General features: G+C 35.9%; 1 pseudogene; it reads left to right on the top strand.

Annotated features, from left to right (window-relative positions):
- The first annotated feature begins 59340 nt into the window (after window positions 1–59340).
- Window positions 59341–60785, top strand: LOC101274577 (6-phosphogluconate dehydrogenase, decarboxylating-like; annotated as a pseudogene).
- Window positions 60786–72089: the final 11304 nt, after the last annotated feature.

Below are 72089 nucleotides of genomic sequence, written 5' to 3'. Positions count from 1 at the left end.
AAAGAAAGCTGGAGTAGCAATTCTCATATCAGAGAAAATAGACTTTCAAATAAAGACTATTATAAGAGACAAAGAAGGACACTATATAATGATCAAGGGATCAATCCAAGAAGAAGAAATGTAAATATTTATGCACCCAACATAGGAGCACCACAATACATGAGGCAAATGCTAACAGCCTTAAAAGGGGAAATCAACAGTAACACAAACACAGTAGGGAACTTTAGCACCTGACTTTCACCAATGGATAGATCATCCAAATAAAAATAAGAAAAGGAAACATAAGCTTTAAATGACACATTAAACAGATGGACTTAATTGATATTTATAGGACATTCCCTCCAAAAACAACAGAATACACTTTCTTCTCAAGTGCTCATGGAACACTCACCAGGATATATCATATGTTGGGTCACAAATCAAGCCTTGGTAAATTCAAGAAAATTGAAATTGTATCAAGCAGTTATCTTTTCTGACCACAACCCTATGAAACTAGATATCAATTACAGGAAAAAAAATTACAAACACATAGATGCTAAACAATACATTACATAATAACCAAGACATTACTGAAGAAATCAAAGAGGAAATAAAAAAATACCTAGAAACAAATAACAATGAAAACATGATGACCCAAAACCTATGGGATGCAGCAAAAGCAGTTCTAAGAGGGAAGCTTATATCAATATAATCCTACCTCAAGAAACAGGAAAAATATCAAAAAAATAACCTAACCTTTTACCTAAAGCAATTAGAGAAAAAAATAATAAATCCCCAATGTTAGCAGAAGGAAAGAAATTATAAAAATCAGACCAGAAATAAATGAAAAAGAAATGAAGCAAATGATAGCAAAGATCAATGAAACTAAAAGCTGGTTCTTTGAGAAGATAAACAAAATTGATAAACCATTAGCCAGACTCATCACAAAAAGAAAGGGAAAAGACTTAAATCAATAAATTAGAAATGAAAAAGGAGAAGTAACAACTGACACTGCAGAAATACAAAGGATCATGAGAGATTACTACAAGCAACTATATACTAATAAAATGGACAATCTGGAAGAAATGGAGAAATTCTTAGAAAAGAATAACCTTCCAAGACTGAACCAGGAAAAAATAGAAAACAAAAACAGACCAATCACAAGCACTGAAATTGAATCTGTGATTAAGAATTTTCCAACAAACAAAAGCCCAGGACCAGAGGGCTTCACAGGCGAATTCTATCTAACATTTAGAAAGAGCCACCACCTATCCTTCTCAAACTCTTCCAAAATATAGCAGAGGGAGAAACACTCCCAAACTCATTCTACGAGGCCACCATCACCCTGATACCAAAACCAGACAAAGATGTCACACACACACAAAAGAAGACTACAGGCCAATATCACTGATGAACATAGATGCAGAAATCCTCAACAAAATACTAGCAAACAAAATTCAACAGCACATTAAAAGGATCATACATCATGATCGAGTGGGGTTTGTCCCAGGAATGCAAGAATTCTTCAATATATACAAATCAATCAATGTGATAAATGATATTAACAAATTGAAGGAGAAAAAACATATGATCATTTCAATAGATGCAGAAAAAGCTTTCAACAAAATTCAACACCCATTTATGATTAAAATTCTGTAGAAAGTAGGCATAGAGGGAACTTACCTCAACATAATAAAGGCCATATATGACAAACCCACAGCCAACACCATTCTCAAAGGTGAAACATGAAACTATTTCCTCTAAGACCAGGAACAAGACAAGGGTGTCCACTCTCACCAGTTATTCAACATAGCTTTGGAAGTTTTAGCCACAGCAATCAGAGAAGAAAAAGAAATAAAAGGAATCCAAATTGGAAAAGAAGTAAAGCTGTCCTTGTTTGTAGATGACATGATACTATACATAGAGAATCCTAAGGATGCTACCAGAAAACTACTAGAGCTAATCAATGAATTTGGTAAAGTAGCAGGATACAAAATTAATGCACAGAAATCTCTTGCATTACTATTCACTAATGATGAATAATCTGAAAGAGAAATTAAGGAAACATTCCCATTTACCATTGCAACAAAAAGAATAAAATACCTAGGAATAAACCTACCTAAGGTGACAAAAGACCTGTATGCAGAAATCTATAAGACACTGATGAAAGAAATTAAAGACGATACAAACAGATGGAGAGATATACCATGTTGTTGAATTGGAAGAATCAATATTGTGAAAATGACTATACCACCCAAAGCAATCTACAGATTCAATGCAATCCCTATCAAACTACCAACGGCATTTTTCACAGAACTAGAACAAAAAAATTCACAATTCATATGGAAACACAAAAGACCCTGAAGAGCCAAAGCAATCTTCAGAAAGAAAAATGGAGCAGGAGGAATCAGGCTTCCTGACTTCAGACTAGACTTCAAAGCTACAGCAATCCAGACAGCATGGTACTGGCACAAAAACAGAAATATAGATCAATGGAACAGGATAGAAAGCCCAGAGATAAACCCATGTACGTATAGTCACCTTATCTTTGATAAAGGAAGCAAGAATATACAATGGAGAAAAGACAGCTTGTTTGATAAGTGGTGCTGTGAAAACTGGACAGCTACATGTAAAGGAATGAAATTAGATCACTCCCTAACACCATACACAAAAATAAACTCAAAATGGATTAAAGACCTAGATGTAAGGCCAGACACTATAAAACGCTTAGATGAAAATGTAGGCAGAACACTCTATGACATCAATCACAGCCAGATCCTTCATGACCCACCTCCTAGAGAAATGAAATAAAAACAAAAATAAACAAATGAGACCTAATGAAACTTCAAAGCTTTTGCCCAGCAAAGGAATCCATAAACAAGATGAAAAGACAACCTTCAGAATGGGAGAAAACATTTGCAAATGAAGCAACTGACAAAGGATTAGTCTCCAAATTTAAAAGCAGCTCATGCAACTCAATATCAAAAAAACAAACAACCCAATCCACAAATGGGCAGAAGACCTAAATAGAAATTTCTCCAGAGAAGATATACAGATTGCCAACAAACACATGAAAGGTTGCTCAACATTACAAATCATTAGAGCAATGCAAATAAAAACCACAATGAGGTATTACCTCACACTGGTCAGAATGGCCGTCATCAAAAATCTAGAAACAATAAATGCTGGAGAGGGTGTGGAGAAAAGTGCAACCTCTTGCACTGTTGGTGGGAATGTAAATTGATACAGCCACTGTGGAGAACAGTATAGAGGTTCCTTAAAAAGCTAAAAATAGAACTACCATACCACCCAGCAAGCCCACTACTGGGCACATACCCTGAGAAAATCATAATTCAAAAAGAGTCGTGTACCACAATGTTCATTCCAGCACTATTTACAATAGCAAGGACATGGAAGCAACCTAAGTGTTCATTGAGAGATGAATGTATAAAGAAGATTTGTCACATATATACAATGGAATATTACTCAGCCATTAAAAAGAAACTAAATTGAGTTATTTGTAATGAGGTGGATGGAACTACAGTCTGTCATACAGAGTGAAGTAAGTCAGAAAGATAAAAACAAATACTATATGCTAAGCCTTTTATATGGAATCCAAAAAAAAATGTTTCTGAAGAACCTCGGGACAGGACAGAAATAAAGATGCAGATATAGAGAATGGACTTGAGCACATGGGGAGAGGCAAGGGTAAGATGGGACATAGTGAGAGAGTGGCATGGACATGTATACACTACCAAATGTAAAACAGATAGCTAGTGGGAAGCAGCTGCATAGCACAGGGAGATCAGCTTGGTGCTTTGTGACCACTTACAGGGGTGGGATAGGGAGGGTGGGAGGGAGGCGCAAGAGGCAGGTGATATGCGTATATATGTATCCATATAGCTGGTTCACTTTGTTATACAGCAGAAGCTAACACACCATTGTAAAGCAATTATACCCCAATAAAGATATACATAATAAAGATTAAATAAAGATTAAAATAATGAAAAGTCATTTTGGTGCAATAATATTGTGAGGTAGGCAAGACTCAGATTTTCTGTTTTTAGGCCTTTCAATGATTTGATCTTGCCAGAAATCCATAGGAAATTATTGAATACTTTAAGCAGAAGTCTGGTGTTCTGTGTTTTAAAGCCTGGTGTTTTATGTTTAGGTTCATGTTTTAAAAAGGATACTCTACTGGGTAGAGATGAATCTGTGAGAAAGCAAGAATGGGTGTGGGAAGCCCAGTTAGGAGACAAAAAGTAAAGATGCACAATGGCTCCTTCTATTTTTTTCATATTCTTTGATTTTATCCGGTTTGGGTTTTGTCATTGAACTCAGATCAATATACATTTGCTTAAAGAACAAGAAAAGATTTATGAATGAATAAGTCCAGTTCTGTTTGGCAAAGGAGAAAAACTCAAACCAGCCATGCTGTGTCTTCAGTGCCTGTACTGTTTGTCACTGATGCCCATACTACATTTAAAAAGCTCAAAAGTTTTATAGCATCATGAAAATACAGAGAGCAAACATATACTAAATATAAGAAATCACTCACTGGTGCATTAGGGGAAGAATTTGGAGAAGTTCTAGGGATAAAGGGCAGACATCACGTATCTTGATCCTTGTGGACAAGAAAGTGATTAAGCAAAGTTAAAGGTCTTTTTTTTTTTAAGACTGCAAAGGACATAGAGATTCCTGAGGTTCTTGGTAATTATGCAACAGAAATTTAATCCAAATTGGCAGGGAATTAGTCTTTGAAGGATAAAAAGATGATAACTAGGTCCATTGACAATATGGTGTGAATATTTTGTCTGAGTTTAAGAAGAGGTCATTCTATCAGTTTCATTAAGACTTAAATATTCTATTAAAATGAAGATATTCTAAACATGTCAGACTTTAGGAAAAGAAATCCAGGAAGTACAAAGAGATATTCTAAATTGCAAGTGCTTGATAACCATCCAGGGATTGAATTAATAGCTGCAAAAATACAAAGTAAATATTTCTGTTGAAAATTCTCTCAAATTTATCCTAAAAGTATATAAAATGTTCAAAGTTAAAATAAAGTTGAGGCTTTGAAGTTTTGGAAATATCCTCAGTTGGCTTTGTGAGTGGGGCTAAGTGAGGGCTGGGTGCCTCAGCCTAAGGTCCTGGTGGTGTGTTCTCAGTTTTGTCCGTGGGGACCTGCTTTGATTTGCTTCTCCATGGAGGACTAGTGTCCCCTACCCCTTGTTTTTATTTTCAGAGATAATATCCAGAGACTGAATATTTTACTTACCTGGAGAAATGAATTCTAAGTTCTAGAAAAAGGATTGAAAAGCACAGTCTTAAGGGAAAGGGTAACCTGATGACACATGACACAGACTCTCATCAATCAAAGAACCACTTTGCCTCAGACTCATCACAGATTCTGTGAATCACAGCAGAATTCTTCTAACCTTATTGAGAAAGGAGAGAGCCTGGCATGTAACACCCAGTATATTATTTCTGGGATCCAGTCAACCTGAGGATAATTATTCATCTTACTAAAACCCTTTTGTTGGCACAACATTGTAATGTAGTAGACAATACTTTGGAGTCCTACACACGGGTCAGATACCGGCTTTATCAATGATTAGCCTTGAGACTTTGGTTACGGTATAGAACTTATCTAAGCCTCATTTTGTCATCTCTAGAATGGGGATAATGATGCTTTTTACTTTATACTATTATTAGGAGGATGAAATGATTTCATCAATATAAAGAACTTAGCACAGTGAGTGGCACATAATAAACTAATTGCACATAATAAACTAATAAACTCCTATTAGGAGGTCTTTCAGATTAAGTATGATCTTCAGTTCCCATCACAGATGGAAATAAAAGAGTGAAAAATTTCTGTAGAGTATTATACAAATATAATGAATATCCTATGAAACTAACATCGATTCCTAGAAATAGACAATTTTAGAAGAAAACATTATTTTGAAATTCACCACTAAAACACTGTCATAAACGTCAATAAAAAATTGTGTCTGCCTTATTAAAACATTTACAGTGTTTTCCTCAGAGCCATGGATGGAGAAGTGTTAATGGCATATTGTGTGAGTTTTTCTTATATTCAGATACAGTTTATTCTTGGGAAAATATTAACTGTTTAAGTAAATTCTGCAAAAGTTAGTGACCTGAATAAAACTAATGCATACATTGAATAGAATATCCTAGTGTTTTCTTGATTTATTTAAATGGGATAAATCATGTGGTTTTTTTGAAAAATGCAATTTATATGAAAATGTAATTTCTAGATATTTAGCAGCACATTCACAGGGTAAAAAACTGTTGTCTTAAATCCAAAAAAAAGGCAATCTTACACTCTTGTGACTATTTATCAAAATGAAAGATTTTTCTGCAGGTATGATAGACAACTTGTTATTACACCCTTGGGGTTTTTCAAGATTCATATTTTGTTTCAGAAACAGGTTATTATTTCTGATTGACTGCTTTGGATTTTAAAACTAATATTGTCATTAACAAAGAAGTATAGTGAGTTATATAACCATAAACAAAATCCGGCTATACTTAAACAGCACCTCAGAGGAAGTTTCTTAAGAAATCATTTAGGTAACTTGAAATGTATTTTTTTCTCTGATGTTCTGATATGCTACATATAGATATGATTTTAATTGCCCTTGGGTGATCATTTTTAAGGGGATCACGCAACTAAATCTTAATCCCTTAATTTCTTAGGACCTCACAATGTTTCCCTTGTGGTTATCTGGTTTACCTCTTCTTTGCTAATGAACCCTAGAGAAATTCTTCTAAGAATTCCTACCTCCTCCATATGCAAGTATCTGCTGTTGGTGGTATTTTGGAAGAATCGTTTGGAGAATCTGCCTCACCCAGAACCTTTTCCTTGAGAAATGTTTATCTATGTGCTTGAACCCTGACAGCCATTTTTATATCAGATGATCACCAATCTCTAACAAAACCTCAGCAGAGGAGATCCTCTTTTCTGTTGCAGAAGTTCCTGAGCCCATGTCAGCTGTGTCTTCATTGGCTGAGTTTCTCATTTGGGGGAGATACTGATCCATAATCTTCTCAGAGAGAGGGAAGCCTAGTTTTCAGGGAGAGAAAAAGAATAGACAAATTATGTTCAGAGAAGCAAACTCAAGTCCATGAAGTCCCCACAACTCAGAGTACTTTTGTTTCCTGACACATTTCAGTTGCTGATGCCAGAACCTTGAGATACTCAGCTGTTTATGAGTTCCATAAACTATTCCTACAGCCTTATAACACTTTTTCCTTTGTTTAAGTAGCTTTTGTGAGTTTCTGCTATTTGCAACTGAAGAACTTCTACTAAGAAGGAAATTCAAGTCTATGGCCTTGTGTAGGAAAAAAATGCGGTGGTCATGGTAGCAGAATTTTCCCCTATGATATTGTACAAGTCTGAATTCATACACGTCTTTAAAACATCTGAAATATTTAGGGACAAAAGGTATGAAAATCATGTGTGAGTAATTTTAAACTATTTTTTAAATTGAAGTATAGCTAATTTACAATGTTGTGTAAGTTTCAGGTGTACAGCAAAATAATTCAGTTACATCTATCCATCTCTATTCTTTGTCAGATTCTTTTGCATTACAGATTATTACAAAATATTGAATATAGTTCCCTGTGCTATGCACTAGAACCTTGTTTTTTATCCATTTTATATATATTAGTGTGTATGTGTTAATCCCAAACTCCTAATTTATCTCTCTCTGTCTCCCCCCTTCCCCCACTATCCCCTTTGGTAGCCATGTTTGTCTTCTATGTCTTTGAGTTTATTTCTGTTTTGTAAATAAGTTCACTTGTATCATTTTTTTTAGATTCCACATATAAGTGATATCATATGATATTTGTCTTTCTCTCTTTGGCTTACTTCACTCAGTATGACTATCTCTAGGTCCATCCATGTTTCTGCAAATGGCATTATTTCATTCTTTCTTATGGCTGAGTAATATTCCATTGTACATATACACCACATCTTCTTTATCCATTCATCTGCCAATGGACATTTAGATTGTTTCCATGTGTTGGCTATTGTAAATAGTGCTGCTATGAATATAGGGTTGCATGTATCTTTTTGAATTAGAATTTTTTTCTGGATATATGCCCAGAAGTGGGATTGCAGGATCATGGTAACTCTTTTAAGGTTTTTAGTTTAGTTTTTTAAGGAACCTCCATACTTCTCTCCCTAGTGACTGCACCAATTTACATTATTTACAAAATCAACTCAAAATGGATTAAAGACCTAAATGTAAGACTGGATACTATAAAACTCCTAGAGGAAAGCATAGGCAGAACACTCTTTGATAGAAATCACAGCAATATTTTTTTGGATCCATCTTCTACAGTAATAGAAATAAAAACAAAAAATGAGACTTAATTAAACTTAAAAGCATTTGCCAGCAAAGGAAACCATAAACAAAATGAAAAGACAACCTATGGACTGGGAGAAAATATTTACAAATGATGCCACCAAGAAGGAATCAATTTCCAAAATATACAAATAGCTCATACAGCTTAACATATATTGGGCTGGCCAAAAAGTTCGTTCGGGGCTTTCTATAAGATGTTACGAAAAACCCAAACGAAATTTTTGGCCAACTCAATACATAAAAAAAGAAAATTAAAAAATGAGCAGAAGACCTAAATAGACATTTCTCCAAAGAAGATATACAGATGGCCAACAGGCGCATGTAAAGATGCTCAACATCACTAATTATTAGAGAACTGCAAATCAAAACTACAATGAAATATTACTTCACACCAGTCAGAATGGCTGTCATCAAAATGTCTACAAATAATAAATGTTGGAGAGGGTGTGGAGAAAAAGGAATGCTCCTACACTGTTGGTGGGAATGTAAACATGTGTGCATAATTTTAGGAATTCCTGATCATTGACAAAAAGTGAAGCATGATATTTCATAGACCAGGAAAGATTTGTCAACTTCCTTGTAAAAATTTATGGAAAGAGTTTATAAAGAACAAAAGAGAAAACTACACAGGAATATCCGAGAGTAATTTACATATTTTTCTTCTGAGTTTATAATCTTATTTTTTCATGTAGGGTGTGACTCCACTGCACATATTATCAGAGAGAATTTAAGTAATTTTCTTAAAGTCACAGTAGCTGTGTGTCAGAACTCACATCAATTCCAACATACATGTCTTCAGCTACTTTGCTATTCTACCTTGGAAGGTGATCCTAAAATTTGAAGGGTTGCCATGCAGGTTAATTCCTGGAAGCACATTTTTCAATTAGGGATATATACAAAGGAAAGATATGAATAAAGAAAGCTTCAGATGTTCCTTATCCACATCCCTTGCTCCTTTTAGATATTCATCCTCTACCCCACTCCGCCTTTTCCTAATCTCAGGCCTACTAGAGAGTAAATTACTTGGATGTTACCTTTATTTAGTAGCATGTAACTACCAGCCAGCCATCTTTACTGCACCTGCCTGGATTTTTCTTGTGATTCTGTAGGACTAGGAGTTATATTTGAGTTATCAAAAAGCAGGGTAGTGGCACTAAAAATCCTCCAAAGAAAAGAGGTTTCTACTGTAAGGTATTTCTTTCTTTATATATGGTATGAGCTAATGGCTTTAAATATTGCTGTGGATGAATGACCACATTTGTCAGCTCCCACAATTCAAAATTGGGCCCTACAGAGCCAATAGTTCTTATTACTTTGAATAAAGCTGATAGCATGTGGCAATTCCAGTATAATTTTATTTTAAATGTGTTTAGGAGGCTATCTATAGTTGACAGTGACAAATGAGCACAGTTTAAGGCTATTTTCATAGGCATTGATCCATGCTAGAAAGACCAACGTAGTTCTTATTGCAATATGTTGTGAGTCTGGGAAACAATGGACAGATTTATGATGAGTCAGTTACCTGACTCCTGCAAAATACAGCATTAGCCCTTTTGAGAATGAATCTAAGAATAAACACTATAGCTACTATAATGACTAAAAACATCTCTGGTAGAATCACCACAGTTTTCTTCACTTAGAGAAATTCCATGCCACGCAATTTGGGGGTCACACTGTGGTGCCAGAGATTGGTTTAGAGGGAGAGATAACAAGCAAGTTGCTTCCCTTAGTCTAGCAGAAAAAAGGAACAACTTTAGGAATAATTGATAGTGAAGGGATGAGGGAGATAAAAAGAGATGGACTGGGAAGAATTTAATGACTCTTTGTAGCTTTACATCTGTCACAGTTTTTGTGCTACATTAAAGTTTCATTATTTTCACATTTCGTGTTTTCATATTTTTCCATCCCCTTCTTTCTGCTAAATTTACCAAGTAACACAATGGAGATAATGGAGAGCTATTTCTGCAAATGTCATCGAATGTTACTGGAAATGAATAAAGTGTTTCACTGATGCATTTCCCTCAAAATACATTTTCAATTAGCAGCAGAGGATTTGTGTACAAAACATGCTCTTTAAAAAATTACAGAAAAAATAGACCATGTTATGAAAAAATGGAAGCCTAAAACCATGAATATTTGTATCTTTGTTAAATTTCAATGGGTCAAATGGTTGTGTCAACCTACTTTTACAAAACTTCTTTCCTTGTAATATTTAGTGTTTATCTAGAAATACACTCCACCCCTTATCTCCTTGAACTTTCACTTGTCACAGGCTACATTTTCATAAGTTCTGTTAATTTCACCAATAAGTTAAAGGTATTTTATGTGTGAATACCTGAGGGCATTGATTAACTTATTTTTTCAATCCTGTATTATAATAATTACTATTTTTGAGTAATGCTTCATTCAGAGTAAAGAATCCATGATTCTATTGGGTTGGCCAAAAAGTTCGTTCAGGTTTTTCCGTGAGATGTTACAGAAAAACCCAAGCAAACTTTTTGGCCAACCCAATATTTTTGTCTCGATGACTGAATTGTTATGCAGCCTCTTTTGATACTTTAGTAGACTACAGTGGAAGAGAAAAGATTCCAATAGTTTGCCCTAAGCCTGTTGCATTCCATGATGTGTAGGGGAGGGCTGGACCTTGAGACACAACTCCTTCAACCAAAACTGAACTGCTGGTCAGTGCTGCAGATGGACACAGTGAGGGCAGAAATTCACATCTTCATTTGCCATATAATTCTCTCACTGCCTCTACTGCAATGTCCCCCCACACTCAAGAGTTCCAAGTCAGGAGGACTGAGCATCTTCAGGTGGATAGAGTCTATATTATGCATCTTTTCTCTCTCCTCCTGTCTGGTGTAGGAAATATGCCCATTCAATGTTACATGTGTTAATGAATACCATGTTTTAAATTCAACTCTGTTTGCTTGTCCTCATGCAAAAAATATCTAAAATAGCACCAACCACATAGTGTGCATGTCTTTGCTAGTAATGTGTAAGAAGTCCTGATTCCACTACCATTTGTGAAACTGGACTCCTGCTCAGATGGGTCATGAACCCAGCCAAAACTCAGATTGGGACTTGAATCAGGACCCCTAACTTAGGAGGGGACTTGAACCCACTGTCTTTTAATTGAAACCATTCACCTGGGGTCAGGACTTACTGAAGCTCAGGTTCTTTTTTCTCAACACAGAAAGAATTCAGCATGAGGCAAAGTAGCAGGCAAATAGTTTATTAGCATAGGACTCTTGTGAGAGATACAAGTGGGCAGGTAAGGGGGTGCACTCCCAGGAAAAAAGAGGGCTACATTTTTAAAATCAAAGGAAAAGGGGAGAGGGGAGAAGACCACTTTCTTCCTTATTTTTGGGTAGATGTCAAGGGCTTACATCATTACTTCCTCTTCTGACCCTATATGGTCTTACTGGGTCTAACTGCCATGGCACTATTTAAATCATATGTATATTAGCAGAAGGGTGGTAACATATACTAAAGTATGTTAATTCATCTCAGGTTTCAGTATAATGTCCCTTTTCCCCAGTTTCTTTCCCCTTTCACCTATGTCCCTGTCTTGGCTACATGCAGAAATGTTACTCTTCAAGGACTGTTAACTCCCTGACATCATATAACAAGATTCAGACCCCATATCAATTGTCTGTGTTTTAACTATCAGGGTTTGTGGCTTGAGTGTGCCTGGAGTTTGAATGTACCTGGTCTTCCTTCAAGGTAGGGTATATTGTTGCTAAGTTACTGGATTCTCTTCTTCAGTGGTCATTACCTTACAATAGTCTCCCAAACTCCCTTAAAATTCCCACTCTGTCTTTAATCCCCTGGTGGGATTTTTAAACTATTTAATTATCCTACTCTCTCCCTATCATTTGCATTACTGAACTACATTCATGTGTCTTCCTTACTTATCCATGTGTTTTGCAGTGAGAGATGGACATTCAGTCTCATGGAGCTAAATACTGGAAAAAGCCATGATATTCTGACTGGGAATTGAACTTATCCCCCTCACGAAATATGGTTGAATTAATGTCATTTCTGTTTAGTATATTAGCTCATTCTCTCATTTTTTGCACTGCAGTGATGTTTTGTAATAAGCAATATTAAATTTTAACACCCAGTCTGCCCCCCTTGGGAAAAACTAAGTTGTACGTGCTGCATTTATGATTATAGGTGAGCAAATCAAAGAACAACTAAGCTGAGAATGCCTTCACTGACTTTTATTTTATGTTTCATGTTACATGATGTGAGGAGTGTTATGTAATATCAACAGTTTACTGTATTCACATACTGTCACTCATTCAGTAAACATTTATTATAACATTTCTTTTTGCCACTTAAGTTCTGTGCTAGATGATAAAACCACTGCTAGAGCTGCTAAGTTTGCAGTGCACCTGTGGCTATCACCTGCATGTATAATGGTCACAATCGTGTGTTTCTATACTTGAACTTTCTAGGAAGCTCTTGTAAAAGAGAAAAACATGGGTTGGTGCTAGAAAACCTGGGTTCAAATCCAACCTCTGACTCTTTGTAGCTTTATGGTTTTGATTAAATCCTTTTTCTTCTTGAGCCTCAATTTCCTCTTGTGTCAAAAACAAACATGCTTGTCCTAGGGTTGTGTGAGATAATGCACAAAAAGCATCTGTAAACTTTAGAGAGGTTCCCAGATTTAAAATATTGGAATTATTATAAAATGTGTAGGCAGTTACAATTAAGGAGCAAATGAAAAGCATTTTCCATGAGAACATCCTGCCTAGCAGCAGAGACCTTGCCAGGATGTCTCACCCAGGGCTCCTTTGGAAGTACACTCTGATCCATGATTGGCAGTAGCATGCTTGGAGCCCTCCATGGCCCTGCTTCAGTGCTGTGTTCCACACAGCTTGCTCTTTGTTAATTAAACTGAGCCAAGAGTGTCAGCATTTATTAGATCGGACTCTGGGACAAGCATGGAACTGTGAAAGCAAAAAAGAATTTCACATTTGTGCAAGGTTATTGAAAATACATAGGCTTTGAAGTTTACATATCTTGCCTTCTTGTACATTACAATTTAAAATAGGCATCCTACTCAAACAAGGAATATGCAAAAGAAATGTCCAGCTTTGCTAATGCTAACCGGCATGTGGGTCTTTCAGTGCCATTGGAGCATTTAGATTTTTATCCCCAAGAGGCCTGCATTCTGCACTCAGCTGAAACCAGTGGAAAAGGATCTCAGAGATAACAATATCATAGCCCAAATGTCTAGAGTCATTTTCATCTGGATGATGCATTTTACTTTCTGTACTTTTTAAATGGAAAGGAATAAAAGAGCCTTGTTTCTCTCCCACCCCCCAATTGAGTAGCACAGCCTACATCTTGAAAAGCTATCAACAGACTCCCATTTCTTTGATATATTTAACCAGAAGGGGCTCGTGATGATGAGTGATCATATACAGACACTTTTAAATGTGGGAGTTAATGGAAGTGAGAATAAAAGGAGAAATTATTCTTACTCTTTACTGTGCCTCCCAGTGAAAAGATTTTTGGTCTTTTCTGGAGGAAACCTGCCTGATTCACCTGCCTGGTGATTACTGATGAAGCCTGACTTACATCTTTATACACCAGCATTAAAGGGTCCTGGTTTTTCTTTATCTTTGAGAATACTTCCTTCCTTGAGTCATTAGAATCAGCTCTAAGACAGCTTTCTCCCACTCGACTTCAAATGCGAGAACAGTCAATTTTAAGGAGCGTGTGTAGAAATAAATTGTACTTTGGTGCTTCTCTAATAATCAAAGAAAAATACGGGCTATTTCCTTGGAATTAGAGACAGACATGCTCACATTTACCAAATATTTATATGGAACCAAATGTTTCTTAAACAGATTAAGACTAGTTAGTGACATACCAGCCTAGCCCAGTGTGTCTGAAGTTATGGCTGGGGACTCCTGTGTTGTCACCAGGTGAAGGCATTGCCACCAGCTACACGTTTGCTGTCAACAGCTCCAATTTGTACACATTTCCATGCTTATTCTTCAAAATTTTTGTTGAGTATATAAAGTTTATTTTTAAGAATAGTAAACAGATTGCAGTTTACTCCCATTTCTTTGATTAACTAAACCAGAAGGGGCTCATGATGATGAGTGATCATTTACAGACAGTTTTAAATGAGGGAGTTAATGGAAGTGAGAATAAAAGGAGAAATTATTCTTACTCTTTACTGTGCTTTAAAGTTAAAAGATTTTTGGCCTTGTCTGAAGGAAACCTGCTTCATTCACCTGCCTGGGGATTATCAACGAAGCCTGACTTACATCTTTACTTACAGTCAAAAATTATAATGCGGGCTTCCCTGGTGGCACAGTGGTTGAGAGTCCACCTGCTGATGCAGGGGACAGGGGTTCGTGCCCCGGTCCGGGAAGATCCCACATGCCACGGAGCGGCTGCGCCCGTGAGTCATGGCCGCTGAGCCTGTGTGTCCGGAGCCCGTGCTCCGCAACGGGAGAGGCCACAACAGTGAGAGGCCTGCGTACCGCAAAAACAAAAACAAAAAACTATAATGAATGATTGGATACGCACTGAAAGACATTAAAAAAGAAAAAACACTTTCAAACCATAGATATACACACTACATAATTATTACAATTTTTGCTTAATTTTATCATAAATTAATTTCAGACAATTCTCGTACATATAGTTTCCTGCCTTACATAGGTCAGACATAAGATCGGTGCTTTTCAATGTTTCTAATTTTCAAAGTGGTTAAAATTTTATGTTTCATTGTAACAATTTTTAACTATTCAGCCTATTTATAACAACCGAGGAGAGAAACAGAATGGATCTTATGAAAAGACACTCATTAATGGGCAAGTATACGGGGATTAGAAAAGTCTGTCTGAATCAGAAGGCAGGGATGACATTTAGTACCCAAGTCTGCTTCCAGACAAAATTAGCTAAGGCTGCAGTGAGGTTAAAGCCTGCTGGTTGCAAAATTGGAAATTGGTTTCCTGGGGCTCTCTGTAAACTCTTCATTACTTTACTCAATCATGGTTCATTAGCAAGTTAACAGACAGAAGACCAGTGTAGGTTGGGATGTATGTGGAGCCAATCCTTCCATCTCCTTGAGCATCACTTAAAACTTGAATGTCACAGCAGATTAGACATTACATTGAGCTGTATTTTCATACAATGCTGTACACGGTCATCCCACAAATCACATCCACTCAACCTCTAAATATTGTTAAGTGTTTTTGTTTTATCATGCATTTCACAGGTCAGAATAGGTTTTAATTACAAGAGACTCTGATGGAACAAATAAGAAATCTCAAAAGTCAGCTAAAAAAGAAAACTTGGAAAAACTCAGTTAAGAGGTCTGACGAAAGTAGATTTAATTGTTCCCATTAACTTGAATCTAGTTCACTGGAGGGGAAAAAATCCATAGAGACATTAGAGCATTTAAATGTGCTTCTGAAAATGTTTGGACAAACTGTAGCCTTGGCTCATGAAACAGTTTTGCTCAACCTAAGCAAATGTTTTTGACTCTCAGACCAAAAAATTCATTTTATGCAGTTCATATTGCAAGAAGGTATTTTAGTAGTCTTGTGACTCATGAAAAACACACTGTCTAGGGAATGTTACATAATTCCCTAGGACCCACTACCAGTTAAGTTGTATTTCTGTTTTGGCCTGGTAGGCATTATATTACTCAGAGGGTCTGTTATTAGTTGCTGTCTAAAGTATCCATTACTCATATATTATGTGTATTTCATACTATAGAGTGTTTCATATTCAGGGAGTAAGCCTGACTGTTAGTTGAAATAAAGTGGGATGGATGTTCAGTTTAAGGAGGATTGGGTTTACCAGACAAGGATGCCCACTCTCATCACTTTTATTCAACATAGTACTGGAAGTCCTAGCCAGAGCAATTAGGCAATACAAATAAATAAAAGGCATCCAAATTGTAAAGGAAGGAGTAAAACTGTCTTTATTCACAGATGGCACAATATTACATATAGAAAACCCTAGGCTCTACAAAAAATGTTAGAAGTAGTAAATGAATTCAGTAAAGTTGAAGGATACAAAATTAATATACTAAAATCACTTGTGTTTCTAGACACTAATACCAAACTATAGTACAGAAATTAAGAAACCGATCCTATTTATAACTGCATCAAAAAAAAATAGAATAAATAGGAACAAAAAACTAAGGAGATGAAAGATCTGTACACTGAAAACTATAAGACATTGATGAAAGAAATTGAGAAAGACAAAAATAAGTGGAAAGATATTTTGTGTTCATGTACTGGAAGAATGAATATTGTTAAAATGTCCATACTCCCCAAAGCAATCTACAGGTTCAGTGTAATCACTTTCAAAATTCCAATAGCATTTTTCACAGAACTAGAACAAACAATCCTAAAATTTGTACACAGCAACAAAAGACCCTGAATAGCCAAAGAAACTTTGAGAAAAAACAATAAAGTAGAAGCATTATGCTTCCTCATTTCAAATTATATTATAAAGCTATAGTATTCAAAACTGGCCCCAAAACAGACACATAGATAAAGGGAACAGAATAAAGTGGGCAGAAATAAACCTAAGCATATATAGTCAATTTATGACAAAATAGCCAAGACTATACAATGGGGAAAAGATAGAGTCTTCAATAAAGGATGTTGGGAAAACTGGGTAACCACATGCAAAAGAATGAACCTGGACCCCTATCTTACATCACACAAAAATTAGCTCCAATGGATTAAAGACTTGAATATAAGACTTGAAACCATAAAACTCCTAGAAGAAAACACAAGCTCCTTGACATCAGTCTTGGAGGTGATCCTTTGGACATGATACCAAAACCAAAAGCAACAAAAGCAAAAATTGACAAGTGGGGCTACATCAAACTAAAAAACTAGTGCATGGCAAGGGAATCCATCAACAAAATGAAAAGGCAACTTACTGACTGGGAGAAATATTTTCAAATCATATATTTAATAAGGGGTTAATATCCAAAATGTATAAATAACTCATATAAGTCAATAGCAAAAAAAAAAGAAAAGAAAAGAAAAGAAAAAGGAAAAAAAAAAAGAAAAGAAAGAAAAAAACCCCAAACCACACAAAAACCACAAAAAAAACCCCAACAAAAAAACAAGCAATCTGATTGAAACATGGGCAGAGGATCTGAATAGACATTTTCCAAGGAAGTTGTACTGATGGCCAACAGGTACATGAAAAGGTATGTAACATTACTGATCATCAGGTATATTGAAATCAAAACCACAATGAGATATCGCCTCACACCTGTCAGAATGACTATTATCAAAAAGACAAGAGATAACACGTGTTGACGAATATGTAGAGAAAAGGGAGTCCTTGTGCACTGTTGGTGAGAATGTAAATTGGTGCATCCATTATGGGAAACACTATGCCTCAGAAAATTAAAAATAGAGCTACCATATTACCTAGCAGTCCTACTTCTGGGTATATGTCTAAAGGAAATGAAAACAGGTTATCAAAGAAATTCTGTACATGTTCATTGCAGCATTATTCACAATAGCTAAAATATGGAAATAAGTGTCTATCAGTGGATGGATGAATAAAGAAGATGTGGTATACATATATGATGGAATATTATTAAACCATGAGAAAGAAGGAATTCCTGCCATTAGTGAAAAATAGATGGACCTTGAGGCCATGATGCTAAGTGAAATAAGTCAGAAAGAGAAAGACAAATACTACATGGTGTTAATTATGTGTGGACTCTTAAAAAAATTCAAACTTGTAGAAACAGTAGAAGAGTGGTTTCCAGGGGCTGGTGGGTGGGGGAAATATGGACAGGTTGGTAAAAGGATAAAAATTTTCAGCTATAAGATGAATAAGGGCTGAGGATTTAATGTAAAATATGGTGACTGTAGTTGATAATACTGTATTATATGATTGAAATTTGCTAGGAGAGAGCTTAAATGCTTTCACCAAAAAAACCCAAAATATAAATATGTGACATCATGGACGTGGTAATTTACTAGATGTGGGAATTCTTTCATAATGTATGTGTGTATCAGATCACCACAATGTACATTTTAAATATTTTACAACTTTATTCATTAAAAACAAAAAAGAATTGTGTTTGCTAGAAAGAGAAAAAACAAAACCTACGGGTGGCTTGAATATTTTTTTTTAAAGGTCAGTCTGCAATAGTAAGAAACAAAACAGAAGTGATATTCTATTTAACACTTACTTTTTACATAGGAGGAAGAAACATGACAGTGATTTATCCTGGCTTAACTTCTGTCCTTTGAGATACAGGAGTTGCCATTTTATCCCCACTTTCTTTTCTGTTCTAGTTTTCTTGCATTTATTTAACAATTTCTAGGCCAGCCTTCCCTGCATCATTTTCTTATTTGTTTTCATATAAAAGTAGACTCTTATGAAATGCACTCTTCCTGCCAACAGGTGAGGACCCAGCTGTCTGATCATCACACTTTAGTGCTGCCCAAATGTATTGATTGGAATGAGAGGTTCACCACGATTTTCAAACCCCTAATAAAGTTTGATTCAATAATAGACAGTTGACCCATATTTATTTATATTTAGGCTACAGTATTTCATTACCATTTTTTCTTTCTTGATGCCAGAAAAAAAAAAAAGGATTAAACAGGTCTGTTGGTAGAAACTTACTCTACAGAGAAATCTTGTTGTAAGGTAAAAATCACTCCATCCTCAGACTCCAGAAAATTAGACTGATTCTGGTTTAAATTACAGAGTACAGATTTGGCCCAGAAAGTGTCCATGTTTGGAAGAGAGTTGTTTGTCTGAAAGCCTGTGGACTAACTTGGGCTGTCAGGCCTCTTCTGGACACACAGGCACTCCACTGTACTGGCCTCAAATTAGTCCCGGTTCTGGGATAGTGACACCGACTCAAGAGAGAGGGAGGTTTGAACTGGTCTCAGAACCTGCACTTTTGGAGGTACTTTCTTTATTTTGTTAGGCCTTAACTCTCAGAAAGACACAACACCATGCAGTGACATTCTGTCCTTTTCTTTTTTTTCAGTCTTACTCTCAACTGTCCTGTTTTCCTTCATACTCTCTTTCCCAGAGGGAATTCAACAGCACTGTAGTGTGACTTGAAAATATTCCCCAATAGTAAAATAAACAAAACTATTATAAAAAAATCTCTCTTGCATAAGTCAAACTGAGTTTTTAAAGTGTATGCCTTTGGCACTATCATTTTAGATCATAAACTCTTTGCAAGCCAGGGTGATGTAAGATTTGATTAATTTTGTCCAATGCCATGTGATTAAATCTTAATATATATTGACTATTTTTGCCCATTAACATAATCTGTTTATTTCAATGTATTATTTTCCTACTTATTTCCTTAATGTACTTACTATATACAATAGGCAGCAGGAAGAGTAGGCATAGGAGTCAACAGGAAAACATTTTTTCTTGTACTTATTTTTTGGAGAATTATGATTAATATCATTATTTGCCATCTCCTTTTTCATTCTAAGATACAAATATTTTCTCCTTTAACAAAGATATTACTCCATTATTTCCAGCAGGATTCTTTTTCAGGTTGCCTTTTTGTTATTAACTACTCCATTTATAATCATCTCAAGAAATATCATTCCTCTCCTGTTCAGAAGTGCAGCCCTTACCTTACATCTCAGTACCTGAGGGAGTTGAATGGTGTGAATGCCATTGCTCTGAAGATTCTGGAGGTGATAAATTTATCAGTGAGCACGTCCTCTGTTTGTGGGGCTGAGCCACACTTTGATGGACTTGGACAGACTTTCTTCAGTGACACCCAACCTGCAGAGAAATATTTTAGTCTTGTTCCCTTAGAACAGCCACCTAAAGAAAGAATTAATCACCTTCCAAATCAAATGCAAAACTTTCAATTAACAAGGCTAAAGAAAAGGAAATTTTAAGTGCTCTATCCTGAGTAGGAAAGTGAGCGAGGCATGGAGCTAGTCAAACCCATTGCATGGGAATTTGTAATAACAATCTATTTCAAAGAGAAGAATCCAGCTGGCATTCAGAATAAAGCCTGGACTGGAATCCTCAGGATGGGATGAAGAATAGAGTGAGAAATTCTTCATATACAGTCTTCCCAGGATGAGATGCAAAATGGGATGAGAAACTCATTGTATATAGCATTCTTTCTTTATTTATTTTAAGAGAGCCTGTATCTCAAGTTGCTTATGGTCTAAAGCACTGAGTTTTATCATAATTCCTGAACTTTCTGAGTCTCATAAGTGCTTTTTTCTCATCTGTAGTAGTTGGACATCTGTTGTTGTTTCAGCCCCCTCATGACAGGGGAGCACTCCCTGCAGAAGGTTCAGGACAGCCCGTTGTGTCTGGAGAGCTCTCTCGGAATGAGGAAGGGGTACTGAAGGCTCAGAGGCAGAAACAGAGTAGAGGGAGAATGAAGCCTGGTGAAGAAGGTGTGTGGAGAAGGTAGTGGATAGGAGGTGGAGGTGGGTCTCTGGTACAAGGTCAGTTTCAGACAGAAGATTAGAACTAAGGATCACAGACCATGGACTTGGACTAGGGTGGCCAGTGGAGGATTGCAGAGAGCAGGACTGGGGCTGAAGAACTGAGTTCTGAGCTTGGTCCTGTCACTAGTGTGTGTGTCATTTGTGTGACTTTAGGCATATTCTTTTTTAAAAATATTATTTATTTATTTATTTTTGGCTGCATAGGGTCTTTGTTGCTGCACATGGGCTTTCTCTAGTTGCGTCGAGTGGGGGCTACTCTTCATTGTGGTGCACGGGCTTCTCATTGCGGTGGCTTCTCTTGCTGCGGAGCACGGGCTCTAGGCGCGAGGGCTTCAGTAGTTGTGGCTTGCGGCCTCTAGAACGCAGGCTCAGTAGTTGTGGCACACGGGCTTAGCTGCTCCGCGTCATGTGGGATCTTCTTAGAGCAGGGCTCGAACCTATGCCCCCTGCATTGGCAGGCGGATTCTTAACCACTGCACCACTAGGGAAGTCCTAGGCATATTCTTTAACTTTACTGATTCTTAGTTTTGTCATCTGTAAAATGAATGAAATCACTAAGTTCCATTACAGTTTTAAGATTGGTGGTTCTATGGTATGTCTTATTTGGAGTCATCATACTGTCAAAAGGAATGAGGCTGCTTAGAGAACATTAGAATTAAGTTGAAAATGAACACACTAGATCACTCTTTTTGACACTGATGGTTAGTTAGCAATTTAACAACCGTACTTAGCAAATGAATTCATGAGAAAGATAAGGAGAACATTCACTGAATACACTCTATTAAGAAACATTTCTGTTTTATGTACTGACAGTAACAATAGATTAGAAAAGTTAAACAAGTAACTTGTGTATTTAAAAAATATTTAACAAAGGAATGTACTCTTTTTAGATTTTTTTGCTTACTATTTTTAAAAAGCTGTTACACATAAACAACAACGCTTATAACAAAAGCAATAAAAACTTTTCATTTTAGTTTTATTCACAAAGGAAATTATATTCAAATCATACTAAAATTCTATTGAAAGTGGATATGGTGCATGTTCTCCCCCTCCCCTGCCCCAGAAGGCATGTGTCACAATGCAGATTTTACCTAGACACAGATCTCCTAGGCACTTTAACAAAATAAGAATAGAGAGAAAAACAAGAATTAGAGAAAAAAATTGAAACCAACTTGTACTATACAGCACTGAGGTGGCAGAAACATCTCTACTACAGCTTAATCCTCGTGACAAGCCCAAAACTCTACAATAACGGCTGGCACTGTCTGATGAAATTGCCAAGGAGCAAGATGCCACAGCTGGGAACATTATCCTTGTGTTTCAGATGAAATTGATACAGCAAATGGCACTCCATCATTAACTCCTTGGTATCCGTATTGGGCTTTCTACAAAAAATTGAAATCTCTTATCAAGGGTAAGTTTCAAAGGGTAACAGGGAGAGATGGATGACAAGGATAACCATTTTATTAGAAAAAGAAATTGAAGAAGAGACTGTAAATATTGCTCAAAGAAGGAAAAATAGCAAATAAGAAGTGATTTTTAAATGACAAACTATAGAGGGATAGAGGAGTTGTAATAGCATCAGGTTGATGAATGCTCTAAAATGGCAGGACTATTTATATTTTCTCTAAAGTAGGTGGTAGTATTTTTGCCAGAGACAATGAGGAAAACAATAGGGAGTATATTTAAAATAAAAAGATGGTGAAGAATAACCATGATGAGATTCTAAATAATCCATAAATGTTAACTGAACATATACAATGTGTGTGACCCTGTGTTAACAACTGCATGATAGTATTGTCTATATACAATGTATAAGTATATTGTATAGTTTATGTACAACATGTAAGACCCTGTGTGAAGAACTGCACAGTTTGAGTCTATAGGTCTATAGTACAATCGTGTCTATAAATATAGTACAGTCCATGTGGTAGACAGAACTGTACCCTCTGTGCTCCATGATATCCAACTCAAATTCTCAGAACTTGTGAATATAAGTAAGTCCCTTACATTGCAAAAGGGTCTTTGCAGATGTGGTTAAGGGTATGGAATTTGAGAGGGGGAGTTATCCTGAATTATTTGGGTGGGTCCAGTCTAATTACATCAGTACTTAAAAGCAGACAGCTTCTCTGGCTGGGTGAGAAGGATGAGATAGAAGTAGAGTCTGAAGCATGAGAGGGATTCAGCTCATGAAGGCTGGGTTTGAAGTTGGAGGAAGGAGGCCATGAGTTTAGGAATGTGGGGGCCTCTGGGAGCTGGGATCTCAGTCCTACACTTTTACTTTGTCAGTGAGCTGTCTTCTCTCTTTTAGAAATAGAAAAAAATATAATCGAGTAGAAATAATTCAGTTGAAGGGCTAGAAAATCAAGTTGGAAGAATTATCTCCAAAAGTAAAGCAAAAAAAAAAAAAAAAAAGACAAAGACAGTAAAAGCGAAATAAAACAGATCACAGAGAAAATACCCAGGTTATCTTTTCTATAACCAATAGGGATCCAGAAAGAGGTAATGGAGAAAATAAGCCCACTAGATTTTATTCATACATCTATTCCTGAAAGCTGATAACCAGTAAACAGTGACTACATTATTTAGACTGTAAATATTTTTCATTGGAGAACCATTTCTTTCCTAAAATAACTCATGTCCTAACTCTTGAAGAATAATATTGTTAGTAGGGAGGTGAAATGAGCCTTTGTCACATTCTCAAGGTCTTTTATTTCATTTATTTTTATTTTATTAACTTTATTGAGGAATAACTGACATATAATTGTGTAAATGTAAAGGATACAGTGTAATGATTTGTTACACATATCCATTGTAGAATAAGTACCAAGATCAAGATAATATCCATCACCTTACATAGCTAACATAGTCAACACTTTCTTTTTTGTGCTGAGAATGCTCAAGATCTACTCTTGGTAACCTTCGGGTATAAAATACTGTACTATTAACCACAGTTCTGTTATTTTTAACCACTTCAGTCATACCAGTCCTTTGTTTCCTGCAGGCACTGCAGAGCCCTTTAATTCCTTGGCCCTCTCTGTGTGGCTGCCAGGCATCTAGAACTCAGGGTGGAGTCCACTCTTCCCTGAATTTCACTTCTGACTGCTCCTGATCTACTCCTTCCTTTTGTTTCTAAATGACTTCAAGTAACTTCCTAAGAGAGGACGGGGGTGAGAGATGGGAGTGGAAAGTCAACACTCTTGCATACTTGAAATGATTTTCTTTTTCACTTAATTTTATGGATAAATTGGCATTTTGGATTTTAGGCCCCAATTTATCCCTCAAAACTTGAAAACTATTGCTGTGCTGTTTTCTGGAATCCAGTTTATTGATGGGACATATTATGTTAAAATGATACCTATTTCTTTGTAGTAGCTTTTCTTTTCCTCCTTAAAAGCATTTAGGACTTTATCTTTGAGGCTTTACAATGTTATATGTACATTTCTAGATGTGGGCCTTTAGTCATTCATTGCTCTGGAGAGTTTTCAGTCTAAAGACCTGTATTCAGGGCTTCCCTTGTGGCGCAGCGGTTAAGAGTCCACCCGTCAATGCAGGAGACACAGGTTCAAGCCCTGATCCGGGAAGACCCCACATGCCAAGGAGCAACTAAGCCCATGCACCACAACTACTGAGCCTGTGCTCTAGAGCCCATGAGCCACAACTACTGAGCCTGTGTGCCACAACTAATGAGCCCGCATGCTGCAACTACTGAAGCCCATTCACCTAAAGCCTGTGCTCTACAACAAGAGAAGCCACCGCAGTGAGAAGCATGAGCACCACAACGAAGGTTAGCCCCTGCTCGCCACAACTAGAGAAAGCTCGCGTGCAGCAATGAAGACCCAACGCAGCCAAAAACAAACAAATAAATAAATTTATTTTTTTAAAAAAAAGACCTGTATGCAGCATGTTGTTAAGTCTTTTATTATCTTTTCCTTTAGTCTTTCCCCCCTTTTTTCACTTCTTTTTATTCTCTCCATTTCCTATTTCTGGATACCTATTGGTTAAAAGTTAAATCGTGCCTAGAGAAAAACTCAAAATAAAATAGTAAAAAACATTTTAAGATTAAAAATAAAATAAGGGCTTCCCTGGTGGCGCAGTGGTTGAGATGCAGGGGACGCGGGTTCGTGCCCCGGTTCGGGAAGATCCCACATGCCGCAGAGCGGCTGGGCCCGTGAGCCATGGCCGCTGAGCCTGCGCGTCTGGAGCCTGTGGTCCACAACGGAAGAGGCCACAGCAGTGAGAGGCCCACATACATACAAAAAAAAAAAAAAGGAGAAATAATAAACACAGTTATTGTGGAAGACAGCATGTAGCTTATTGAACATGAAACTACAGTCCAGGCTAAGAGTTTTATAGGCATTAATATTTAATCCTCCAACAATGCTGAGGCAGATACTATTTTCTCAATTTATAGGGAAGAAAATTTAGCAATGGGAATTTTAAGTAATGTGCCAAGGTTTAAATAACTAGGAAGTACTAGAATTGGATTTCAAACCCAAGTTTATCTGACTCTAGAGTCAGGGGTTTTGCAATTCTGCCTTTCCTCTCTCCCTTCCACAGATGAAATAAACAAAACTCAAAGCATAGAGCTCATGAATGATGATTGTTTGATTTAAATGAATTATACGTTAAACTTTCAACTCAATCAAGTGTTCATACAGCTAGATGTTTTCATCACAGTTATTCTTTGTAAAGTTCTAGAAGCTTTGACAAACACACAATGTCATGTGTCCACCGTACAATACCAGACAGAAAAGTTTCATAGCCCTAAAATTTCTCTGTGCTTCACCTGGTTAACCCTTCCACCTCCTCAAGCCCCTGACAACCACTCATAAGTTTTCTATCTCTGTACTTTAGTCTTTGACAGAATTTCATATATATAGTATTATACAGTATATGTCCTTGTGAAACTTCTTTCTTCACTTAAGCATACGCATTTAAGCAATCTCATATAACATTTATCCACATTGTTGCATAGACTATCAGTTTATTCTTTTTGTTCATCAAATAATATTCCATAGTATGGATGTACCATAGTTTGTTTATTAATTTGTCCATTGAAGGCCATCTTGGTTGCTTCCAGTTTCAGGGTGTGTCCTGATTTTTAAAGATTAACAGTGAATATTCACATTCATAGGTGCTAGCGGAGGGTATGACAGGAGTTGTAATTTACCATCTATCACTGGTGTATGTAATTTTCCAAATTACAAATGAAAAATGACTCAGGTTATTCAATATGCATTTTAAAGATGCAATAAATTATGCTTTGTTACTAAGCAAGGAAGAATGTAAATAAATGAACTGAGCATTCAGGTAAAGAAATTAGAAACAGAGAAACAAGCCAATGGAAATGAAAGGGGATGAGAAAAACAAAACACAGACATTAATAAATTGGAAGATACAAAATAGTAGAAATTATAAATAATTTCAAGAGATTTTTACTTGCAATAAATCCTGTAACATATGCACAATTTTAGCATGTTTGATCAAGAAAAAAGGACAAAATCCTTCAAGTACATATCATTAGAACAAAAAAGAAGATATATTATATGCCAGGTAAATGGTTTCAGAGTACAGAAAGAGCTATAAACTTCCCAGGTACATTTTATAAAGTCAAAAGAATACTAATCTCAATATCTGACGTAGACATTTCCCCAACTATAGAATAATCTTATTTATTTTTGGAAAAAAATTTTTTTAAAGTTTGGTAGCAAATTGACTTCACTGGTTATAAGAGAAATTGATAAAACAACAAGGTCCTACTATATAACACCAGGAACTAGATTCAATATCCTGTGATAAACCATAATGGAAAAGGATATGAAAAAGAATATATATATGTATAACTGAGTCACTTTGCTGTTCAGCAGAAATTAACACAACATTTTAAATCAACTATATTTTAATAAAATTTTTAAAAATTAAAAAAGAGAAATTGATACAACTTAGTATGTTTTATCCCAGGAATGCAAGAACAGTACTAAAATAACATATCATTTCAATATGTTAAAGGAAAAAAATATAATTTAAAAAGTTTCTCTGAGGGTATTAATTAATAATAATTACTAACTTTCATTGAATGCTTAGACTGTGCCAGGCACTGTTCCAAGTACTCTATTAACTTAGCTCACTGAATTCTCACAAAGCCATCAAAAAATAAGTACTATTATTATTATTTTACCAATTTTACAGAAAAGAAAACCAAGGCACAGATAGCTTAAATACAACTAGGAAATAGCAAAGTCATGTTCAGGACATGAACCCAGGAAATGTGACTGAAGCGCTTGTGCTCTTATCCACTGGCACACAATCCACAGAACTTATTTCTGGTTAAAAACAACAGCTATGAAAACCACAAAACCACCATCACCACCACAAATGAGTCTGCCACCACTCACTATTTTTACCACCACAGCATAAAATTATGAGTGGTGATATAACATAATAAAGAGGGCCTATTTCAACCTAAAAGTGAACATAATAGTACAAAATGAAACACTAAAACCCTCTACTCATATTATTTTATACATTCCCAGAAATTCTTGACTACTGAATAGAAAATGAAATAATTACAAAGTATATCTTTTGGAAAAGAAAATATTTAATTACCATAATTTGCATATGATATAATGGCCTATCTTGGAAACCTAAGAGAATTACTGGAAAACCTATTAGAAATAATAAGAGAGATCAATAAATTAACCAGATGGAAAAAAATGCAAAAAAAGTCAATTTTTTTTTGTTATTTGGGAGTTTCAATAGAAGGAAAAGAGTGCATTCACAATAGCTAATAAATTATAAACTGCCTAGAAATGATGTATAGGATCAAAATAAATCCAGCTAAAAAACTTTGTTGAAATATCTAAAAGAAACATAAATACATAATATCATAAATTATTCCAGTGGTGTACTGGTAAACCAGGGAGCCATGATTTGTTGCATTTGCTGATTTCCATAGTGTAAAAATTTCCACCATGGCTGATACCAGGAATTTAAAACCACCTGGTAAAATTCCTGAATTATTTAATAATTGGCTTTTCTGTGTTGCTAAGAGCTGGCTCCAGAACAACTGAATTTTTCTCAATCTAATTTGTATGTTTAATGTAATTACATTCTAAGCCTCATTACTATGTTTTTTGAAACTAGACAGAGTAATTTTAAAATTCATCTCAAGTTCACTTTGGAAAGTAAAATCATGATACTAGCCAGCACAATTTTGCAAAAATAGTAAGCAGGGCATGTACTACTATATGTTATAAAACTACATCATGTTATAAAACTACATGTTATAAAACTAATCATGTTATAAAACTACAATGAAAAGCAATTTGCTTTGCTAGTTCTACTAAGAGCTGTTAACAGCCCAGCATTCACTGGAAGAACACTTTTTATTATTTTCAATTATGATGAGCAATATGTACTTTGAACATACCATTTTACTTTATGAAACCTCAGCTTGGAATCTAGGTTTTTGATTTAAAATTCACACATACTCAAGTATACTTTTTAGAAATAGAAGCAAATTTTTGTTTAGTATTTCACCTTTAGAAAAATGTATAAACATAGCAATCTTCCTTTAAAAAAATAACATTGCAAGGCTTATAACAAATTTTGCACAATGGCTTCAGGTTTTCTTTTAATTTGATATTATTCCTGGGATGCAACTTATCTAGTATCTCATCTGCTCACTAAAAGTAGAGCTTCTCAGAACCACACACAAACCCAACCGCAACAAAATCCACACGGCCCAGAAAGTTCAGACCAACTCAACCCTAGATATCTAACTTTTCTGGTAGTATTCTGTACTCCAATCCAAGTCACCTTCTCCCTTGTCTCATACTCTTATTATCAACTGCTTCTAGTCTTCTGACCCACTCTCACACTACTCTACCCTCTAAAAAAACTTTCATTGTGCCCTTTATTTCATGGTAAATCTATTCTACCTGTTAGAATGTTTGACTGAACAGTCCCTTCATCCTTTTGCCTCAATGAACAAGGAATCAGGTTTTTAAGGAATTGTTACATTTCCCCCCCAACTCTACATTCAGCTGATACTCATTGTCCTGCTTACATCTAAATACTTCTTTCCCCTTCTCTGAAACATCATTTTGCTTTGAGACCAACTACATCCTCTTTCTAACACTTTTTGTAACCACAAAGGATAAATATCCCAATCTAGCCTCACATTTGCTGAAGATTTTGAAATTGGCTCATGTGCTTCTAAACCATGTCTTCCATTTTCTATATTCCTTTGTGAAAGTATTTGTAATGTATATTCCACTTAGTGCGTTCAAATTCTTTCTCCCTCTCCCTCCTTCCCTCTTTTTGGTAGTCCTGAATTTTAACTACCTTTACCTGAATTTCATCTTATCCACTCATTCCAACAGCCAAATCCAGGATGTGTCATCACTGATAGTTGTTCCAAATCTGTGGTCTAAAATGTAAACATCTTTCTTTTTTCTACAATTTATCATCATTCTAGCTCAGTAATTCCATATATTCAGAGTTACAACTCAGTGTTGTAGAGGTATCAGTTCTCCTCTATATTGATCTTTAGATGCAATGAAATCCAAATCAAAATCCCATCAGTTTTTTTTGTTATAATTGACAGTATTGAATTGCTTATATAATTCATATGGAAATGCAAAGATAAATATAACATAAGCACAATATTTAAAATAGTGCAGTATTGGCACAAAATACCAGGTAGTCAACCAACGGAACCAAACTGAAAATCTGAAAATTTTCATGAATGTATAAGCATAATATTTATGGTAAAATGGCACAACAGAACAGTTGGCAAAACATGCATATTTCAATAAATGTAGTTGAAACAAATAGACCTCCAGATATAAAAATATAGACTCCACTTTCACAACACGCCTGAAAATTAATAAAGCATTGAGAGATATTATATGAAATGTTTTTATAACTTAGATGTGAGAAAAATTTCATAAACAACACACAAATGCAATGACTTAAAGGTAAGTGTTGCTACATATGACTATATTAACATTAAGAATTTCTGATTATTATAAGGTTGATTTTTAAAATTTATTTTATTGATTTATTGATGGTATTTCTATCCAGTTTATAGTTGTTATGTGTGAGAGAGTCAGTATAAAAGGAACTTCAACTATTGAGAAAACATCATCTCTTTAAATATTTATGTGACACCATTCTTTCTCCCTTATATTTTCTCTTTTTGTCCTCTCTTCTCCAATTACATATATGTTTGACCACTTGACCTTGATTTACAGATGGCGTGTACAGTTTTCTTTCTTCTTTAAAAAAATATTTTTTCCTTCATGCATCAGTGTTGATAAATTCTATTGACATGTCTTCAAACTAATTATTTTCTCTGCTTATTTCAGTCTTCTGGTAAGTCCACCATGATACCTTTATTTCTGTTCCCACAACTTCTCCACTTATATTGGGCTTATTTTAATAGTTTCTATCTTTCTTCTGAAATTTCCCACTTGTTCACAGATTTTGCATGCTTTTTCCACTATGTCAGTTAACAAAATCTTGACACTAAAAAATCCTTGTCTGATCATTCTAACATATGCAAAATCTCTGAGTCTGGTTCTTCTGAATATTTTAGTCTCTTGACAATGTGTCAAATCATCTTGTCTCTTCCATGTCTTGCAAGTTTTTGAAAATTAAATATCAGCAACTGTGTATAAAGAAACTATGGTGGGGACTTCCCTGGTGGCGCAGTGGTTGAGTCCGCCTGCCGATGCAGGGGACACGGGTTCGTGCCCCGGTCCGGGAAGATCCCACATGCTGCGGAGTGGCTAGGCCCGTGAGCCATGGCCGCTGAGCCTGCACGTCTGGAGCCTGTGCTCTGCAACGGGAGAGGCCACAACAGAGAGAGGCCCGCATACCGCAAAAAAAAAAAAAAACCAAAAAACAAAACTATGGTGTATAAAGACTATAGCAACAGAAGTAACTACTACTCCAGTAAAAGGCATGCTGCTTCTTGTGTCAGGCTAGTCCGTATTTTAAACTGGGACTAGGTTTTTTGTTGCTCTAATAGATCCACTAAGCCACAGGCCACAGACTTAATTGAGGGCAGGAGTAAAAAACAACGTTCTTTTGGCAGGGCTCAGACTGTGTGTCTGGAGGTTTTTATTTTGTTTATATTTGTTAAATAAATTAATGAATGAACACATTGCTATGTCGTGAGGAGATATAAATATCTCTGTAAACAGGATCTCTGTGTCATAGTTAAAATTCTGATATTTACAGATTACCTGGCATACATCATCTTTAAATGCAAAGGCTATGAGACTCAGAGAGGTATAGAAAACCAAGGAACTATAATTCATAAAACACCTAAGAAAACTTCACGGGCCTCTGGGTCTCAATATTAATGTTTTAAAGTTCATTTTCAAATAAAATTGCAAACTCAGTATCCATCACAGTGCTTGAATGTAGAGGATGTATTAATTTTACCACGAATGTATGCATTATATATCAAAATAAATAGAGATGTCTATATGTATGTTTATATAATGTAAAAGTAACAGTGAAACTAATTGTTATAGATGTTATTGTGTTTATTAAATGATCAGAATCTTTGAACAAGTTTTTAAGTTTTATGATCACTAAAATTTTCTGAGATTTAGAATATAAAATCATTTAAAAAAATAAAAGGCTGGTCTTTTAATCCTTTTATAATATATTTTGATATTGGCAACATTAATGGCAGATAGGAGAAGAGTGTTATTTTGCTATTTTATATAAAAATTTTATAATCTATTTTATTTTATTCTATTTTATTATTCTATTAATATTATATTATCTATTATCTATTTTAATTAAACCTCCCCTGTGATTTAAATGTAAATATATTTATACTGATTTACTTTTATAAAGTTTGACCCACACTTTTATTTTGTACAAAGGTATTCTTAGATAAGGTCAAGGGAAAAAAATCATAAAAATACATACAAGCTATTCATTTTACTACATGGCTAAAAATAAATGCAACAACTTAGCACCTGAGTTGTACATCTGTTCCCATGTAGATGTATCAGAAGTAGCATTTCATTCTGAATTGGTACAACTGCTTGGGGGTAAAATAGCAAAATAAGTAATGCTCAGATATAGTTTAGAGAACTTGCTGTGTCATAAGGTAATAGAAATGAAAGACATCTGGTTTTCTGTATGTTGTTTGATAAGACATAGCATAGGTTAAAGGAGTAGAGATAAATTAATACAGCTTCTTCTTTTAGATGTTATTTTAGGAGTTTCAGGATTTTTGAGTACAAATATTCTAGTCACACTTTGCACTGTAGATAATTGATTCCTGTGCCTAAATATACTTTCCCCTGAAATTTCATAAAATATTTATGAAAATTAAAAATAATTGTTTATCATGGTACATTTATACTTGCTTCTTCCTATTTTTGTATGAAGAGAGACTATCTTTTAACATTCAAGAAATAAACCATGTAATTCCTTTTTGCACCATGAAAAAGAAAAAGCAACTTGCTATCTGTACAAAAACAACAGATCCGTAGCTCACAATAGATTCTAGTATAAGTAGAAAACCATTGTGTGATAATATCCAGCTTTACTTTTAGTTGTAGCAATGCAAATTCACACAGTGAGGTACCACTTTCATATGCCCTAACAAATGAGCAAAGTTTTAAGTGTTGATACTCAGTGTTAGAGATGATGTGGTAAAGTGAGCACTTGTATGTTCTGTAAGATTGTAACATCTTTTTGCAACCTTACTGGATATCATTTTATTAATAAATATTAATTTTAAAGATATTAAATAGATATTAACTTTAAAGAGTCTATGCCATTTAATACATAGTCTATCCTCTTTTAAAATATATATTTAAATATATTTTTACTTTAGTGAAGAATTGTGAACAACTTGAATATCTCTCCTCATCTGGAGTTACTTTGCTTCATGCATCTGAAACCCATGGTAGCTAGCTGAAGGAATGGGGGAAAGTGATTTGTACAGGCATTCCCAAATAGTTCATGGAATTCAAGAGCAGGAAGTACAACTAGCTTGGTTTTCTGTTAACCCAGACAGAAAACTAAGAAAAAGTCATCTGTATCCAAGACAGTTGTGTTCTTCACATCAATCTCTGGTGCTCCTCTTGTCTTTCCTGGGTTTGAGGGGTGGTAAAGAAAATATTTTTTGTGTTTCTGCAGTTAGGAATTTTTCTGAGCAAATTTTACTGAAACCTGGGACCTGGCTAAAAGAATAAGCTGTGGGAAGTGAGTTAAAACAGTGATAACTCCAGAGAAATTTACATAACTCCAGAGGTATGTATTTCTTTTTTTTTTATATTGAAGTATAGTTGACTTACAATGTTGTGTTAATTTCTGCTGTACAGCAAAGTGACTCAGTTGTACATATATATACATTTTAAAATATTCTTTTCCATTATAGTTTACACAGGATAGTGAATATAGTTCTCTGTGCTTTACAGTAGGACCTTGTTGTTTATCCATTCTATATGTTATAGTTTGCATCTGCTAACCCCAACCCCCCTGTCCAACCCTCTCCCACCTTCCCTCCCTCTTGGCAACCACAAGTCTGTTTTCTGTGTCTGTGAATCTGTTTCTACTTCATAGATAGGTTCGTTTGTGTCATATTTTAGATTCCACATATAAGTGATATGGATGCGACTAGAGATTATCATACTAAGAGAAGTAAGTCAGAATGAGAAACACAAATACCCTATGATATCACTTATTTGTGGAGGTATGTATTTTGATTTCAAGGAGTCAGGTGAGATCGGGGATGTGGAGACATCCCGGATTGTGAAGTTGGACATTGGTTTTTATCTTTCCTGGGTAAATTTATTTGCCTTTCAGAAGGTTGGAGTGGGAACCCAGCATCGTTCCCAGGGAACAAAGGCTTTTTTCTCTTTATCTGGAAGGGAGAGGACACTTAGATTCATTAGGTTTTGGCTTTCCTTCCTATACTACAGACCGTACATTTGTGTAGGATAACATCTAGCTTTCACGGCCTTCCCATAAGTGAGTGAGACACAGGGTACTCATAAGATTATCTGTTGTAAAGTAAATAATAATTAAACTGTTCCACGCCAGAACTCTGTGTGTGCATTCAGGATAATATTAATAAATATGGAAACAAAAAACTTAGCAGCTTTTTTGATCCATTCTCCAGCTTCTTCTGCAACTTTGCTCAGCAGCACATAAAACTCAACCATGGCTTCTCCCCAGACCCCAAAAAGGCCTAGAACCTATGCTAAGTGTTCAGTTTTCTTGGTCTCTCAACTACAAATTCCTCAGAGACAGATTCCAATGAGAATCTGTCTTACTGCATAAGGAATAAGGGCACAGACTTTTGAGTGGAAAAGAAGGGAAATGACTGGCTCTTTTAGGACACCCTCCAACAGTAGGAAAAGTGATTAAGGTATACCTAATACTGTGTATTATTATGAAGCTACTAAAACTGTGTTTCGAAGAATGTTTAATGAATCTGGAATATGTTCATGATGTGTGTTTATAATTTTGAGGAATACGCTCTTGAGTCTATATTTTTCTTTTCTTGTAATGTGTCTGCTTTTGGTATTAAGGTAATACTAGCCTCAGAAAATGAGTAGGGAAGTGTCCCCTCCACTTCTATTTTTCTGGAAAAGAATGTGCAGAAGTGAAACTATTACTTCCTTAAATATTTGGTGGAATTCACCAGTGAAACCATCTGGGCCTGGAGTTTTACTTGATAAAAGATTTTTAATGAAATATTTAGTATTTTTAATAGAATAAGACTATTCAGATAAACAACAAGATTTTGATGTATAATACAGGGAGCTATATTCAATGTCTTGTGATAAACCATAATGGAAAAGAATATAAAAAAAGTGTCTATATGTGTATAACTGAGTCTCTTTGCTGTACAGCAGAGATTGACACAGCATTGTAAATCAACTATACTTCAATTAAAAAAAAAGAATAGGATTATTTATGTTATCTATTTCTTCTTGAGTGAGTTTTGGTAGTTTTGTCTTTCAAGAAATTGGTACTTAATGAAAGTTTTTAATAGAAAGCAACTTTAAGTATCATTCTTACAAACTTTTAACTTTTACTTTGAAGGTTTATTTTAATCCTAAATTTAATAAAACATGTTAGTAAAATTTTCTTCTGTAAACTCTTTGTGCCTAGACTTCCACAATTCAATATCAGCTGGTATTTTATTATCTCGCAACTGTGACAATGGGATTTTTAAGCTGAGAAATCGTTCTTGCAGTCCCCTCTTCCTTAGTTTATAAAGGTATTGTCTATTATTTCAGTTCCATTCAACCAGGTGGGCCTCCAACATCCTCCGCATGGGAAGGAAAGAAAAGTAAATGACACTCCATGTTGCTTCTATGAGAGTGAAAAACCAACAACCAACTACCATGCCTAAAATTTCTCCTAATTTTGACACAATTTTTTCACTTTACTTTTGGATCACAAATCTTTCTTAGTCTTGCCTTTCAGTCTAGAAGCTTGTTTAAATTAACTGTATGCAATGCTTACTTGATTAGTTAACTCACAGGCTCTAGGGACCGATTTTGCCTTAGAAACATTTAGCAAATGACATTTATAACCTAGCTAAGCTTTAGTTTGGTAAGAACAATACCCCACCATCCAAACAAGAACACTTTGGTTAGAAAATTTGAACTTCAAAATCAAGGTTTAAAATTATTTCTTCACACTTACTAAGAATTTAACTTTAATCTAAGTCAACTGAATAACTGCAATTTTAAGGAAATTGATGGATTCCCAACCAAATTTCTCCCAGATAATTGACTTCTTTTATTCTATAAGCCATGTTTATCGAAGTATAATTTACATACTGTAAAATTCACCCTTTTAAGTATATAATTCTATGAGTTCTGACAAAGATAATTGGCTTCTCAAATTGCCCTTTCATCTTCCTGTTGCCCCTCCTATTACCATTCTCCTATTACCCTTCCTTAACCCACGCAACTCTAGAGAATATTTGAAATAAATGGATAGATGCTCTTACAAATTTAATAGTATTACAGCTAATATGAAAAAAAAGTGTTTTCTCGTAGATAAATACAGATGCCAACTGCTTCCTTAAACTTGATTATTAGTTCTGAATATGTGTGAAAGAGTCTTTTCTTTTGGATTTGCTGGAAACCACAGCATTTCTTATTAATGTTTACACGGTAATCCCTTGTCCTGTTGTATTCAATGTGATTTAGTGACCTGTGAGCTGCCTCAGATGCATGCAGTCTTTATAAACTGTGAATCCCACAGTTCATCTGTCAGTGGGCAATGGGGAGAATAATTTTTTTTCTATTTCCTAATGATAGTGATAGTTTCCTCTTTTATTCTATGACCTTTTCCTTTTCTTTTCAAAGACTTTTAGAATTTCTCCCTGATAATTCTCTGAGGGTCTCTCTCGAATAGTTCTCTAAACTACTCTGTCCCTCAGTAAATTTCTGTTTTATAGTCAAGGTACATATATGACCCCAAAGTGAGGAGAATATCAAAATAAAAAAATATATACTGACATTTGCATTTAAAGAGGGAATTATAAATGTGCCATATTGTGAATACATTGTGCATGCATTGTTCCTCCTATTAAGCTTATCTTAAGCTAAACTTATGGAATTGCTGGATCAAAGGTACTAAAGTTTTTAATACATAACCTCATAATTGTTCTCCTGAAAGACTTTGCTGTTAAATTCACATCAGTATATGAGAAAAATATTTCTCAACTTTCTTGCATTTCTTTGCTTTATGTTTGAAATTTCTATGCTTAATACAGCACTGATTTGCAGTAGCTACAGGATAAATATTTGTTAAACCGAGTTGAGCTAAAAGTATCTTTGCCAAGGATATGTAATTTAAGGTAGAGATGCTTGTATTACCAAATTAAAAGAAAAAACAACTTCAAAATGAAATGGATATTATTTTCCAACTGGTTACTATGCTACCCTATACTATAATGAAACATTTCTTAAGATGAAAATTTAGAATCCCATATTGTGCTGACACAGAGAATATAATTTTGAATAACATGATATCTATAAAATATCAAAGTGATGATTCTCACTTGAGAATAAGAGTCTGGCATCATTTTATGAAAATAATTGCTCAGACTCTGCCAGTCCACTTTTCTATTTATTATCACAGGTGTCACTTCTCAGTAATTTCTCTTACATTTACTTTGGGGCATTTCTCTAACAATTGATACTATTGTATCATTCAATGCATTCCTATTTCTCATAAACACACAGTCAACAAAAAGCTGTACCCTAACAAAAAAAAGAAGATACCTAACAAAAATCTTAAGGGGACTAGTGAGCATCCTGAGAATTAGAAGATTTTATGAGCAGTAAGTAACTAAGGACAAATATATTTGGTTGCATTTGGCAAGTTACCCATCTTGGGTCTGGGCAGCAGGAAGTAGCCTCTTCAGCCTGCTTAACCTTACCTGCTAATTATACCAACTCAGTGGCTCAACCCTTATTTATAATGATATTTCTGTTAAGAAAGACTCAGAAGAAAATCCAAATCCTTAGAGATAGCTAAATTGTTTCTGATAAAATGAGACAGTTTTGTCCAATGAGGAAAATCATTATAGATTTTAAAATTCAACTACAATTTTGTCTTTAGTTGTATAATTGCCTGCAGTATGTAAAATGAAAAGTTGATTCAAATATCCTAAAAATTGGGACCCCAAGTGCTTTTGTTTAAATTACTGAGTTTAGTGACAGTTCACTGGATACTTGCTTCAGGGCTTAAGTTGTATACGTATTGAGTATTATAAAGTATAACAACTTTATGTAAAAAATGGTTTAATATGGAAAGAATTGAAAAGGGGCTCTTGGGGAAAAGTTCAGTGTTCCAAACAAAGTGTGTGTGAAGTAACTAAGGTGAAACAGATTTTAAGCTTTTAAAGTCTGTTTGCTTTTGTAGATTTAGCCAAAAAGAAGAATAAAGACTTGAGGTAAAAAGCAATAAGACCCCATTTTTATGCTCAAATAATCTTAGGTATGTTCTCTGTTCCACTTGATAACAGAAATCATCTTTGCTTTTGCTTATGCCAGACACCTAACAGGAAATTCCCTTTGGAGTCCCTTAATCTCGCTTTTGTGCATTTTTTTCAGTATACTACTTGTTTGGAACAGTTATCTTTCTTTTTTGTAACCAGGTAACTTCCCTTAGGTGTTTTTATAAGCATAGCTATTCTGTGAGTCTATTGCAGTGACAACCCATCAGGAAAAGGAGCAATGTTAAGTCAACAGTGAATGGTTAAAAAAAAAAAAAAATCAAGAAACCAGAACCCCTGAGACATAACCTCCTTATCTGAACTATAACTATTAAATTCATTTTATATTTTATTCAGATTCAACCTCCCAAGGCAGAAAGAGTCACACTTGGAGAATGCTTTTCAAAATAAATTGGAAATATGCAAAAAATTGGCTTGTGTGTTTGTTGCTATTCTTAACAATATAAAAAAATTTATAAATCATTTCAGTTTTGTTACTAAGAAACATTGGCTGTACATAGAAAATTTGTTTTCATTATTTATATTAACTTAAAAATATAAATTATACAAACACATGAATGGAAAATAAAATAGCATGAAAGAGCTGGTTATGAAAAACAGCAGTTCCTAACTCTATCCATTTCCACCCATCCCACCCAGGCCTGATCCCAGGGGAAAAGCCTCTCAGTGGTTACCTCTGTTGCAGTTGACTTCTGCCACTCTTTCTTTTCTTACCAACTGTGGACTTTATTGCCAACTTCCACTTTCCAACCCCCCAAATTTTTGCATACCTTTGCCTACTATTGCTGTTTTATTTCCTCAGTTGTTTACCTATGCAATCAGTAATATACGTAATATAGATACCATACTTAACCTTGATCTCTTTCCATTAACTAGAGTCTGTATCTCTTGACTCCTCAGTTTGTCAGAGAAGAAAATTAGTGCCCCTGCCTGTTCTTTTCCCTCTCTTTTCCTCCTTCTGTAACCAAGCAGGGTCCTATGGGGCCTTCCTGGGAAAGACTGCCCCCCTCATGTCCTCTGCCTACCTCTTGTTTGTAGAAAAGCTGTAGTCTCCCAGGCCTCCCCTGACTCACAAAAGGCTGGCTCAAGAATTAATGATTGAAAAGAAGGTGAACATGTAGTAATAAGAAATAGCCAGGAGAACTGATGACAAATTAAAAAGTAAATCACCATATAATAGAGTCACAGAATCCTTAGCTCCTCTCTGAAGGATATGTCCACATTCCTGAGTTATTATATAGACACTAAAACCCTCACCAGATAGAAGAAGATAACTGCATAATGACCATGAGCACGTAACCCCCAGACCAGCTGGAGCCTAATATGTATAAGTGCAGGCAGAGATTGGATGGTAGGTCAACAGTGTAGTAAGTGGTGATAATGACCATCCACAGTATTCTCAAGAGTTTTTCACATAAAATAAAATTTGAGTAGCCTCATCCACCAGAGGGCAGACAGCAGAATCAAGAAGAACTACAGTCCTGCAGCCTGTGGAAAAAAACCACATTCACAGAAAGATAGATAAGATCAAAAGGCAGAGGGCTCTGTACCAGAAAGAAGGAAAAATATAAAACCCCAGAAAAACAACTAAATGAAATGGAAATAGGCAATATTCCAGAAAAAGAAATAAGAATAATGATAGTGAAGATGATCCAGGGCCTCAGAAAAAGAATGGAGGCAAACATCGAGAAGATGCAAGAAATGTTTAACAAAGATGTAGAAGAATTAAACAACAAACAAACAGAGATGAACAATACAATAACTGAAATGAAAAATACACTAGAAGGAATCAATAGCAGAATTACTGAGGCAGAAAAACGGATAAGTGAAGATAAAATAGTGGAAATAACTACTGCAGAGCAGAATAAAGAAAAAAGAATGAAAAGAATTAAGGACAGTCTCAGAGACCTCTGGGACAACATTAAACTCACCAACATTCGAATTATAGGGGTCCCAGAAGAAGAAGAGAAAAACAAAGGGACTGAGAAAATATTTGAAGAGAATATAGTTGAAAACTTCCCTAATATCGGAAAGGAAATAGTTAATCAAGTCCAGGAAGCACAGAGAGTCCCATACAGGATAAATCCAAGGACAAACACACCAAGACACATATTAATCAAACTATCAAAAATTAAATACAAAGAAAACATATTAAAAGCAGCAAGGGAAAAACAACAAATAACACACAAGGGAATCCCCATAAGGTTAACAGCTGATCTTGCAGCAGAAACTCTGCAGGCCAAAAAAGAGTGGCAAGACATATTTAAAGTGATGAAAGGGAAAAACCTATAATGAAGACTACTCTACCCAGCAAGGATCTCATTCATATTTGACAGAGATATTAAAACCTTTACAGACAAGCAAAAGCTAAGAGGATTCAGCACCACCAAACCAGCTTTACAACAAATGCTAAAGGAACTTCTCTAGGGAAGAAACAGAAGAGAAGGAAAAGACCTACAAAGACAACCAAAAATAGTTAAGAAAATGATAATAGGAACATACATATCGATAATTATCTTGAATGTAATAGGTATAAATGCTCCTGCCAAAAGACATAGACTGGCTGAATGGATATAAAAACCAGATCTGTATACATGCTGTCTACAAGAGACCCACTTCAGACCTAGGGACACATACACACTGAAAGTGAGGGGATGGAGAAAGATATTCCATGCAAATGGAAATCAAAAGAAACATGGAGTAGAAATTCTCATATCAGACAAAATAGACTTTAAAATAAAGACAATTCCAAGAGACAAAAAAGGACCCTACATACTGATCAAGGAATCAATCCAGGAAGATATAACAATTGTAAATATTTATGCACCCAACGTAGGAGCACCTCAATACATAAGGCAAATACTAACAGCAATAAAATCGACAGTAACACAATCATAGTAGGGGATTTTAACACCCCACTTTCACCAATGGACAGATCATCCAAAATGAAAACAAATAAGGACACACAAGATTTAAATTATACATTAAACAAGTTGGACTCAATTGATATTTATAGGACATTCCATCCAAAAACAACAGAACACACATTCTTCTCGAGTTCTCATGGAACATTCTTCAGGATAGATCATATCGTGGGTTGCAAATCAAGCCTTGGTAAATTTAAAAAAATTGAAATCGTATCAAGTATCTTTTCTGACCACAACGCAATGAGACTAGATATCAATTACAGGAAAAAAAATCTGTAAAAAATACAAACACATGGAAGCCAAACAATACACTACTTAATAACCAAGAAATCACTGAAGAAATGAAAGAGGAAATCAAACATTACCTATAAACAAATGAAAAAGAAAACACAATGACCTAAAACCTATGGAATGTGGCAAAGGAAGTTCTAAGAGGGAATTTCATAGCAATACAACCTTACCTTAAGAAACAAGAAACATCTCAAAAAAACAACCTAACCTTACACCTAAAGCAATTAGAGGAAGAACAAAAAACCCCAAAGTTAGCAGAAGGAAAAAAATCATAAAGATGAAATCATAAATAAATGAAAAAGAAATGAAAGAAACAATAGCAAAGATCAATAAAACTAAAAGCTGGTTTTTTGAGAAGATAAGTAAAATTGATAAACCATTACCAGACTCATCAAGAAAAAAAGGGAGAAGACTCAAATCCATAGAATTACAAATGAAAAAGGAGAAGTAACAATTGACACTGCAGAAATACAAAGGATCATGAGAGTTAACTACAAGCAACTGTATGCCAATAAAACAGACAATCTGGAAGAAATGGACACATTCTTAGAAATGCACAACCTTCCGAGACTGAACCAGGAAGAAATAGAAACTATGAAGAGACCAATCACAAGCACTGAAATTGAAACTGTGATTAAAAATCTTCCAACAGGGGCTTCCCTGGTGGCGCAGTGGTTGGGAGCCCGCCTGCCGATGCAGGGGGCGCGGGTTCGTGCCCCGGTCCGGGAGGATCCCGCGTGCCGCGGAGCGGCTGGGCCCGTGAGCCATGGCCGCTGGGCCTGCGTGTCCGGAGCCTGTGCTCTGCAGCGGGGAGAGGCCACAGCAGTGAGAGGCCCGCGTACCACAAAAACAAACAAACAAACAAACAAAATCTTCCAACAAACAAAAGCCCAGGACCATATGGCTTCACAGGTTAATTCTATCAAACATTTAGAGAAGAGCTAACACCTATCCTTCTCAAACTCTTCCAAAATATAGCAGAGGGAGGAATACTCCCAAACTCATTCTACGAGGCCACCATCACCCTGATGCCAAAACCAGACCAAGATGTCACAAAGAAAGAAAACTACAGGCCAATATCACTGATGAACATAGATGCAAACATCCTCAACAAAAAACTAGCAAACAGAATCCAACAGCACATTAAAAGGATCATACACCATGATCAAGTGGGGTTTATCTCAGGAATGCAAGGATTCTTCAGTATATGCAAATCAATAAATGTGGTACACCATATTAACAAATTGAAGGATAAACACCATATGATCATCTCAATAGATGCAGAGAAAACTTTCAACAAAATTCAACACCTATTTATGATAAAAATGCTCCAGAAAGTAGGCATAGAGGGAACTTTCCTCAACATAATAAAGGCCATATATGACAAACCAACAGCCAACATCACCCTCAATGGTGAAAAACTGAAACCATTTCCACTAAGATCAGGAACAAGACAAGGTTGCCCACTCTCACCCCTATTATTCAACATAGTCTTGGAAGTTTTAGCCACAGCAATCAGAGAAGAAAAAGAAATAAAAGGAATCCAAATAGGAAATGAAGAAGTAAACCTGTCCCTGTTTGCAGATGACATGATACTATACATAGGGAATCCTAAGGATAGGACCAGAAAACTACTAGAGCTAATCAATGAATTTGGTAAAGTAGTGGGATACAAAATTAATGCACAGAAATCTCTAGCATTCCTGAACACTAATAATGGAAAATCTGAAAGTGAAATTAAGTAAATACCCCCATTTACTATTGCAACAAAAAGAATAAAATATCTAGGATTAAACCTACCTAAGGAGACAAAAGACCTGTATGCAGAAAAGTATAAGACACTGATGAAAGAAATTAAAGATGATACACATAGATAGAGAGATATACCATGTACTTGGATTGGAAGGATCAATATTGTGAAAATGACTCTACTACTCAAAGCAATCTACAGATTCAATGCAATCCTTACCAAACTATGAATGGCATTTTTCACAGAACTAGAACAAAAAATTTCACACTCTGTATGGAAACACAAAAGACCCTGAATAACCAAAGCAATCTTGAGAAAGAAAAACAGAGCAGGAGGAATCAGGCTCCCAGACTTCAGACTATACTACAAAGCTACAGTAATCAAGACAGTATGGCACTGGCACAAAAACAGAAATATAGATCAATGGTACAGGATAGAAAGCCCAGAGATAAACCCACGCACATACAGTCACCTTATCTTTGATAAAAGAGGAAAGAATATACAATGGAAAAAAGACAGTCTCTTCAATAAGATGTGCTGGGAAAACTGGACAGGTACATGAAAAGTATGAAATTAGAACACTCCCTAACACCATACAGAAAAATAAACTCCAAATGGATTAAAGACCTAAATGTAAGGCCAGACACTATCAAACTCTTAGAGGAAAATATAGGCAGAACACTCTATGGCATAAATCACAGCAAGATCCTTTTTGACCCACTTCCTAGAGAAATGGAAATAAAAACAAAAATAAGCAAATGGAACTTAATGAAACTTAAAAGCTTTTGCACAGCAAGGGAAACCATAAACAAGACAAAAAGACAGCCCTAAGAATGGGAGAAAATATTTGCAAATGAAGCAACTGACAAAGGATTAATCTCCAAAATTTACAAGCAGCTCATACAGCTCAATATCAAAAAAACAAACAACCCAATCCAAAAATGGGCAGAAGACCTAAATAGACATTTCTCCAAAGAAGATATACAGATTGCCAACAAACACATGAAAGAATGCTCAACATCATTAATCATTAAAGAAATGAAAATCAAAACTACAATGAGATATCATCTCACACCGGTCAGAATGGCTATCATTAAACAATACAAACAATAAATGCTGCAGAGAGTGTGGAGAAAAGGGAACTCTCTTGTACTGTTGGTGGGAGTGTAAATTGATACAGCCACTATGGAGAAGAGCATGGAGGTTCCTTACAAAACTAAAAATAGAACTACCATACGACCCAGGAATCCCACTACTGGGCATATACCCTGAGAAAACCATAATTCAAAAAGGGTCATTTACCAAAATATTCATTGCATCTGTATTTACAGTAGCCAGGACATGGAAGCAACCTAAGTGTCCATCAACAGATGAATGGATAAAGATGTGGTACACATATACAATGGAATATTACTCAGCCATAAAAAGAAACAAAATTGAGTTATTTGTAGTGAGGTGGATGGACCTAGAATCTGTCATACAGAGTGAAGTAAGTCAGAAAGAGAAAAACAAATACCATATGCTAACACATATATATGGAATCTAAGAAAAAAAATGGTCACGAAGAACCTAGGGGCAAGACGGGCATAAAGACACATACCTACTAGAGAATGAACTTGAGGATATGGGGAGGGGTAAGGGTAAGCTGTGATAAAGTGAGGGAGTAGCATGGACATATATACACTTCCAAACATAAAATACATAGCTAGTGTGAAGCAGCCGCATAGCACAGGGAGATCAGCTCGGTGCTTTGTGACCACCTAGAGCAGTGGGGTAGGGAGTGTGGGAGGAGGGAGATGTAAGAGGGAAGTGATATAGAAACATAGGTATATGTATAACTGATTCACTTTGTTATAAAGCAGAAACTAACACCACTGTAAAGCAATTATACTCCAATAAAGATGTTAAAAATAAATAAATAAATGGCAGAGTTAATATTTAAAAGAAAAAGGATGACTAATGAGAGTAAATAAATAAATAAATAAATAAATAAATAAATAAATAAATAAATGAAATTTGAGAGATATTAGTAATTAAACCTCAAGCTTGTGCTTGTAAACTTTACAGGAGTCATATAATATGTACTCGGTGTTTAAAATATCTTCTGCATTTTACTTTATCATATATGTCTAGTCAGAATCAGACTACTTTATTTAAGAGCAAATTACTGGTAGCAGTATATGGCTCTGAAAATTAGCGCAGTAGTGTTTTACTTTTTAGGTCCCTGTAGTTGGAAAAGAATAGTTCATTTGCATTACGAATTTGTTTAATTGATTTTATCATAAAGAATAGAAATAACTGATTACATATTTTAATACCATTAGCAGTAAATCACTTTAGAAAAGAATATTCAGGATTCATGAGCTATTTTATCTCTGCTGTAATACTTTATTTTCTCATCTCTTGTGTTAGGTTACGGATGAAGCCACCACCCCGAGCTCCTTCCCCCAGTTTCCTCCCACAGGAGCCCCCTCTCCTGGAATCTCTTGCCCTTCTTTCTCTGAAAACTCAAACTTTATTTACTTTATCCTGAAACAATATCTTCTTTTTCATATTCTCAAAATACTTTATCTGTACCTCTCTTGCAGCACCTACCACTTTACATCATGTAAATATTCTTGGTGGTAAAGGTCACACTCTACATTTGGGTCCAGATGCCCTGGACTTGGCCAGTCTGAGGGCCTCCTCTGAGGCTCAGGGAAGTTCTTACCAGCCTGTGAAGCAAATCTAAAACTTGAATTGTTAATACAAGTAAATCAGGGGCTTCTTTATCATTCTTGTGCCTTGGGGGATGAATAAAGGGCAAGAAAACGTCAAATTTTTTTTCACATGACAAGTACTAATATTTAAAAAAAAAAAAAACTAAAACAAAAATAACATCCTGGTTCCAGACAGCAAAGATGGATCCCTAAAATGATCTCTTTCTAGCATTAAAAAATGATCTTACCAGGAAAGTTACATGTTGATCTAATAAAAATTAGTGACTCACTTCAAATGAGAAAGTAAACAAGCCAGGCGTCCACTTTGGCATCAACATCTTGGTAGCAAGGGCACCAATACTGCAGGAGGAACAGCTGGCCCTGAGGACAGGATGACCGATGTGTCAACACCCTTTGTTCCTGCCTTTTAAACAAGCACCTGGAAACGGCGATCCAAGAGGAAACATTCTCTGGGTCCAGGGAGTCATAAAGCACACATACCATCACCTCAAATGAGAGACACATGGGGTTCTTACTCACCTGAGACTGCAAGTTCGGGGAAGAAAAACTAGCATTGCCACTTTCCTGATGTTTATTGCTCTCAGTTAAAAGAAGCTTTCTTTATTCTCTGCTGAGAGTATGATGCACCAAGAGGGCTTGTTAAGAGTAGCTTTAATCCTCGTGAATTAGTTTTGGAAAACCAGAATAACATATTTACCCCGTTCCTTAAATCCTCTAAATCAAGAGAGCAATCGAACAAGTAGGAGAATAAAGGGCAGGGGGTGATCAGATGGGGAAAATATCTAGAAACTGAGGCAGGAAAGAAAGAGCTGAAGAAACTGGTTGTTTAATCTGGAAAAGAGAGAATTGAGAGGGTGTCCTCCTGATAACTTTTCAAATAGGACAGCTATATTTTTTGTGTGTCAACAGAGCAAGCAGACCTAAGACTGATGAAAATCCTATACTGGGAGGTATATTTTAGCCTAAAGGAAGGGGAAAAATATCTGTCACCAACAAACCAACAAACAAACACAAACTTTGACCATAAGAGAAAATAATTGCTTTCTCATGAAGTAATTAGTTCTGGGTCATTGGATGTGTTCAAGCAGAGATTGAATGACCACTTTTAGGGAATAGTACAGAAAAGAGTCCAACATCTGATAATGGTTGGGTTAAATGGCCTGTAAGATTCCTCTGAAATCTAACATTTTATGTTCCAAGAATGTACCCAATTTTATGCCTTGGATGTAAGGTTCAGGAAGCCATATTATTTCTAAGCAATTTTCTGTGTCCCATTTAATAAAAAATAAAGAAATAAACTAGTTTCTAAAGGAGAAAGAAATAGAACTGGGGCTTTATATTTTTCTGGGCGAAAGAGGTCTTCCATATCTTTTGTCCTATGCATTCTAAGAAAATAATACTCTAAAATCTAACACTTTCTCTGTTTAATATTTCCTTTTGTGAAAGCTAGTTTCATTTCTCACCTTGTAAGGAAAGACTCATCTCCAAGTTTCATAATTTTATGATTCCCTTTACCTCAGAGAGCAAGGCACAGTTTAATTCAGACTGACCTGGGGTACTTATTTAAAAGTTAGATTCCTGGTCCCACTTTAGCAAATGAACCAGAATCTTTGGGATGGTGTATTTGAATCCTAATGTTTAATGCATACCTTCTGATGACTCCTATGCATATTAAAGTTCAAGAATGTGTGCAATGGATCTTCACAACTGGGGTTTCAGTATGTCAGCACGGTTTATTCTCATGTTATCAAATCTCCAAAAACCCACTCTTTCTTGTGGAAGGAAGAAATAGTTAACTTTAAAAATATTTTTCTTGATGTAGTTTTTTCATTTGCTGGCTTTTGTTTATCAACTTGACAATAAGAAAAATCACAATATATTTGTTTTTGAATATGAGCATATACTTTTAATCTCATAGCAGAGCTGTGTCAGGGGATTTTGAAAGAAGAAGGAAACATTTTTTATCTTTTATTTGTTCCTGTAAAAATAGTTGGTGATGGGTTAGCTTATTATTTACAGCAGTATGCCACTGCATCCAAAGGTATAAGTCAGGTACCTACGCAGCCAATAATAGTGTGTTTTACTCCATGGTTTAAATGTTCACAACCTTGTTTGAGAGAGTAACTGTGTTTTTCCAGGACTTTTTTTTGTTGCCAGTGACAGAAATGACACGCAAACTAGCTTAAGAAAACAAAAAACTTATGTAATGGGAGAAGATAAGAATGGATTTTAGGCATGTCTGGAGTTGAGAATCAAATGATGTCAGCAGAAGTTTGTCCTGAGCCATTCTTTAGCTCTTATTTTTTCTGGATTAACTTCATTCTGGTAAAGTGTTTCCGTGTGGTGGCAAAGACAGCCATCATCAACTCTAGTCTTACATTGATCACTCTTAGTGGTGGTCCCAGAGAAAAGAAAGTGCATATTTCCAAATTCTCCTTGCAATGACCTTCCTTGGCCCACAAAAGTCACATGTCCATTCTTGACTTAGTCCTAGTGGTCAGTTGGATGAAGTGCTTGAGTTCTCTGATTGTCCATTCCTAGACCACACATCCATCTTTGGAACCAAAGTCTGTATCACCTCATGGGTCTCTGAGGATATGTGGGTCTGGGCATTGTTCTCCCAAAGGAGGAGATTTGAGCAAAAGAAAGTAGCTGATGTCCTCCAATGGGATGACTTATTAAGTCCTTCTTTCAACAGACATTTATTTTTTAATTTTTTTTGTGGTATGCGGGCCTCTCACTGTTGTGGCCTCTCCCGTTGCGGAGCACAGGCTCTGGACACGCAGGCTCAGCGGCCATGGCTCACGGGCCCAGCTGCTCCGTGGCATGTGGGATCTTCCCGGACCAGGGAACGAACCCGTGTCCCCTGCATCGGCAGGTGGACTCTCAACCACTGCGCCACCAGGGAAGCCCCAGACATTTATTGATCATAAAATATTAGAGAGTTAGAGAAGAACCCACACTGACTTCCACTCAGATTCAGTCCAGTGGGTGGAACTGGTCTTTAGCAATTGCTATGTATAATGGTAAGGGCTATAGTGGAGGTAGGGATGAAATTCTGAGGGAATGAAGAGGAGCATGTAAGTGGGACTCAGTAATTTAAAAAGAAAACATCAGAGGTGACAGTGAGCTGGATCTGGAGAACAGGTGGGGGCTGTAAGGTGGACACAATGGGAAGGGGAGCCCAGGAAAAGGGACCGGCAGGTATAAAGACACATACTCTAAAAAGGAAAATAAGTAAGAGTATCATCTCCTTAGATGACACCTAGATAATCAAAATAGGCTTTACAAGCAAGCAGGTTGAAAAAAATCATGACTTGGTAAAATTTGAGTTTCTTGTCCATTTTGGCTGAAAGCCAGTGCAACTTACTGTAGATAACTCAATCTCTATTAAATGGAACTGCATTTCCACCTGTAAGAAAACTCTATTGTGGAAATAATGATTAATTTTTAGATCAGGTTGTTAAGATAAAATGTTAGAAAACTCTTAAAGGCATTTGCAATGAAGTTTAACAATTTTCCTTCTTACTGAAGGAAAAAATAACATGGCAGCAATTCAGGAAAGGCACACTTAAAATTCAGTGAAATGTAGAAGCAACAGAAGTTAAAAGTGAAGCAGTTTTCTGTAGATTTCAGTTATTTTTAAAGATAATAAAGACAGCTATTAATTCCATAGGCCATTGGTGATGATTCAAATGTGGAATATTATAAATATGATATCAGTTCAACATGTAAAGATAAAAATGACTTTAAATATTTTGAGGTGGGGTGGAGGGCAGAGGAGCAAAGGAAAAGAATGAGTGGGGAGGTGGCATGATCATAAAATAATGTTTGGATTCAGCTTTTCACCGTGACTCTGTAGGCATTAGGTTCAATAATATGGTCTGCTTTAGAGAGACCAAATAATCATGTAGTGATGGTGCAGATGAGGATAATAAGAGCATTGTTTTAAATCCTGTATCTCTATTGCCTTTCATCCTCAAAATGACCCTTTAATTGTAGGCTCAGTATCATCCCCACTTCAACAATGAGGTTGAGTAGCACAGCATTGTTAGACCCAGGACCCTGACCCACAGGGAGTGATAGTGGAGTCCAACTTTGGATAATAATGGCTAGTAGCCATTATTTAACATCTACTCTAAGCCCAGACTTACACGTGCTTTATCTATTTTGCTTTATCTATTTTATCTATTTTTTCACAGATGTCCTGTGAATAGGTGTTATTTTAAACCTATTTCACAGATGAAAAATGACTTGAGATGTTGAGAAAATTGTCCAAGGAAAGTTAATAAATGCCCAAACCTGGACTTAAAAGTCAGCTTCTATGTTGATCTCTTTCCTGTATGGTCATAATGAACAATGGGAATCCAGTTCCTCATTATCTTTCATGAATACACAGTAAATGCCTATTTAATGACAATATGCTACTCTGCTGAGACTTTAATAGTAAAGAATTACTAAAGAACTTAAATATGGTAGTCACAAAAGTAGTTGATTTTAAACCTATATCTGAGCTATGTATAGGAGTCTAGGATTTAAATTTATTTATGAAAAATTACATGTCTCATATACTGATTCTTAATACCTCTTTGAATTTTTATTATTTGAAAAATACCTCTTTGAATTTTGTTACTGATTTTAGATATAAAACTATTAGATGTCTGTTTAAGTAGACTTGGTAACATTCAAGAGTTTAAAATTTTTAGCACAGGCTTATATTTTAATATGGCAGGTTGAACATATAATGATATCTACTACTGAGTTCAAAAACTCATCGTACTAGGAATAAAAATGTAGAAATAGGACATGGAGGGAGGTTCAATGGTGTGTGAAAGATTTTATGAAAATACAGGATGTAGAGAGTGAGTGAAGGAATAGGGCCTAGTTCAGAAAGGGAGAGGAAACCACAACTTAGAAGATGTCCAAAGAGGGGCACAAATCAGAAAGGCTTCACCTTACAAACCCTGTGGGTTAGGAGAGGGGTCCAAGTGAGTGTAGCCTTGAAAACAAGGGCGTGGAAGTAAATGGAAAGATTGTAGCTGGATAATATTCACTTCCCACACATCTTTACCTCCAGCACAGAACTCAAAGCAAAAATGCATGAAATAGAACATAATAAATAAACTCCCTCTTGTGAGAGCACCAGAATCACAACTAACTGCTGAAAGAAGGAAGACAGGAAGACACTGGATCTCACCATAAAAGATACCCCACATCCAAAGATAAAGGAGAAGCCACAATGAGATGGTAGGAGAGGCTCAATCACAATAAAATCAAATTCTATAACATCTGAGTGGGTGACTCACAAACTGGAGAACAATTATACCACAGAAGTCCACCCACTGGAGTGAAGGTTCTGAGTCCCAAGTCAGACTTCCCAACCCGGGGTTCCAGCAACAGGAGGAGGAAATCCTAGAGAATCAAACATTGAAGGCTAGTGGGATTTGACTGCAGGACTTTGACAGGACTGAGAGAAACAGAGACTCCATTCTTGGAGGGCACACACAAAGTAGTGTGTGCATCAGGACCCAGGGGAAGGAGCAGTGACCCCATAGGAGACTGACCCAGACCTACCTGCTAGGGTTGGAGGATCTCCTGCAGAGGCTGGGGGTGGCTGTGGCTCACCATGGAGACAAGGACACTGGCAGCAGAAATTCTGGGAAGTATTCCTTGGCGTGAGCCCTCCCAGAGTCCACCATTAGCCCCACCAAAGAGCCTGTAGCCTCCAGTGCTGGGTCGCCTCAGGTGAAAGAGCCAACAGGGAGTGCACTCACCCCCACCATCAGCAGACAAGTGGATTGAAGTTTTACTGAGCACTGCCCACCAGAGCAACACTCAGCTCTACCCACCACCAGTCCCTCCCATCAGGAAGCTTGCACAAGCCTCTTAGATAGCTTCATTCACCAGAGGGCAGACAGCAGAAGCAAGAAGAACTACAATTCCACAGCCTGTGGAATGAAAACCACATTCACAGAAAGATAGTCAAAATGAAAAGGCAGAGGCCTATGTACTAGATGAAGGAACAAGAAAAACAACTAAATGAAGTGGAGATAGGCAACCTTCCAGTAAAAGAATTCAGAATAATGATAGTGAAGATGATCTAGGACCTTGGAAAAAGAATGGAGACAAAGATCGAAGAGATGCAAGAAATGTTTAACAAAGACCTAGAAGAAATGAAGACAGCCTAAGAGACCTCTGGCACAACACTAAATGCACCAACATTCGCATTATAGGGGTCACAGAAGGAGAAGAGAGAGAGAAAAGACTGAGCATATATTTGAAGAGATTATAGTCGAAAACTACCCAAACATGGGAAAGGAAATAGCCACCCAGGTCCAGGAAGTGCAGAGAATCCCAGGCAGGTTAAATCCAAGGATAAACATGCCAAGACACATAGTAATAAAATTGACAAAAATTAAAGCTAAAGAAAAATTATTAAAAGCAACAAGGGAAAAATGATAAATAACATACAGGGCAACTCCCATAAGGTTAACAGCTGATTTGTCAGCAGAAACTCTACAAGCCAGAAAGGAGTGACACAATATATTTAAAGTGATGAAAGGGAAGAACTTACAACCAAGGTTACTCTACTTGGCAAGGATCTCATTCAGATCCTACAGAGAAATCAAAAACTTTACAGACAAGCAAAAGCTAAGAGAATTCAGCACCACCAAACAAGCTCTACAACAAGTGCTAAAGAAACTTCTCTAAGTGGAAAACACAAGAGAAGAAAAGGACCTACAAAAACAAACACAAAAGAATTAAGAAAATTGTATTAGGGACATACATATCGATAATTACCTTAAATGTGAATGGAGTAAATGCTCCAACCAAAAGATACAGGCTCACTGAATGGATACAAAAAAAAAAAAGACCCATATATATGCTGTCTACAAGATACCCACTTCACACCTAGGGACACACACAGACTGAAAGTGAGGGGGTGGAAAAAGATATTCCATGCGAATGGAAATCAAAAGAAACCTGGAGTAGCAATACTCATATCAGATAAAATAGACTTTAAAATACAGAAAGAGACAAGGAAGGACACTACATAATAATCAAGGGATCAATCCAAGAAGAAGACATAAAAATTATAAATATACATGCACCCAACATAGGAGCACCTCAATACATAAGGCAAATGCAAACAGCTATAAAAGAGGAAATTAGCAGTAACACAAAAATAGTGGGGGACTTTAACATCTTACTTACACCAATGGACAGATCCTCCAGGCAGAAAATTAATAAGGAAGCACAAGCTTTAAATGACACAATAGACCAGATAGATTTAATTGATATTTATAGGACATTCCATCTGAAAACAGCAGATTATACTTTCTTCTCAAGTGCACATGGAATATTCTCCAGGATAGATCATATCTTGACTCACAAATCAAGCCTCTATAAAATTGAAATCATATCAAGCATCTTTTCTGACCACAACGCTATGAGATTAGAAATTAATTACAGGGGGAAAAAAAAACCTTAAAAAATACAAACACATGGAGGCTAAACAATATGTTACTAAATAGCCAAGAGATCACTGAAGAAATCAAAGAGGTAATCAAAAATTACATAGAGACAAATGACAATGAAAACATTCTGATCCAAAACTTATGGAATGCAGCAAAAGCAGTTCTAAAAGGGAAGATTATAGCAATACAATCCTACCTCAAGAAACAAGAAAAATCTCAAATAAACAATCTACCCTTACACCTAAAGGAAAGAAAAACAGATAAAACCCAAAGTTAGTAAAAGGAGAGAAATCATAAAGATCAGAGCAGAAATAAATGAAAGAGAAACAAAGAAAACAATAGCAAAGATCAATAAAACTAAAAGCTGGTTCTTTGAGAAGATAAATAAAACTGATAAACCTTTAGCTAGACTCATAAAGAAAAAAAGGGAGAGGACTCAAATCAATAAAATTAACAATGAAAAAGGAGAAGTTACAACAGACAGCACAGAAATACAAAACATCATAAGAGACAACTACAAGCAACTCTATGCCAATAAAATGGACAACCCAGAAGAAATGGACAAATTCTTAGAGAAGTATAACCTTCAAACACTGAACAGGAAGAAATAGAAAATATGAACAGACCAATCACGAGTAATGAAATTGAAACTGTGATTAAAAATCTTCCAACAAACAAAAGTCCAGGACCAGATGGCTTCACAAGTGAATTCTATGAAACATGTAGAGAAGAACTAACACCCACCCTTCTCAAACTCTTCCAAAAAATTGCAGAGGAAGGAATACTGCCAAACTCATTCTACAAGGCCACCATCACCCTGACACCAAAACCAGACAAAGATACTATAAAAAAAGAAAATTGCAGACCAATATCACTGATGAATATAGATGTAAAAATCCTCAACAAAATACTAGCAAACAGAGTCCAACAACACATTAAAAGGATCATACACCATGATCAAGTGGAATTTATCCCAGAGATGTAAGGATTCTTCAATATATGCAAATCAACCAATGTGATACACCATATTAACAAACTGAAGAATAAAAACCATATGATCATCTCAATAGATGCAGAAAAAGCTTTTTGACAAAATTCAACACCTATTTATGATAAAAACTCCCCAGAAAATGGGCACAGAGGGAACCTACCTCAACATAATAAAGAACGTATATGACAAGCCCATAACAAACATCATTCTCAATGGTGAAAAACTGAAAGCATTTCCTCTATGATCAGGAACAAGAAAAAGATGTCTACTCTTGCCACTATTATTCAACATAGATGTGGAAGTCCTAGCCATGGCAATCAGAGAAGAAAAAGAAATACAAGGAATCCAAATTAAAAAGGAAGTAAAACTGTCATTGTTTGCAGATGACATGATGCTATACACTGAGAATCCTAAAGATGCCACCAGAAAACTACTAGAGCTAATCAATGAACCTGGTAAAGTAGCAAGATACAAAATTAATGCACAGAAATCTCTTGCATTCCTATACACTAACAATGAAAGATAAGAAAGAGAAATTAAGGAAACAATCCCATTCACCATTGCAACCAAAATAATAAAGTACCTAGGAATAAACCTACCTAAGGAGGTGAAAAACCTGTACTCAGAAAACTATAAGGCACTGATGAAAGTAATCAAAGATGACAAAAACAGATGGAGAGATATACTATGTTCTTGGATTGGAAGAGTCAATATTGTGAAAATGACTATACTACCCAAAGCAGTCCACAGATTCAGTGGAATCCCTATCAGATTACCAATGGCATTTTTTACAGAACTAGAATAAAAAATCTTAAAATGTGTATGGAGACACAACGAATAGCCAAAGCAATCTTGAGGGAGAAAAACGCAGCTGGAGGAATCAGGCTTCCTGACTTCAAACTATACTACAAAGCTATAGTAATCAAGACAATATGATACAGGCACAAAAACAGAAATATAGATGAATAGAACAGAATAGAAAGTCCAGAGATAAACCCATGCACCTATGGTCAACTAATCTATGACAAAGGAGGCAAGGATATGCAATGGAGAAAAGGCAGTCTGTTCAATAAGTGGTGCTGGGAATACTGGACAGCTACATGTAAAAGAATGAGATTAGAACACTCCCTAACACCATACACAAAAATAAACTCAAAATGGATTAAAGACCTAAATGTAAGACTGGACACTATAAAACTCTTAGAGGAAATATAGGAAGAACACGCTTTGACATAAATCACAGGAAGATCTTTTTTGACCTACCTCCTACAGTAATGGAAGTAAAAATAAAAATAAGCAAATGGAACCTAATGAAACTTAAAAACTTTTGCACAGCAAAGGAAACTGTAAACAAGATGAAAAATTAACCCTCAGGATGGGAGATAATATTTGCAATTGAATCAACGGACAAAGGACTAATCTCCAAAATATATAAACTGCTCGTGCAGCTCAATATTAAAAAAACAAACAACCCAATCCAAAAAGCCAGAAGACCTAAATAGACATCAATCCAAAGAAAACATACAGATTGCCAAAAGGCACAGAAAAGCTGCTCAACATCACTAATTATTAGAGAAAGGCAAATTAAAACTACAATGAGGTATCACCTCACACATGTTAGAATGGGCATCATCAGCAAATCTACAAACAACAAATGCTGGAGAGGGTGTGGATAAAAGGGAACCCTCTTGCACTGTTGGTGGGAATGTAAATTGATACAGCCGCTATGGAGAACAGTATGAAGCTTCTTTAAAAAGCTAAAATGACCCAGCAATTCTACCCCTGGGCATATACCCAAAGAAAACCGTGATTCAAAAAGACACATGCACCCCAGTGTTCATGGCAGGACTATTTACAATAGCCAGGTCATGGAAGAAACCTAAATGCCCATCAACAGACAAATGGATAAAGAAGATGTGGTACATACATACAATGGAATATTACTCAGCCATAAAAAGGAACGAAATTGGGTCATTTGTAGAGATGTGGATGGACCTAGAGACTGTCATACAGAGTTAAGTATCACATATTAACGCATATATGTGGAATCTAGAAAAATGGTAGAGATGAACCAGTTTGCCAGGCAGAAATAGCGACACAGATATAGAGAACAAACGTATGGACACCAAGGGTGGAAAGTGGTGGTGGGGTGGTGGTGGGATGAATTGGGAGATTGGGATTGACATATATACATTAATATGTATAAAATAGGTAACTAATAAGAACCTGCTGTATAAAAAATAAAATTCAAAAAAGAAAAAAAAGAACATAAGTAAATAACAATACACACAGAAAGTAGAACAGTGTCTGGGGATTTGTGGGAATGGGAAGTTAGTGTTTAATGGGCACAGAGTTTCAATTTGGGAAGATGAAATTGTTCTGGAGATGGTTGGTGGTGATAGTTGCACAACAATATGAATGTACTTAATGCCACTGAACTATACACTTAAAAATGGGTAAAGTGGTAAATTTTATGTTATGTTTACTTACCACAATAAAAACAAGAATGGAGGCTTCATATCTACAGGAATGTAAAGGACTGTCTGGTAAAACCAGGTGTTTTATGTGGCAACTAGACTTCTAGAGTGAAGCCTTCAACATCTCAGCCTTTCACAGCAGCTGACTTGCCACTGATTCAACAGAAGATGAAACCTGCAAGTTGGTAAACTTTTGTCCATCAGTACAAAGGCCTCTGCTAGATTTTCTACTGTCTTAACCTTAAATTCAAACAGGCATTAAAGGATGACCAGACAAATGAGGAATGTCAAAAAGAAAGAGCAATGTTAATAATTAGCAACAATGGCCAAAGAGGGAATGATTAATCCAGAAAACAGAAGAGAATTTTAAAATTCTCTCTATACCTGGTATCTTTAGAGATCTTTTAGAGAGATATTACATTTATTAAATAAGAGCAATATGCTGTAAAATAGGAACATATAAAAATGTAACCAATGGAAAAACTCAGTTGAAGAGTACAGAAAGAAATTAAGCAAATCTAGGAAAAGAATAAAAAGGACCAAAAACAAGAAAGGAAAATATGAGAATAAAGATTAAACACATATGGATAAATTCAAGATTTGCTACCTAAAAATGGAAGTCCCTGAAAGAGAAAGAAGAGGGTAATAAACCATCAGAGAAATGATAAAGGAGGCAACACTGAACCAAAGCATGAGTCTCTAGGTTGGAAGGGCCTACCAGGTGCCCAGCAATGGGAAGAAAAGATGTTTGCCTGGACATGTTACTGTGAAAATTCAGGATGCTGAAGTTTCCAGAAAGAAAAGAACAAAGTTAAAAAACAGGTCACCTTTCAACTCAACAATAAAAGGAAAAATAACTCAATTTACAAAATGGACAAAGGATTTTAATGAACAAGAAAGTAAACAAATGACCAATAAGCACATGAAAAGATGCTCAATAATCATTAGCCATCAGGGAAATCCAAACCAAAACAGCAATGGGATACCACCTAACAGCCACTAGGATGGCTATGATCAAAGAGACAGATGTTAAAAAATGTTGGTGAGAATGTGGATGGATCGAAACCCTCATACATTGCTGTTGGGGTGGAGAGTGGTGTACTGCCTTGGAAAACAGTCCGATAGCTTCTCTGAAGGTTAAACGTTGTTACCATATATATGACCCAACAATTCCACTCCTAGGTATCTAGCCAAGAGAAATGAAAACAAATATTCACACAAAAAGCTGTAAATAAAGTTCATAGTTGTATTATTAATAGCCCCAAAGTGGAAACACCCCAACTCATGAAGGGATAAATAAAATGTAGTGCTGGAAACACCCCAACTCATGAAAGGATAAATAAAATGTAGTGTATCCATACAATGAAATATTATCTGGTCATAAAAAGGAATGAAGTACTGACACGTGTTTCAACAGGGATGAGCCTTGGAGATATTTTCCTAAATGAAAAGTCAGTCACAAAAGACCACATATTTAAGATTCCCTTTATATGAAACGATGAGATTAGGCAAATCTATAGAGACAGAGAGGAGATTAGTGGTTGCCTAGGGAAGTGGAGGTTGCGGGAAAAGGGGGAGTGACTTTAATGGGTACAGATTTCTTCTGGGGGGAAGAAAATATTCTAAAATTTTGGTGGGGATGGTTGCACAGCTCTGTGATTATACTAAAAGCCATTGAATTGTACATTTTAAATAGGTGACTTGTATGATATGTGTGAATTATATCCCAACAAATCTATTTTTTTTTAAAAAAAGTCACACTGTTATCAGGCTTCTGAGTAGCCCTGGATTCTAGAAGTTTATATATAATGTGGAAATAAACAAAGACCACACAGTTGAGAAAAAGAAAATGCTATTTATTCACGTTTCTATAGCAAGGGAGTCAGCCACCGTCACTTGGTTTTGCCAGAAACTCAAAGGCAGGCAGAGGATTGGGAAAGCTTTTTACTGAAAAAAAGGGAAGGTTTCAGGTGTGCTCTAATTGGAGACTGGGGTGTTGGAAATCTGTAGGTGGGCTTGCTAGAGGCAGGGCATCCCATGTGATTGGTTAGGTGTGTATTTGGCTTTCTCTGGTTGGCACTAAATTGAAAGTGGGAACAAGACTTAGAGAAGCTGTCAGTTGTTAATCAAATTCTGGCCATTTTGGGTCAATTTTTTTTAAGGGTTTATTGTTTGATCTTCCTGGATTTTTTGTTAGAGACAGTGATCTGACCTACAAGTCTGACTTGTAGATAGTAGGCTGGTTTCCTGGCTCTTTAGATAATGGCTTCATTTCCTAAGCTGGTTGCCACAGATTTGGGGTCAGAGTTTTATTTTATTTATTTATTTATTTATTTATTTATTTATTTATTTATTTATTTATTTATTTATTTATTTTATTGAAGTGTAGTTGATTTACAATGTTGTGTTAATTTATGCTGTAAAGCGAAGTGACTCATTTATACACATATATGCATTCTTTTCTTATATTCTTTTCTGTTGTGGTTTATCACAAGATATTCAGTATAGTCCCCTGTGCTATACGGTAGGACCTTATTGTTTATCCATTCTATATATAATAGTTTGCATCTGATAATCCCAAACTCTGAATCCCCCTCCCCCTCCCCCTATCTCCCCACTGGCAACCACAAGTCTGTTCTCTATGTCAGAGTTTTATTTTTATATATGGTCTGGGCATTGTCCACTTGTATATTCAGTTTCTCAATAAAAATGCTTCCAAAATTATGAAGGAATGAAAAAAATATATTAAAAATATACCTAAGGAGGGTCATCTGTGCCTTGCCTCTCCTTGTTCCAGCCCGCTCTGCTGCCACTACAATGGTCCAAGCTGATATTGCCCTGATTGGACTGGCTGTCATGGGCAGAACTTAATTTTGAATATGAATGACCATGGCCTTGTGGTCTGTGCTTTTAATAGGATAGTCTCCAAAGTTGATGATTTCTTGGCCAATGAGGCGAAAGGCACCAAGGTGGTTGGTGCTCACTCCTTGAAGGAGGTGGTCTCCAAGCTGAAGAAGCCTTGGTGAATCATCCTGCTTGTGAAGACTGTCCTGGCTGTCGATTTTATTGGAAAACTGGTACCCTTGTTGGACACTGGTGACATCATCATCAATGGAGGAAACTCTAAATACAAGGATACCACAAGACAGTGTTGAGACCCCAAGGCCAAGAGAATCTTGTTTGTGGGGAGTGAAGTTAGTGGTGGAGAGGAAGGGGCATGGTATCGCCCATCATTTATGCAGGGAGGGAATAAGGAGGCTTGGCCCCACATCAAGGCAATCTTCCAAGGCATCGCTGTGAAAGTGGGGACTGGAGGACCCTGGTGTGACTGGGTGGGAGATGAGTGGGCAGGACACATTGTGAAGATGGTGCACAACAGGGTAGAGTATGGAGACATGCAGCTGATTTGCAAGGCCTACCACCTGATGAAAAACATCTTGGGTGTGGAGCACAAGGAGATGGCAAAGGCTTTTGAGGAATGGAATAGGAGAGGGCTAGAGTCATTCCTGATTGAAATCATAGCCAATATTTTAAAGTTCCAAGACCGATGGAAAATACCTGCTGTTAAAGATCAGGGACAGTGCGGGGGCAGAAGGGCACTGGGAAGTTGACCACCATCTCAACCCCGGAGTACGGTGTCTCTGTCACCCTCATCAGAGAAGCGGTCTTTGTTCGATGCTTATCATCTCTGAAGGATGAGAGGATCCAAGCCAGCAGAAAGCTGAAGGGACCTCAAAAGATCCAGTTTGAAGGAGATAAGGAATCATTCCCGGGGGCATTCGAAAGGCCCTCTATGCTTCCAAGATCATCACTTATACTCAGGGCTTTATGTTGCTAGGACAGGTAGCCACTGAATTTGGCTGGACGCTCAACTATGGTGGCATTGCCCTGATGTGGAGGGAGTGCTGCATCAGCAGGAGTGTATTCCTAGGAAAGATAAAAGATGCATTTGATCGAAACCCAGGGCTTCTGAATCTACTACTAGATGACTTCTTTAAGTCGGCTGTGGAAACTGCCAGGACTCCCAACGGCAGGCAATCAGTACTGGTGTCCAGACAGGCATTCCCATGCTCTGCTTCACCACTGCTCTTTCCTTCTATGATGGATACAGACACAAAATGCTGCCAGCCAACCTAATCCAGGCTTAGCGAGATTACTTTTGGGTCCACACCTATGAACTCTTGGCCATGCCAGGACTCTTTCTCCACACTAACTGGATAAGCCACAGTGCTAGTGTGTCCTTGTCTTCATACAATGCCTGATCAGATTCTGTTAGGCGCCATGACTCCGCAAACAGGGACATTCCATTTGACACACAGCAGTGCTTCCATGGCCCTTTGACCTACTTTCTGCTCAGATCTCTCTCTCTCTTTTTTTAATTTACTAGTAGTTTTATTTATTTATTTATTTATTTATTTATAACATCCTTATTGGAGTATAATTGCTTTACAATGTTGTGTTAGTTTCTGCTGTATAACAAAGTGAATTGGCTATTGCATACATATATCCTCATACCCTCCCTCTTGTGTCTCCCTCCCACCCTCCTTATCCCACCCCTCTAGGTGATCACAAAGCACAGAGCTGATCTCCCTGTGCTATGCAGCTGCTTCCCACTAGTTATCTATTTTATATTTGGTAGTGTATGTATGTCCATTCCTCTCTCTCACTTCATCCCACCTTACACTTCCCTCTCCCCGTGTCCTCAAGTCCATTCTCTATGTCTGCGTCTTTATTCCTGTCCTGTCCCTAGGTTCATCAGAATCTTTTTTTTTTTTTAGATTCCATATATATGTGTTAGCATACCGTATTTATTTTTCTCTTTCTGTAGGACAGACTCTAGGTCCATCCACCTCACTACAAATAACTCAATTTCATTTCTTTTTATGGCTGAGTAATATTCCATGATATATATGTGCCACATCTTCTATATTCATTCATCTGTCGATGGACACTTAGGTTGCTTCTATGTCCTGGCTATTGTAAATAGAGCTGCAATGAACATTGTGGTACATGACTCTTTCTGAATTATGGTTTTCTCAGGGTACATGCCCAGTAGTGGGATTGCTGGGTCATATGGTAGTTCTATTTTTAGTGTTTTAAGGAACCTCCATACTGTTCTCCATGGTAGCTGTATCAATTTACATTCCCACCAGATCTCTTTAAAAAGTGTCGTAAGAGACTCCTCTGAAGAGTCAACCCAAGTCTATTTGTAAAGTAGTTCTGTGAGAACCATCACGCCCTCTGCCCTCACCTTTTGGGACAGAGCAGGAATTGAGCGTGTGCACCACAGTGTGAGCCAGCTCTGTGAGGAGGTGTTTCTCACATGTCCCCTGTGGATTTGGGAAGCAGAGTAAGTTTGCTCTGATAGAGGCAGCAGCACTTATCACATAGGAGGGAAAGGTTTTTGTGGAATTTGATCAAACTGGAACCTTTGTATTATGTAGGTGAATTTCCTTTTCCCTTTACTTAATAAAAGTAAAAAGAAAAAAAAATCCCCTAGGAATAAATAAAATCTGAGAACTGAATACAAAATACATGTTCAAGGATTCATAAACTTTACTTCCTAAGTGCCTTTCCTTAGAAAATTAATTGAAGACATTTTCCAAAACATTAGCATAAAAAGGGAAAGACATGACATTCAGAAAGAGATGATGCAATCCAGGAGAGCAGGGACCTGAAGTTCCAGGAAGAGCACTGTTTAGTACTTCTAGAGAGCAGCCCTCCAGGATGGAGGCAAGAACCCAAGATGCCTGCAGGGAGTTCTACGAGGGGAGGGAAGAGAGGGAGTTTAGAAGAGAGTTGTAGTAAAATATAACGGTACTGAGGATATGAAAAGGGTGCAAGGGGAAAGAGAGGCAATTTACAAAGCATTAGACATGCCAGGAAAAACAATAATATATTATAGTGTTTGCAGTTTTTATGATTTTGAATTATTGTTCAAGCAGAGCCTGTAATTACAAAGACATAATAGTACAAGCACTATTGTTTTTCAGTGAAGACAAATGTAAAACAATTAGATGTACTTATAAAACAGAACATAAATATTGTCATCCTTGATAAAGTAGAAATACAGACGACAGTGGGGAGGTGAAAAGTGGGCAAAAGGCCAGGGAATGGCAGCTCATGTCATCAGGGTAAGATAGGAAGCTAGGTGATGTGTTTATAGTTGATAGAACAGGAAGTAAATGTGTCAGTTTATTACTGAGAGAAATAATGGTGTTCACATGCATTCACACACCAGCATACAAACTTGAACCTGAATTCTTCCTTAACAATACTTTGTAGACATCTCTCAGTGTAATACATTATCATTTGTAACTGAATCATACCTTTATTGCTAGATTTTTGGGTTGTTTCTAATTATCACTATTGTCAAAAGTGTTACAAATATGTCCTAATTTGTTTGTGTTTTTGCAATTTACCTATTATTTACCTTATAACAATTTCCTAAAAAATGCAATTCTACATCTAATGTTATCTATATGTGAAAATTTGAATCTATGTACAGATCGGTTTCCAGAAATGTCTATCAACTCATATTCTCAATTTAATGTATATTTCTTGCCCACCATAGTCACCATCTTAACCCATATCAATCTCCTATTGGTGAGGGAGATTAGCGTTGCTTTCCTGGAAAGAAGAGTGCACCACAATAATCTTCTCAGATTTACTCTGCATTTTCAAATTCCACCATCTCAGTGGGAGCTGGCCTTAATCCATATAGTAACCCGAATGATACCTAAAAAGCATTTCAATGCAATTGCCAACTGGAAGCTATCACAACCCTTCAAGAATAGCTTTTAAATAGTTTCAAAATGCTTTATTGCTAAATATAAAAAAGAACTATGATTTCATAATAGAATTATACTAGATAGACTCACCCAAAATAGTAGAGAGTAAATTCATTTAAACAGTTCAAATATCTGTGTTAGAAGAAAAAGTGGTGGATGGTGGAAGTGAAATTGTACTTTATGCTTACCAGGTGGCACTTTAAGTAATATTTTCCACAGGAAACTCAGTGATGAGTTTGTGTGTGTGTGAGTGCACGTTTATTAACAAGCATCACATCTGTCTTCCTATTTGGCTTTCTTCTGATGTCCCATCCATTTTTCTTACTCTTCATTTCAGTTCTATCACATTTATAGCATCTTTATTCACAAGATTACTCACTTTCCTGGCTCAGATTTCATGGTATTTAACAACTATAATTATACTTTTCAAGTGCTGTACCAATCTTCAGTATTACATTCCCTGTAATATTCCCTGGCAGGGATATTAGTTTTCAAAACTGCTGAAAAGCTCTTAGAGGTTTCATTTGTAAATATGGGCTGTACTTAATTTTGATGACAGTTATTTTGTTTATAATCATACTAAAAAGATCAATCTCATTAAATGTGTGTTACAATTGGCAAATCTAAATAGGGACTAAATTCTATCATCAAATTTGTAGAAGTGATCTTAGATATGAGCTCCTTGGAGTTTTTAGAGGAGAGGTGATAAAAGTAAAATATTCTTACTTTCTGGGTAAATATTTTTCAAGCTTCAAAGATAAGGTGATATATGTCCTATTTCACACAGCACAGTCCCAGTTTATTCCTGTTGTTTTAGCTTAATTAATCATCCCCCTTCACTCTCAAAAGTGTCTTGGAATAGGTGATAATTATATGATCACCCTGTTTGCAGAATTTCTACTAAATCTGGAATTACTTGATCAAAGTCATTTAATTCTTTCTTCCACCTTCCTCTAGTACCTGCTATGTTACAAAGCTTGGATGAAAAATAGTTTAAAATTATGTATATGAATATATATGTGTATATATATAATAAGATATAAAATGTCAATTTCAGACTATACATAAGTGTGTATGCCCTTAAAATAAGATAAAGTGTACAGAGCCACAAGGCAGATGACAGCATGCTATTTTTATAGACTGTCTCACTTCACATATCCTAGTATGTATATATTTTGTACCTTGCCTGCTCTACTGCCATGGATCTTAGAGCAACTGTAAAGACCAATAAAATTTCTTGCTCCCTAAACCAAGAAAAACCTGCATAATATAAAACTTGCAATAACATTTGAGAAAGGATTTTTCACTAAGGACAATTGAAATTTAAATTATGCGACTATTCTGTTTATTATTATTACAAATTTGACCTAATGATAATGTCTCATCACTGAGAGAACACTGTGATAAAGACCAGTAAGTAGTTTATAATTTTTTTGCTTTGCAAAATAACTTCCTTGGTTTTGGTGACAGAATTCTTAGGACTATGTGTCAAGGTTTATTTTTCCATTTTACTTATTATGTATTTTTCACACATAGAAATGTAAAATGTAATATTTAAATGGTTCATATTCCCACCAACCAGGTAACTTAATACTATTAATATTTAAATACAACCAGCCCCCCTGCCACACACACATGAAATTTCATTTTTATACATGTATTTGTTATCTATTATAACGAATCTATAATCTATAATCTATCTATAATAACGAATTACTCTATGACAGGTTAGCAGATTAAAGCACAGACATTTATCATTTCCCAGTTTCTGTGGGTCAGGAACTCAAGAGTGGCTTAGCTGGGTGGCTCTGGCTCAGGGTCCTCCCCTCCCAACGCTGCAGTCAGGCTGTCAGCCAGAGCGACATCATCTGGGCTTGACTGGAGCTGCAGGATCCATTTCCAGGATGGCTCACTCGCACAGCTGTTGGCAGGCCTCTGGTCTTTTCCATGAGACCTCTTTGTAGGCCTGCATGTGTATCTTCAGGACTTGTAAATAGGCCTTCCCCAGAGCAAGTGATCTAAGAGATACAAGAAGAAAGCTGCAAAGTCCTTTTGTTACACACCATCACTTCTGTCATATTCTGTTCATTAGCAGCAACTCACTAAACCCAGACCTCACTCCAGGGAGGGGAATTAATCTCAACTCTTGGAGTGAGGAGTAGCGAAGAATTTGTGGACATGTTTTAAAACCACCACACATGGTAAAAATGCAGGAAGCTAGTGTAAAGTGAGGACACTTGAAATGAAAACACTGCTGAGAGAAATTAAAGAAGACCTGAACAAACGGAAAGATATACCATATTCAGAGATTGGAGACTTAGTACTCTTATGATCTTAATTCACTCCAAGATGATTTGCATATTCAATATCACAATAAAAACCCAGCAGGGTGATATATGGGTGGATGATTAATTAAGCTAAAACAACAGGAATAAACTGGGACTGTGCTGTGTGAAATAGGACATATATCACCCAACTTGTAGAAATTGACAAGATGACTCCTAAATAAATATGAAAATGTGAAGGACCCAGAACAGCAAGGTGATCATGAAGAAAAATGAAAAATGCACACGAACACATTTCAAGATTTACTATGAACTTAGAGTAATTAAGACAAGAGTGTTTTTGGCATAGGATAGATAAATAATTCAATGAAATAGAATAGAAAGCCTGGAAAGAGACAGATAATGTCATTTGATTTTTAGCAGAAGTGCCAAGCAATTTAAAGGGCAAATTCCTAAACTGGAAACAATCAATGTTAACCAGTATGAAAATGAATTAATAAACTGTGGTATATTCATACTCTGGGCTATAATTACTCAGCAATAAAGAGAACAAAATACTGATACATGCAAAAACATGAATACATTTTTAATATGTTTTGCTGAGTGAAAGAAACCAGGTGCAAATGAATACATAATATGCTTTCATTTATATGAGGTTAACAGGTACAACTCATCTATGGGAATAAAAATCAGAATAATAATTATGACTGGGGGATAGTGTAGACAGGGAAAGGGCAGGCTATAATTGCTTATTAATGGCAGGGTTTTTTGTTTTGTTAATTTTTTCAAATTTCTCACATAGATGATCATGCCATCTGTAAACAGTCAGTTTATTTTTTAATTCCCAATCTATATACCTTTTATTTCCTTTTCTTGTCTTATTTCATTAAGTAGTACTTCCAGTAGTATGATGTTGATAAGGAGTGGTGAGAAGAGACAGCCTTGCATTCTTCCTTATCTTAGTGGGAAAGCTTTGATTTGCTTAAGTATAATGTTAGCTATTGGTTTTTTGCAGATATTTTTTTTTTATCAAGGTAAGGAAGTTCCCTTTTATAATTTTTATCTTGAATGGGTATTGGATTTTGTTAAATTTTTTTTATATATCTATTGATATGATCCTGTGCTTCTCTTTTTTAGCTATTTAGTAATAGATTCCATTAATTGATTTTCAAATGTTGAACCAGTCTTACAAACCTGGGATAAATCCTTCTTGGCTGTAGTGTATAATTCTTTTTATAGATTGTTGGATATGATTTGCTAATATTTTGTTGAAGTTTTTTATATCTGTGTTCATGAGAAACATTGGTCTGTAATTTCTGGTTATTACAGAGTACTCTGGTACATTTCAAACTAGTTCCCTTTCCCCTTGCCCTGCAAGAAGTGCAAGTGGATTTTTCTCAGATATTTACTGTGGGAACCAGGTTATGCTCCTGTATGTAATACAATACTGTGGGGACCTCCTCGTGACTGGATTCCCCCTGGAGTTTTAAACTCTCAGACTTATCTACACTGAGCCTCCAGCAATCGGTCAATTACCATCATGTTTTCCTCTCCTGGCCCTGGTTCCCTTGGTTTCTGCTCTTAAGCCTCTGCTACAGTATTCACCTGACTTCCTGTACTCACCTGTCTCTCTCTCCAATCTTGGGTGGCAGTTTGCCCTGTGTCCTCCCCTCTATTATGGAGCCAAGAAGAGTTGTTGATTTTTCAGTCTGTTCAGCTTTTTACTTGTTAGGGCAGAGTGACAACTTTCAAGTTTCCTACATGTGGAACTGGAAACCAGAAATCAATAAATATATTTTTTTACAGTGAAGTTTTGTTTTGTAATATGAAAAAGTTGTTTTTAAATTTAGTATAAAGTAAGAACACTCTCTACTCATGACAGATTGAATTGACATATCATTTAAACTGAGCAAATGATGATCTTTGAAAAGACACTTTTAATTATACCACAAGTTCTTCAAAGCACTTTGTATATTCCCCAAATATAATATACAAAATAAAAATTTGTCTTGCTATTAGAGGTTTCAGAAGAATTATTCTTTTTGATAGTTCATAATGTTAACTGATGTCAAAGAAATGTAAAATAATTTTAAATGGTTAGGCTGGCTTAGAGGTAAAAGATAACTTGAGCCATATGTTAACATCAAAAGAAAAGATTTAATAGAAACATTGAAAATTATAATTTTAAATTAAAAAAGACCTTAAAAAATAGACTACTAAATTTGTTGAGAGACAACTGACTCAACATTTTTATTGAAGTCAGTGTTAGTGACATATAGTTTTCTGCATCATCATGTATCATTCACTGTCATCATCTCAAAAATGATACAAATATGCTGTCATTTTGGAGCAGTCAAGTTAATCCTAGATTGACACGTGTTACTCAGACTGGGTAGTCATATTATGGTTTTATTTAACACAATTCTGTAATGAACTTGCCTATCCAAAGATAACTCTTCTAATCTCCTACACTAGGATTCTGAATATTAAAGTTACTGCTTTCATCTAAGCCAAAAAATCAAATGAACAACTGTAAATGAGCATTATCTATGATCATTACAGTAAAAGCTACAATTTTTTGTGTGCCTCTTATGTGTGAGGCACTTTACAGACACTATCTCACTTAATTGTCTTTATCATCACCCTGCCAGTATGGGGGTCCCTATATTGTAGGTAAGGGAATAGACTCAGATTGCTTAAGTAACTTGTGTGAAATCAAACAGTTAAGAGACAGACAAGTTAGGAGTCAAAGTAATGTCCTTCTACTACAGTGAACACTGTGAATAGATTCTGCAAGCAAAAAATAAGAGTTTTTGCATTCAATAAACTGTATCTAGAGAAAGGGGAAAAAGTGAATTGTTATGTAACAAGGTTAGAAATAATTTAAAGACTAAATACATATTTGAAAAATTCAGATAATACTTCAAAGAGTAAATTTTCCTTTTGAGGAAAATGGTCAGGGAAAATTCATGACAGCAGGTTTGGAAATGTGTATTTGAAGGATGGAGAGGACTTGGGTACCCAGAGATGAAAGAATATGTGGCAGCAAGAGGTCGAAGACCCAGGGATAAAAGAAGGTGAGAGGGAGATATTTGAGTAGTGAAGGGGACATTTTTTCTAAGGATGCCTTTGAATACATGCTTATACAAGTGTTACATGTGTTAACATTATCACCTGTTAATATTTCATGATGAAGTTGTTTGGGAATGACACATTGGGAAGATACTGACAAAAATAGAAAGAACATTTTTCTATGCTTAGAAAGGGAGGTAAATTCAGGTGGAGGATATAATATTGGGCATAGATAATTGGAAAGCATCAGAGAGAGCAGATATTTTGTGGGGAAAATACAAATAAATGGAAATGACAAAAAACATAATGGGTTGCTAAAAACAAATTTTAAGTTATTGACATTTTTTTCTGCTTTGACTATTTGTGGAGTGACTCAAAAATACATAATATGCCATGAAAAACTAGAGAAAATGAAAGAATCAAGGGAAAATGTTCAGCTAACTTTTATTGAGCATTTCCTATGTGCCAGGCTTTCTGGCAAATATTTTATATTATTTTATTTGTTGCTCAACATGTCTGTGAGTTAGAGCTCTTATTATTCCCATTTTATAAATAAAGAATTTGAGGTTAAAAGAGAGTAAGTCACTTTCTCAAGACCTCAGAGCTAGTTAGGGGCAGATCTTGGGCTTTAACTCCAAAGTTTGGGCTCCTTGCCACCTAATGATACTACTGCAGATGAATGATATTCTCATGGAAGCTGAGACAATAGACAAATTTAGGCTTTGTGCATGAGAGCACACTAAGGTAATATAATTCATCCAATTTTATGGCATACTTTATGACTAGGTTCTAGTTTCACTCTAAGTTAATTTCTAAAACTTTATCATAACTTATTTCATGACTGGAATCTCCAGTATCTTCTCTATAAGGCTAATACCACCACTTGTCTGAAGTAAGTTTGTATTTCATGCTAAAGTCCTTCTGATTTAAATTTATTATTGCTATCAATATCCTTAGTGGCTAGAATTAGTTTGGCCTTACCAAGAAATAAACAAACAACAAAACCTTCCCTCCAAAACAAAACCTATCCACTAAAGGAATAGATGATAAAACAGCATTTACTATATCTTGAAAACTGTCAATAAACCTTCTTAATAGATATTGTAAAATATCTTCTGAAATTTTCTATTTAGAAAATATCTGGGAACCAAAGCTCTAATTATCATCAGTCACCGTAATGTTTAAACTCAGTAGTTTTACTTTGAGGAAGAAAATTGCAGTTTGGCAATAGGAATACATAAAACCACGTCATAAGCCCCCAGGCTTTATTCTCTGAAACTTTTACTAAAAATTCTAATTGCTTAGAATTTTGTTTTAACTTTACCTTAGGAAAAACAAAACAAAACAAAATAACAATATGAGAATATGAAAACTCTGGGTTATAAATGCATAGGTTTCATTTCTTTTTGAGGATTAAAATCTTCATTTGAACATAAAAATGACAGTGTGTTTTGCAGATAGCTGTCTAAAACAAAGTTAACAAATTTGAGCTTTTATTTAACTCTATATTATACTGTAAAGCATATCAGATTATAAGAAGTTTGTGTTGTGAAAATACATTTTTAAAGCCTGTGATTTTTCTTCACCAAATGATACGTAAATATCTTATGTAGTCAAACTATTTCTTTGCACACAACACGATCTGAAGCCTGAAATTTCAATGAATATTGAAATTCAAAGAATATTCAAAGAATAGGCCAGAGAGTTAATTAATTAAAAATAAAAATTCCCTGTTCTATCCCCAGTGTTCTAATTCATTACCTTTGGAATGGGACTCAGAAACTATATGTTTACTAAATATTTCAGTATGTTGAATGCAGTAACTCTGGAGATCATACTTGGTGATATACTGATAACATTTTTTTGCCAAAATTTTTAGACTTTTACTAATGGGGGAAAGACCAACCTGGAAATTTGTTATTTAAATTTAAATATTTGTGTTTAGTATTGCAACCTGCTTTGCTTTCAAAATCCCAGCTCTGATTTCTGACCCTGATAATCATGAAATGTAGCTTGAAAACAACTCAAAACCTGATTAAAACATAAAATATCAGTTTGAACACCTTGGATTACTACCCAGGTAATAAGGACAGGAGGAGTTCAGATCTTAAAAGAAGAACAATAAGATGAGACATATTTTGCATTGCTTTGCTCTCTCAGTCCTGACTGAGAGGCTGAGCATCTGAGCAGAAGTTTCAGCAATTCTGTAGATCACGATGGGAGTGTGGGCACTGGAGTCCCAAGTCCTAGAAGGAAGGAGGGCTTTTGTGACTGTGGTACGTGCATCTATGTATCTATATATTTCTCCCCACCCTCTCTTGATTAATGATATCACTTCTGGAGCCAGAACAAACTGGATTTAAGTCGTGAGTGTTTTGGGGTCAGTTACCTAATATTCTTTATCAGAACCATTTTTTCATTTGTTCATTCACTTGATAAATATATAATGTGTGTCAACTATATCCCAAGACTTTGGTGTCTATTCTATTTTATTTTTGAGATTTTTTCATGCTATGTCTTTGATTTTTTTTCTTTTTCTCTTTCTTATTCTTTTTTTTTTTGGCTGCACCATGCAGCATGCGAGATCTTAGATCCCCAACTAGGGATTGAACCCATGCCCCCTGCAGTGGAAACACGGAGTCCTAACTGCTAAACCGCCAGGGAAGTCCCTGATGTCTAGTTTAAAGGATAATACCTACTCCATTAGGTCATTGTGAGGATTATAATTTGGTGATTTTCAGCATCTATCACAATGACTGGTGTATAATAGTGCTCAATAAATATATGCTGAAGAAAGGAACTGATTAAAGCAGAAGTATCAGACTTCTAATGGGAATCTCTTTTTGCTTCATATGTTTTCACTTACTTTCTAAAAAAATCTAAATGTCATATGTTATTATTGTCTAATTTAATTGTCACAATATGATTATAAAAAGTTTATCATAATTAATAATTTTATTTCACACATGTAAACAAAAAGTAACTCAAAGAGAGATGACAGGTTCATGATATTTTCTCTAAATCTTATTCAAACTTATATTCTGTTTTTTGTTTGTTTTAAGCTAGATTCTTCTTTTTTATTGTGATATAATCGATATATAATATTGAATTAGTTTTAGGTGTACAGTCTAATGATCCGGTATATGTATGCACTGAATTATCATTACCACCATAAGTTTAGTTAACATCTATCAACCACACAGAGTTACAAAGTTTTTTTTTCTTGTGATGAGAACGTTTAAGATTTACTCTCTTACCAACTTTCAAATATACAGTGTAGTTTTCTTCACTATAGTCACCATTACACCCCCAGGACTTAGTTATCTTATAGCTGGAAATTTGTACCTTTTGACCAGGTTCATCCTATTTTGCCCACCTCCTAACCACTGCCTCTGGCCACCACCAATCTGTTCTCTGT

Source organism: Orcinus orca, chromosome 10 (genome assembly GCF_937001465.1).
Source record: "Orcinus orca chromosome 10, mOrcOrc1.1, whole genome shotgun sequence".
Classification (NCBI taxonomy): domain Eukaryota; kingdom Metazoa; phylum Chordata; class Mammalia; order Artiodactyla; family Delphinidae; genus Orcinus; species Orcinus orca.
This window is presented reverse-complemented; position numbering and strand designations above follow the sequence as displayed.